Source organism: Nyctibius grandis, chromosome 2, assembly GCF_013368605.1.
Source record: "Nyctibius grandis isolate bNycGra1 chromosome 2, bNycGra1.pri, whole genome shotgun sequence".
Classification (NCBI taxonomy): Eukaryota; Metazoa; Chordata; class Aves; order Nyctibiiformes; family Nyctibiidae; genus Nyctibius; species Nyctibius grandis.
Genome location: NC_090659.1, coordinates 112,416,598 through 112,477,545, shown reverse-complemented (window position 1 = coordinate 112,477,545; position 60,948 = coordinate 112,416,598). Strand labels below are relative to the sequence as shown.

Here is a 60,948-nt window from a genome sequence, read left to right as displayed (position 1 = left end):
TTCCGAAGCTTTCCCATTTTTGAAAGAGATCTGCACTGAATGGTGCAGAAAAAAAGTATGCTGAACTCAGAGTTTCAACACAGTATGAGCACAAACAAGAATATGAATGCATATTTTGTGGCTAGCACTTTAGTTACTCATTAAGGTATTGCAGTGACATCTATTTAATTCTGGACAGCTGACTTTTAAAGGATATTTCTGTGAGGCAGATTAGGTAATAAAAGGTGAAATATCCGTGAGAAAATGTGGGTAATATTTATTTTAATTCCTCCAAAATCTTGTATTATGTACATGCCCACATGTATCCATGTGCACAATGTACTGAAGTAAAAAGTTTACATCATATCAGAAATTTGAGAGCGTGTAATATGCAAGAAAAATGTATACGATAACTGTTCTTAGAAATCTGAAAACTCTATTCATTGTCATGGTTATGGATATCTAAAAAGCAACCTAGACAAGTTTACAAAACATTTCTTATGACTGTTGTGATTTTTGCAGTTAAGGAATCAGGAACTCACAATATGTACATCAAGCTTGTGTATGTATGTTACACAAATGGCTTGTGTATGTTACAAGTATAAAGCAGTAGGCAGGGTACGTATGACAAATATACTGAAGTCCTGGCATTGCAAAATCTTAACCAAAATAAGCAAACAAAAAATGACCCAGAAATTATCTCTATGATAAGAGAAAAGACATTTCACTTTTTGTGAAAGAGAAGAGGTTTCACCATCCCTGCCAGAATCTTGGGTAGCTGGGCAGCAATCACCTCTGACATCATCTCAGGGAATTCAACACTCAGTGCACGGGACTGGAGAAACGTGTTGAGACAGAAGAGATGGAGCTGCTTCACTAGCTGGATTTAATAAAATACAAACAAGATAAATCAGGCTAACAGTAATGCAGCCAGATAAACATGCTATCAATCACTTATTTCATACATCCATCAGCTGACATCATTATATACCTTCCTCTGTCATTCCTTGAATCGATAATGTAGGTACTTGTCATTCCCTACTAAAATAACCTCCCATGCCAAAAAGTCACAAATAAAGCTAAATGGTATGTCCTATAAAAACAGTGCCTCACTAATGTTATAAAGTGTTATCATCCCCACTTATGACATGCACCATGAACAACGGCAATTACTAAACACCTCTTCAACCTTTCATTTTATCCTCATATTCAACACATGTCTCCATGCCTTGTTTACTATATGCTATTCAAATGTCACTCTGAGGACAGCATTTACTATTTCCTTGTGAGCTTTTCCATGGTTCTGATGATGATCATGTCTGGGTATGCCGCAAACATTAAACTCCATAGGCCCTCGTCCCTTGAAAGCAGCTGCTCAATATTTGTGACTATTTCACCTCTTCCGTCTTCTCTGAGAAGTTCCAATGTTATAGAAGTTTTTCTTTAAGACCTGTGACCTTTATGTGGTCAAACATCATACTATTTCTGCTACCCTAGGCTTTAACAACACACAGTCTCTCCAGTGTGATTATGTTTTCCTTGTATCTCCCATCACTTTCTCAGCCTGAGATGAAATAAGGACTTGAACTGAGATACTCTACGGACCAAATACCACCCTAACCATCACTTTGTAGGATATTTTGCAGCAAGTCTCACTCACTTGCTTCCACGGAGGCTATTTTACTTTGTTTAAGTATTTGAAATGAAGAGATTGACGGTATAGCCCAGTACTCAAAGATTTTTCCTCTGGATGACATGACACTCAGATTGCAAATTATTACTACAGGTAAGGCAGGAAGACCTTTTATCCCAAGCAAGACAGATCCAAACAGGTTCCTTGAGCACAGGGCTACCATGAGTAGTATGCTCGTCAGGACTTGCTTTTGCAAGTAAAAGGTGACTGACTGAACTCCAGGGAACGGTTTAGCACTGACAGTTCCAAGTGACGACTGCAGTCTGACTATCAGTAAATACTTAAAGTTAGGCTCCATATGCTGCCTTCCAAATTTTCTGTTGTCTACCTTCACCTGTAAGGATGCTTTCTGTACTTCTCTCATTCTCCTTTTGCTGGCATATCTGAGATGATGTAATAGCTAAACAGTGACTGTGAGTTCTGTGGATAGCAGAAGCTGATGGAGAGGTTTGTGCACTGGATCAAAAGCCTCCAGATCACCTGGTGAACCACACAATTATCAATACTGTTACCTCTCTTAACTCTCATAAATGGGATCCTCAAAGGTTTTTTTTTTCCTCATCAGAAGGGGGGATTAATGACAATGAAAGGTTTTAGATGAATAAATGAATTTATTCATGAACAATTAAAATAAAATGCAGATTTGCTGAGCGCAGGAGAATAGAAACATGCAAAGACTCCATCCTTCCCTGAACTCCCTGTGAGCTTCTCACAACCAGCACTGAACTCAAAAGCACTCTTCCTAAACTACCTTAGTGCCACTTCCCCAGCACTTGCTAAAACCATCAGGTATGGTCCTGTACCTCTGCTTTTTGCCTCTCTTGCAGAGATACACAAGCCATCACAAAACAATATTCACGTGGGCAAAGGTTTATATGAAATGTCATTCCTCAGTTTTAATGGACGTTAAGCCAATAGGATACATGCCAGATTCTCAGAGATGCGGAAAGAATTCGTCTGCATCTTTTAAGACACTTATGAATCTCTATGATATCACCACTAGAGTTCTCAAAGATTACTCAGTTCCCAAATATAGACAGATACTGAAAAAATGGCATAGAATATACACATAAAAGTAGTTGAATTAAGGTCGCAAAACCAATCTTGGTTGTCTTTCTCTAATTCTTAGTGGTCTGACTTTGCATCTTGAATTGCCTGTTCTTTGCATTATTTAAAAATTTTCATGAACGTGTATATACACACGCACACACACATACCCGCCGCCCCCTACCAAAAACCATAACTGTACTAGAAATAATGAAACAAAATGGTAGCACTCAAATGCATGTTTCCCAACTATTTAAATATTGTATACCATATAATATATATACAATATCTATTGATGCTGAATATATAGCTATCTAGTCAAACAAATTTACACACTAAAGGAAAAATGTAGGAGTTTTTCTTTTGTTATTTAGAAATGTTAACTAGCCACTTTCCATAGAGTTACTTTTAAGTAATACTAGTTCCTTCTTACACAAAAAGCAAAGCACATTAACAAGTAAACTTACATCATGCATGGAATCCATCAGTTTTGTAAGTTGATAGAAACGTTGTGAGTTGGCCACAACGCCTTTCTGGCGCAAACCAATTGCCTTCACCAGTTCTCTAATGTAACTCGTTCTCATCTCATCAAATTGGCTTTGACTTCTTAGCCCTTCCAAAGGAACTAAAAAGAAAGTAATACTTGTGTTGCAATTTATTCTGAAGGCAATGAGAGAAATTCAAAGTACAGGAACGATTTATAGTATTTCACGCTGTGCAGTGCAATTCATTATTATACGCCAGGTACTTCTTCCTGTTCAACAGTTACTCCAGAAACAGTGATACAATTAATTAAAAGGGTATACCAGCAACAATCAGGCAATTCTGCTAACTGCTGATGTCTAGAAATAGCCTTAAGCTTCAGCTACACCTGTCTGCTGAAAAGAAGATGTCCAAAAGAACCACTCCTGTCCTTGAGGAAAGATGTTAAGGACTGGCTCATGTTTACACCGCTGAGGGTCAGCCCTCTTCACAGCAGATTTATGTTAGGGAGAACGAGCTGGAGTGCTTCAAAATAGAGTCAAGGAATGAACTAACAACTCTTAAGCAGTGTAGACAGCAAAGCATCCAAGGCTCAGGCCTCCTGTTTGGACCTCCTTCACTTAACAGAATGGATGCACTACGAGAGTCTTAAATGTGAACCGCTTTTAGAGAAATTAACAAGACGGAGCAAATGCTGGAACTCAGTGTTCTCTTAATGGTCATCCATGACGACCAAAATGAGGACACAGAGAGAACATTGAGAAATGAACCTGTTAGTGACTGCTAGTGATAAGATCATATTTGATCACTGATGATAAGTGTTGGTAGCATTGTAAGGAAACAGGCATAAGCTCTAGACTTTGCTTTCCTTGATATGGCAGAGTGTAATACACAAGTCTTACAATTTATGTTGTCAAAGGCAACTAAGAAATAAAAAACTTGAAGAAATTAAACTTGAAAAAATATTCGCATCTGGCAATCAAATCTAAATCCTTGCTTTGCTATAATAATGATACGTTAAAACATGGTGCTGTTTCAAACATACTGTTTTTGAAAGAGCTGTTACATTTCTTCCCCTTTCCTTTCTCTCTTGCCCATGACATTTCACACTGCAACATCACATTTAACATTTCATATTCTGACAGCAAGCATGAGGGGAAGGATCCACCTCACCACACTTTAGACATTTTACAGTATATGCATCTCCATCTGGGCTAGTTACTACAGCTTGCTATAGTTTTAGTGGGAAAAATCAGTCTTGGGCACAAGGCATGTTCACTTTTTTAGAAGTAGCTTTAGAAAGAGATGAATTATGCTTTAGAGTTGCTTATTTTTATTTCATGGACTCTAAAAGAATGTCCTGGGGACTAGCTCATATAGTTAAATACACTACATGCTAGTTATCTAGATAACTAGTACATCTTCAAGCTGGTATCAGACCATGTATCAGGCCAGAACAGATTTCATTTGCATCTCTTTAAAAAAAAAAAATTAAGCTTGGTTCATAATGATATTGACTTATTCAACATTGTAACACCTAACTTCCAGGTGATTTGTCACTTTCTGGAATTAAAACATAAATATATGTGTGTGCTGACCCTCTGTACAATGTACTGTATTGTTAGACACCTAAGAATGGAATTCTTAAAACAGAAGCCACCTAAAAAGCAGATGGCTGCACAGGGGTTGGACCTAAACCCATACCCTGAAAGAGAATTAGGTAGCAAACCCTGCACTGAGAGAAGCACTGCTCTCCATCCAGAAATCATAAACTCTCTTCTGAAGTCAGCTGCCTAAGTCATGTCCGGCTCCTCAGAAGAAGGTAAGGGGGAAAGAGACACTTCACGCAAACATATTAAAATTGTGTCGCTCACCTCCAGCCCAGAGAGAGATAACAAAGCAGAAGTTCAAACCTCTACTCGAGTTAAGCAGAAGTCTCCTCTTTCGTAGGAGGCTGCCCGAGAGAGGAAATGATCCAGTTTGCCAAGGATGTCTCTTGCTCTGTGTCTCCTCAGACAAGTGAATGTCTGGGGGAAGGAGGGAGACATACATGCAGAAAATATAGCAAGTTTACTTTAAAGACGAGTGTCTAAGCACTGAGATGGCTATGGAAGTCAGGGTCTGACTCCTAACTAAAACAGAATTCAAACAAAAATAAAAATAGAGAATAGAAATTGTGACTGCTTCCACAGAAAGTACGTTTATAACACCATATCTAATAAAGGTCCAGCTTTTAGGGATGCCATGTTAGATTTCTTTTGGTAGCTGACGGAGATGAAATGCTGGATGAGGCGGACTTTGGTTTGACTCAGGACGGCCTCTCAAGTCCAGACAAAGGAGGTATCTGAAAGTGTGTCTGTCACATCTGCATCGAGGGTCTGAATGGAAGGGGAGAGTTCTGTTTTGTGGAGAATGCAATGTGCTTAGGAGTAATACAGGCAGGAATACTCACAGTGGAGAAAAGTTACGTCATGGAAAAGGAATAGCTTAATTTTCAAAGCCTGGATGGTTCTGGGTATATCTAACAGCAGGATTACAGAGACCTATGAAATCTTTTTCATATAAAGTGACATTCTGATGGAATTTAGGGTTAGGTGGACACTTTCTTTGACTTACGTCTATAAAACAGCAGTTAAGTCCTTACATTTCCCTTGTGAATTAAGTTAAAAGATCTATTCCAGCAATGCATGGCCTGTTTCCCAGAATTCTGCACAAGCACAGGCACATTCCCATCTAATCACAAAAAGTTCCACTAAGCTATTTATTTGCGTGAAGAATTACAATGTCTCACATGCACAAATGCCATTTAAACACAGGTAGCTCAAATGCTCCTTCCCCTGAACATATGTAAAGAATGTGGATGCTTTTATTCAGTGTCAAGAACCCAGACAATATCTTATGCAACAAGATTTTGCAATTCCTCTAAATCAAAAGCCTGGGAAGGGTTAGAGCTAGAACTGAACTTGCTATATGCTTATTTCTCTCTTTTTTTGGCATAGCTCTACTTTTTTAAATTACAGTCTTTCTGAACTATTAATAGCATTATTTCCTAGGTGCATGTGGCCTCTGCAAGACGGAGCCCTACTTAGAACTTTTGGGGCACCATTACACAGCATATTACATACAGCAAATAAGGACCTGTAAAACGGAAACAATTGCAGAACATAAAAATGTTGGTCTGCTTTTTGCAAAGACTAATTCTGCTTTCAAGACAGCTTTAAAACTGTCACAATTACAATACAAAGAAAACATCTAAGCCACAGCAAACTCAATGGTAAAACTGTAAAATCAAAAATAACGTTAAAACTTAGGCTGGGTTTCCATTCAGAATTAGAAGTATATCAAGACTGACATTTAGTTATGTTTAATACAAATTCCTGTTTCTTCAAAATTACATAAAAAGTAAAAAACATTTCATCTAAATAATAAATCAAACACAAGAGAGAATGAGAGACTAAAAGTTCAGACTTGATTTACTGTTAGTATATGAAAGCTTGAAATGGCCATACTTTCACATTTAAAGGGGATTAAGATGAATACCATGACTAAAAAAAAAGTAGTCTTAAAAAACACTTTATAGCAACAATGAGGTTATATGGTTTTTTGAAAATAGTTTTGTGGAATTATATTTATACAGTACCAAATGTTTACTAAATGTCTCAGCACCAACGGTTAGGTGTGTTCCTTTTCCCAAAGATCTGACAAATTGTTTTTTCCTATAAGACAATAAGTGCAGGAGACAACAAAAAGCAAAACTCATCAGCACAGGCAGAAATACTTTCTTTTTTTAAACTAATTTCTTGCATATATATATAAACATAACAACTTATAAATTAGTTTCTGAGGGCAATGCAGTTGATAAAGAATGGTAGCTTGATGAATACTGTTAAATTGATGCACTTGTAAACGAGAGCAATTGGACCATTGCAATGGTTTCTTTGAATTTTATGTGAACTTTGTGGGACAGAAATGGAGAGCTGGAATATCACAAATGTATCTAAACTTCACTGAAATTTAAAACTTCCCTCTAAGCTTCAGATAGACAAGGGTGTTCATTTCATGATGAAAACAAGGTGGAAAACATTTAAAATAGGAATACATTCAAATTCCAACAAAACAACTGGAGTTATATCAGAGAAGGATTTTTGTCCACATTATTTTTATTGTTTTAGCAGAGTGCATGGTATTTTGCTATTGTTTTAGTAATTTTTAGGTTCATATGAGCTAAATTTAATCTTTACTGCTTATGCTCTGCTGAGACCAAGTTTTTTTTAAGCATGAGCTTATGCAAATACCAGCCAAGTACAGCTTAAGAGGGAATAAATTTTAGTTCCTTATCTTTTACTGAAACTTTGTACAACCAACAAGCAGGTTATGTAGGATTTCTGCATCTCTCCTCCGACTCTGTAAGGGTGTAGAGAACCAAACTTCAACATTCTTCCAATTATATTTCTCGGAGGTGCTTATTCTCATTTCTAATAGCACCTGTACCATTTTAAAACTTTCTATTTGGGGATTCATAACTAACAATTATGGCCTCAGCAGATGTACATTTCAGTATTTTAGAAAAGGTTTTGGAAGATAACTTCATCAACTATCACATTTCCCATATAAAGTGGAATGCAGCTGTATGCTGGATTCTTTAAAAGATGAGTATGATTAAAAGTGACCACGGATTTTGTTGTAGAGAAACAAACCAAAGAAAAACATTTCCCTTTGTTTACATCTGTGCTAAACGTGACCTATTTATAACTACAAAAAGTTGAATAAATGTTAGTATTGTTTGCCATGTGCACCTCCCTAATTCTTTTTAGTAAGCATGCTTCAAGTTCTTTGCCAAGATAAAGCCCTCAGTCCTGACAATTTATTAAATATTTTTTTAATATATTTCTAATGCTTGTAAGGGTTTTTTTTTTAATCTGTATAGAGTCATTTAGTCTGAAGAGCTTCCAGGCAGAGATACTGCACACTTGATTTGAAAATGTATAATAAAATACAGCCACATGTCAAAAGGGATCCAACATTTCACCAGTGTCTTTACAGAGAATAAAACCAACAATGAATCACAAATTATTCGTTCCTTATAAACACTAGAAAAAATATTTTTAGGTCTTGGAATACTAACATTCCTCCTAAAGAAGCTTCCATTTGTTAAGCCAGATAGCTTAGCAATTGTCAAATTAAACAACATAGTTCAAATGTCTTTTACTAGTGACATGTTACAAAGAAATAAAAGAACCTACTTGTGTTGAGAAGTAACAGTGCTTTCATACACAGGAACTCTTCTTGGCTAACTTGAAGTCTGACAAATTCCTGTGGGAGTTGCCACATAGATAGACACAGGGAATAGAACGATGATTCTTTCATCCTCTGTCTTACACCCAGAAAAGGAAAAAAAAAAAGAAAAACATGAAAATAAAGAAAAGGAGAAGCTCCGCTACTAATTGCTTGAAGGAAGTGCCTTATTAGCAGTTTAATTACCACATCACAGAAATTAAAGAGGTTATACACATAAACCATTTTCTGACTTTCTTGTACCTCCACTAGTTTTTTAACCGTAATGAATGTGCTATTATTTTGGATGTTTAATCTGTTACTCTTGCTCAGAAAAACAACCTTGGAGACTATCAAAGCTGAATGCTAACCACCAAAAAAGTTTTATTAATTACAAACACTCTAATAATTATGGCAAGTATTTTTTCTTTTTCTTTTAAAGGTTGATAGATTTTTACATTCTCTTGAAAGATTTTAAAGCATTAAATTGAAAACAAACCTGAAAGTTTATAGAAAACTTGTTAAGTTTTGCAAAAATGCCTGCATCAAAATACTTTGTTGCAAGCCTAAGGTTGTCTTGCTAACAGCAATAATACTATTTTGTAGCATTTTATGCCATTAAAGAAACAGTGAAAAATGTTAAATGTAAAAATAAAGAAAAAGTATTTAAGCAAATGCAGTTATTAATACAGCCTTATCTAAACTCCTGCAGAAGTGAACAGGACAAATCACACAAGGAAATACATAAAACTGTTTACGTTTTTGCAGCACTTCAATCTTAGTTTTGTCTTTGAAATTTTGGTATACTGAGTATATTTTATTGCATATATTTACTGGGAAGGCAGTTTTCAACTGAAATTACTGCAACAATAGCCTTTCAAAGTTTGTAAACTAAACTGAATTCATTGTATGAGAGAGTCCAGAGGAGGGCAACAAAGCTGGTGAAGGGTCTGGAGGGTATGTCCTATGAGGAGAGGCTGAGGGAACTGGGATTGTTTAGCCTGGAGAAAAGAAGGCTCAGGGGAGACCTTGTCGCTCTCTACAACTACCTGAAAGGAGGTTGTAGCGGGGTGGGGGTCGGCCTCTTCTCCCAGGCAACTAGCGACAGGACTGAAGGACATAGCCTCAAGCTGCACCAGGGGAGGTTCAGGTTAGACATTAGGAAAAATTTCTTCACAGAAAGGGTTATTAGGCATTGGAATGGGCTGCCTAGAGAGGTGGTGGAGTTACCATCCCTGGATGTGTTTAAGAAAAGACTAGATGTGGCACTTTTAATGCCGTGGTCTAGTTGACACAGTGGTGGTGTTAGGTTAAAGGTTGGACTCGATGATCTCAGAGGTCTCTTCCAACCTAGTTGATTCTGTGATTCTGTACATCAACCTGAAGATCCAGTAACATGGGCTAATTTTACAAAACTGCATCCTGATCCAGATGAATTAGGTACAGCAATGACAAGATTAAATCTTTCCCATCCCCCCTTACAAAGTTCAGATCAGTGTTCCAACCTGACTGCAGATAGTACCATCAACCATAAAAACAGAAGATATTTTCTGTGAATAAAAGACTTCTCTCAATGCACTGTTTTTTCTTCTGTAATTGAAAATGCTACTGTCTCTTTAATGAAAATTATTTCAGCTTTGTTCAACATCTGATATCTCGCACCAGCTCTTAAATGACTTAAATATGCAAATTTAATCTGTTAGATCTGAAAGGAGTGGTTACTTCTATAGCCACTTTAAATCTCCCTTCCTATTCCTTTCTGATAGTCTCTATTCCTAAGTGGTATCTAAGAAGGGTGACAGTAGTTTTCAGGATATGCTTAAATGCTGTTCTTAGTCATGTTTTCAGACACTGCAGAGTGTAAGTAACAGTATATCCTTGTAGGGTTTTAATACTTATTCATTAAATCATTGTCAAAATAACACTTCTGTCTTTCTTAGTCTGAAATTGACGCTACCAAACAAGTCATTCCCAGGAAGCACTACAACTCAGTTCACTAAATGACAGATTGGCTGTGAAACAGTCTTTGGATTGTGGTTTCATGGTCATTTTGAAACAATTCAAGTGTGTGCTGCCCTGCAGAAGGAATTTCCATTATCTCTTTCCAGCTCTAGGTGTGCACTCCTGCTATTCTGGCACCAGTACCTGCACGTCCACCTGGTGAGTCAGATCAGGGATCATCTCCATCTGCTAATTAATGGCTTTTTCTGGGGTATTTCTCAAGCAAATCATTTCCTTGTCTGTTTGACAGTGCAGCCATACAGTGTTTGATCCAGTTTAAGTGAAATCATGGAGATGCATGATCAGGGCAGGGAGGCAGGTGGAGTTGACTTTTTTGGTTGTGTTCAGCACTTACCTTTGCTTAAGTGATCATGAAAGTACAATCTTTTAGACATGATTGTAGACAAAGAAGTTGCTTACATTTTACTGATCTAAAAGCTAACTTATTTCCCAATAAATAGCTGCAGCTATGATTTAGTGTGCCAGTTACTTTTTGTGTCTAACTCATTGTTTATAATGTTTCTAATATGACCCCAATGAGATGTTCTACAACCAAGTGAAGGATATGTTGTCAGTCCACCTCTTTCTCAATGTAGATGGTCCTGAGCTGCGAACAAGAAGCTGTCTCTGAGGGATTATAATCAGGGTTCATAAATCTCAACCCTATTCTTGAAGAAAGTCCTCTTCACAAGGTGGCAGCAGTGGTCCACATAAGGGGTAATACCCCAGGACATGAAATTATTGCCTAAAGCCATCTCACTTTGTGTTTCTTCTGAATGTAAGCACGAGATATATCACAGACTATGCTGAGACTGAATACAGTCAGAAGTTCTCTCAATCCCATCACTTCAGAGTATTTCAATATGTACAGCATAATTAATACACATGGGAGAGGAAAGAATTCTTTACTCTATAACCTCACAGTGATTTACAGTCATCTGGAAGGGAAAAGGTCAGGAGCTACAGGGCCAACTCCACTGAATATTTTCAATAAAGAACTTCACTGGCAAGAAGCTGCATGTCTATAGATTTTAAATTCAGGTGCCTAGATCTTCTGCAAATCCACCTCTTAATCCTTAAACAGATATGTCTTACATGAAAACCTGTTTAACTTTCATTTCCCTTCATAGTAGTTCTTTTAGGATTTTGAGAAAAAATAACTAAGAAAAATGTATTAAGGAAGAACAAATAGGAAGATTAAATTATGTTTTACTGATCCTGGAAACCTCCCATGCATTATAACCAAAGTATCTAAAATTACAGCTTTGATACTATTAATTTGCAGAGCTGAAAAACTGACAAAGACTGAAATGAAGATGATTATCTAAATTCATCAGCATAGTGAAGGAAAATCTAAGCCAACAACCCCCCTCAACCAGAAAAGAGCAGTCTCACATATTTTATCCTTGATATTAAAATTTCTTCTTGCTAAATTATTACAATCTTCTAACAATAAATGTCCTTTAGAAAAGCAGTTTTACCAGAAAGTGTCAAACCTGAGTATTTTAGATTATATACAAACTATTTGCAAAAACCACCCAAACAACAATGACCAAAGAAAATCCTGCTTAGTTCCATTTCTTAAACATTAACTCATGTCTTATTCAGATGAACTCAGGTAAATCTTCTGACAGTACCATACTTTTTTTTTTATTTTTCTCTTAGATAATTAAAATATTACTTGAACTCCTTTTGTTTGGCCATGTCAACATAGTATTTGGGATTTCCACAAAACCCTTCCCAAAGTTACTGGACTTTAATATGATCAGAGAACTTTCCTCTGCTGTTAATTTTGAATCAGAACAAGTAATGAATGAAATCTTGGCCTTAATGAAGTCACATTCTCATTGACACAAATAAGTTCAAAATGTCATTCATATTATGCAACAGTAGAGTCTACTTACTCATTTAAAATCAAATCTGGTGCAAAATATAACATCTGGCCACTGACATGTTTGTATGATCTCCATCCCATTGCAAAAACCATTAGACTCATCCAGGAATACTGGATGAGGGTTATCTGGTCATCAATATGTAAATTCCGAAATCCTGGAAATGAAATTAAAAGTTAAAATAATTCACAGTTCTCACTTAGACAACAGTTGAGGAGGTGTTCTGAGATTACAACTTTGAGCTATAAAACCCAGAACACCAAAAGACAGGTGCTTTTGGGGATGTAGCTCTCAGAAGTTTGTGAAGTTTGTATAATAACTTGCTATCTCACTTTGATAGTTAAACTCTTGTCTTCTTGTTCTGATCTAATATTTTGAAATGATCAAACCAAAATTAACTTTAGCCGTCAGAAGTGACTATTTTAGGAAACAGGAATGCATCTCATTTTCCTTTGGTAAAAATGTCACAGTTTGTAACACGATCACTGTAACCAACTCTTATTTAATATAGATAGCTTGGACCTTAGCGTTCTTAACAAAAGATACAGTTGTCATACAACAAACATCCACATATGAATATTTTTCTTACATTTAACTAAAGAGAAGAGTATTCAATTGTGTGTTTGACTTTGATAACTTTTGCACTTTGATAACTTTAGAGATTACTATGAAGTATCTGAGTGAATCTAACAGCTTCCTGCCACTAAAAGCAGTGATCCTGTTCTTCATTACCTGGTCCTGTTACCTCCTTCAAGCAAGCTCTGGCATTCATGCCACCCCTCAGTGAACTGGTTCAGCTCATGAAGCCATCAGAAAACTACAAAGGGTAAAAAAAAAAAAGGTTTGTTTTCTTCTCACTCAATGAGATGAATCAGTTCAATCAAGAGGTCTGACAAGCACAAGCTGCAGTGGGGAAGAGCAGTGACAGAGACTACCCTTCTCTGCAGCGGTGAAGTGTCAAACTGAGCTCACATGAAACCGTATTTCTAGGCTTTCTAGTCAATGTATTGATGCTTATATATCCCAGGATCGGGCCCCTATGACCATACAGTGCATGTACATACATAACATAGAGTATTTTTGAAACCCAGTCTTGGATCTTCATAAATTCAGTTACTTCTCATTACCAGTCTATTTGTGAGCTGCTTAGTCCTAACTGGTACTATTTATTGCAATTTTTCTCTGTTGCTTTCAAAAATTCATTTTAATAAGAATAAAGAATATGCAGAAATAGAAACATTTTTTCATACCAAAAGAATGAATAATAGAGTAGGAGGGGTTAGGGTGGAAAGGCTGCTATAACGATCACATACTGGAGCCCTCTGGGATTCTGTTGTTTTTGCAGTGAGTCTAAATATTTAGATGCATTCCTTTAAGAGTGCCCTCCTATTAAAATGTATTCGATTGGTGCATATATTATCTGATGAAGTGGAAGTTTAGTAATTTCAGAATTTTTTAAGAATTATTTAACAGGCAGTCAATAATATTATCTTTTGACTGCTCAAAATTACATACTTGCTTAACTAGAATTCACTACATATAAGAAGTGCTATTACCTGGTAGCAATTTAGACCACTTGACTACACAAAGAAGTTGCCTCTCACAAAGATGATTTAGACTGGTCAGTAAGGAACTTGGTGTTTCGGGTTTTGTATTGTCATAACCAGCATAGACAACTTCTGGCTCAATGCCTCGTAGAACACTTATCATTGGGGGAACAAACTGTATTTCTTGATTTGGAGAAAAGGACAGCCTTTGGGTTAGAGACTGGCTTTCATCTTGAAGGGCTGCTGGCTGCTGGAGTGCGACATCTAATGTTCTCACAACCTTAATTTTGTTAAACTTTTTAAATTTTCGACCTGAAAAAGAAAATTGTTGATCTGTTAAAAAGAATTAACCAGAAACATTACTGTTTTCCAGTAGTGCTGGATTACCCTTTTAATCTATACAAGGAAACTAGAACTGTCTTCTGAATAAGTTTTCTATTTTTGACTGTTTATATAATTAAGAAATAATCATGGAAAATTCTTAAGAGTTTCTCCCTCCATATCCTCCTCCCTTCACTATGAGATGAATGACACCCACCCATTAAAATTATTGCCATGAATTCTAGGTTACAGTAACCTCACAAAGTGTTTTCTGGTTCAGTTCCCACTGTTCTATCATATGCTGACAACTGAGCCAGCTGGCTCTACAATCCAGTTTCTAGTCAATGTCAATTAAGGATACTGGTTTTTTTTCTCCCTAATATTCAGAAACAAAAATGCTAGTAATTAATTACTACACACACAAATTCATTTCCTCCAGTTCCATAAAGGCATTTCAGTCTCATGACTAAATTCTATGATATGTAATGTAGTATTTTCCTCCTGTTTACCAGAAAGGAAACAGAATTCAGGGGCTGAGTGAAAAGCCAACAAATACTGTAAAACCACATGTCAACACTTACAAAACTCTTCACTTTATAGACAATAACTTCTCTGTCTCAGTATTTGCAATTCTTATTTCCATACTGCAGTGGTTTGAAGAACACTAACTAAAAAAAAATACAATAATTGAACTGCCTTCTCAAAATAAGCACAGATACTGCATCTGTTATGGCTATGCAAACATACGGAGCTCTAGGTAACAACTCTTCAATTTTATTTCATGGAAACAGTCTGGAGGTGCACCACAGAGACACAGAAAAACAAACCTTCAGAGGCTGAAAGACAATAACTCTCAGTAACATCTGACCATATTACACATTTCAATAAAAAGGCAAATCCACGTAGAGGTGGCTGCATGGAACACATGCACTATAAATAGACCCTCAAAGGTGATGAAAACCCTGTTGGATCATTAAATTCCTCAGTTCTGTCAAACAAGTTTTGCTTAGTGAAAAAAAGGGTGTCATAACAAATAAAAAATACAATAAAGATACTGGTATTTATCATCTGATTTAGACGACAGTGGGACAGTAAGAGAGAAGCAGTGTGACTGCAAACGAAGGACAAATCATTCTGCCATCAAAGAAAAACAAAAGTTTACATGTTTCAACCTTAAAGAAAACAATAAGGAGAGGTTCTGCTCCAAGAAAATGCAGAAATCACATAAATATTTCTACTTGTTGAGGTGTTGCATGCTTTAACAATAATAGAAAAAGAGATGCACCAAATTTCACTGGATGAAAAGAAAGACGATGCCTATCAAATTGCTGAACCACTGAGGAACTGCATTATAAAATGGCAATACACAAAACCCACTCTATAAGTGCAGGAGGTGAAAGGTAATAGAAGCATAACGTTATGCATCTTATTTGGTTGAATTAAAATCCAGTTTATAACATACATATCAAACTGTTTTGAAAAATGGTCTTTTTATTTACCATTAGACAAGGAACATTAGACAAGAAAGATTAGACAAGGGAACTTAACACATCCTACAGGAAGGAGACAAAGACTTCTCTGGCTCTTACTGCCTGCCTTTTATTTCAGTTAAAAGTAGTGCTGCACTGTCAGAATGCAACCAGTGCACTGAAGAGGCTCCAGGACACTGGAGTAGGGAAGCACATCTAAACTTCAGCACATGCTCTGAATCCTTTCTCATCTGTTTGTGGAAGGAATCGAGAGATCCGAGCATAGTCAGACTCATCCATTACTTTCCTCCTTGGAAAGTCCCTGTCTTCCAAAGTACAAACCAAAACAGAAAGGTTCGGCAAAAATGGCTTTACAGGAACATGCATATTCCATTGTCTTCAGGTGCTGCTTTATCATAGAAGATAGCAAATTTTATGAAAATCCAGCGTCTCCATTTTGGAAGACCTAGGAGGTACACTTTAGAGAATTAAATTGACCTTTTCAAAACATTCGTTAGTACATGGGCAGTATAACTTCAAGCAAGATTAATACATCAAACACAGAAAGATTTCTTATGTTATTTCTAAATATTTTATACAGAACAAATTCTACTACTTAATTAATTATTCTTGATGTACACTGGCATAACTAGAGGCAGAATCAATCCTCTTGTTTGTGAACCAGACAGGATTGAGCAGATGAAAACAATCTAAAAAGCCAAAATATGCTTTTTAAAAAAAATAATTTTGTGTTGTCTCATCATAAATACGCATTTTTATGCATTTCACGTACAAAAAAGTAAGTTGTACACAAAAGTGCAAAACTTTGATTTAAATTAAAAAAGGATTTAAAATCCAAAGGGAGTACACTCAACAAAATTTCAGGAAACACACTTTATTGATATTATAAATAAGAGTGATGGGCTCTTTAGTAACACTCATCACCCAGTGAAGTCAGGGATCATACCCCCACTAACTTAACTGTGAGTTTAATTAGTATCAAGTGCCCCAACAATCTTATGCTCATTTTATCACTTGTGGTAAGAATACAAATATTTCTGGTTAGTGACTCCTTACTAAAGAACAAAACACACCTTACACCTTACGTTACAGCTGAACCAAAAAAATGCCAAAAGAATAGGAAATATATTATGACAAGAGACCTAGGGCCAATTTCTATCATAACAAAGCTATACATAGTCCTAAACATGCTGGGAATTTCCCACTAACTATTGTTTAGGCATGAAGGGAAACAGAAGGATCAATGCATTTGATAGTTCATAAATAATGACTTCAGGTATTTTCTGAAATAATGGCTTCAGATACTTTTACAGTTCAGAGAACAAGTAAAGAAAGAAACCAAACAGAGCGCTTATCACATGGAAATGTTTGTAGTTAATATGTACCCAAGTTTCCAAGTGATTAAATGTCTCAGAATTAATGTCACACTGGCTTGCAGAATTGCTTAAGTGTTTATTTCTAATTACGTTGCTTAACAGCCACTGCTAAAGCAACTCCACTTGTTATCTACTGGAGAGGTGACTACTAATAACTCACAGTAAACTCTCCCATCTACCAAGGAGACATGTCAAAGTAATGCAGACTCTAAGGATATATGGAAAACGACAGAGATGTGACAATAGCTTAGTTTTTCAATTGCTTCTTACAAAAATATCCAGATAATTTCCTGCTGTAAGATAAACAAATGTCTCCACTCAGTCCTATAATGTGTAAAGAACACTAATGTGCTCTGGCAACTATTAATTTTAATATTAATTTTAATATTAAAACCTGTCTAAGCACATTTAGACAGCACACCTTTTCTTTGTAACATTTTCATTATTTTGTTTTAAGACAGCCAACCACTCAAGCAGTTTCTCAGTACTCACAGTTCCCTTACTCTTGATTACTATAAATAGCGTGTGTATAGTGTTTGTGTACTACATGGGCCTAGAAAACATAAAGAAATTTATAACATAAAATCTACTTAATCTAATCATCAAATACATTACGATTTTCCCCTTAATACATAATTCTGTATCTTAATATTCTTTTAACTAGGTATATAGAAGCATACTGCCCATCAGACATTACTGATAGTAGACATTTCATATTAAAATGGTTGGGTTTCCAGTAAAAGTCTAACATCTCACTATCCTTCTCCATACCCTGTAATCAGGTGAAAAATGTCAATGATTTATTATTCTTGTCAGAACACTATGGTTCTGACTTTAAGGTCACTATGCTCTTATGTTTTGTGTAGAACAAGCTGTGTACACCTTAGGAGGGCATATACAAAATAAAGGAACAAAGCAGCAAAGCAGAAGTAATACATCTTGATTTTTAACAAACCCTCTGATGCTACTTCAGAAAATATTACCTGAAAAATTAATTCAAATTTGTCTCCATGTAATCATTGCAATGTGGACTGAAAGCTGACTGAAACAATGAAGAAAGTGATAATTTAGCAACACAGCAGAACAAGGAATCCATGATAGTCAGCCTGGGAAAATTAGAGTCACTGATAGAAAATAAAAAAGCTAGGTATTTGTTTATTCCAGGACATGACGCAGCTACCTGCTATCCTATTAGGTAAAGATTAGAAAGGGGATAGATTAACGTGTCCAGTTATGAGACAATAAAACTCAAAGAAAATTAACACTCCCACAGAGAATGAATTATGAAGAATTAAGGAATTATGAAATATATGTTTTCATTGATACTTTCTTTGTATATATTAAGAAAGAAGAAACAGTCCATATAGTTAAATCAGCTACAAAAGCTATCTGTCGCTTTCCTATAATTTACTTACAACTGACTACAATTTATTTTAAAACAATTCAGGTTCATTTAATTGCTTTGAAATTAGGGGTGGAAAATGGAACTGTCGTCCATGGAATATAATATTATTCTCTATCATCTATATGGTTGCCACTCAGTAACGGTCAGTGGAAGATAAGTGTAGTTCTCCCAGCAGCAAGTTTAATTTAATTACTATAATAAGAATCTTTAGAATGTTATAGCTCATATCGTGTAAAATCTTAGTCTTTCGCACCTTGATTAAGCAATATTGGAGGTCTATGTTTAGTAACTGAAGGCTAGCATTAAGAAACTAAGCAGCAGGAGTAAAAGAACAAAAGTATATCTATGTAAGGGCAGAAACCAGAAAATGCACAAAAAATCTTAAAATCTAACAGGCTGTAAACACAGGAAAAGGATTAAAAGTTTTGACAATTCTGATTCATTAAAAATATTCAAGTATGTATCTAAGTATGTAATTTGTTCCACCACGAATTGGAAATTTGCTTATGGACACTTACTCCCTGTGGAAAATTATCTACTGTACATATACTGTATATAATCATACTGTGTTATCAGCACGGCCAGTCATGGGTAGGAAATACTGCTCGTGTGATACAATAAAGGAAGTGTAAGAAATGGCAGAAGAGCAAAAGTAAGAAAGATGACAGTAACAGTAGAAAGAGCATTATGGTTAAACAGTCTATCTTGAGTCTTTTTGTTGTTTTGAATTTTAAATCCTCATTTACAAATAATCTAATCTCACTCTAGTTTTCCTCTTTTTTTGCCTACATTTGTCTTTTCTTCCCCTTTCAGTATTAAGTGCTCCATTTCAATCTCCATAGAATAATTAGCTTCCTAATTAACCAAGAACTGCTGACATTACTAACAGCACCTGAAATACTACACTCAACCTGAAGCAGCTAACAAAAAACTAGAGATGCCACAGTCCTGGCTCCATTTGATATTTCCTTTTTTCCATTGCCTCAATGTTTTCTTCTTCTTCATATTTACTGCCAGATCATCTCTTTCCAGAAGATGGGGTAGGTGGGGATATCAGCGCAGAGATCTGATGAGATCCCACACCCCTCTGAGAACTAGAGGAACTAGACTGGAACAGTCTCCTCAAAAAATGGAAGACAGCTTTGATTAGGCATGTTTAGAAAAGGGGTAACCAACACAACAAACTGCCTAGATAGAACAACCTAGCTCTAAATAGAAAGAAACTATTCACAATTGCTTAGTACTAGCTGAGAAAAAAAGGTGAACCAAAGAGAAACAGGAAGTTTTTACTCTCTTCACACATGATGGTAAAGAACTAAGAGTCAGAGCCCCTTTACCCTCTGGTTTTGGTTTCAAGTATGAGGACATAACATCCTCATACGAGGACACACTAATGAGGACATACCATGTCATAAATATTGCTAGCAAAAGCGTCCAACTTTTTCTGTTTCAGGTACCTACACACAGAGCAAAATGTGTACATTAAAGAACACTAGGAGAACCAGCATCCATAAACGTATGCAAAATGCAGAACAAAGTCAAACCTTCTGGCTACTTTTCCTATGTAGAATTACTATGCAGAACAATGCTGAAGCAAAAGGACTAGATGATGCTAGTGAGTCATCACATGTTCTTCTGCTTGTTGAAACAGCACCGCTTCAGATGTTAAAATATTTGGGGTTTAGTTATTGGTGTTATCCAGGCTATCACACATGAAAATTCAGGTTAGATCATCATAAAACTCTTGGCTATGCAAAAGTCACAGCCAGGAATGAATTTGTGCCAGTATTAATTTACACCAGTTAGAATCATAGAATGGTTTGCGTTGGAAGGGACCTTTAAAGATGTAGTCCTCCCCCTGTGCCATGGGCAGGGACACCTTTAATAGATCAAGTTGCTCAAAGCTTACAAGACAACCTTATAAGTTGCCCCAAACTTTGCAAGACAGACATTGTATCTGCCACCTCCTCCCTTCCCAAGTCTCCATTCCTACCACACATTTTCCACAGCCCACTCTGCACCCCTGCCTCCTTGGCTTTCTCCCCTTCCAAACCTGGGGGACTCTTCTGTCACCTGGACAAACAATCCTTCAGGTTCAGGGTGAAAAGTCTGCCTTTGTAGTAATACTGTTTCTCTAAGGCACTCCTACCCCAGCTCAAAAACACCGCTTCTCTCTGAGAAGGACCCAAAGGACATGTTCTCTTCCTTTCGTCCCTCTTCCCCTAGTCCAGTGCCACCAACATGCTTGTCAGCTCCATTTTTTTTACTGAGAGGTGGCACTGACTGATCAAGGCGCAGGAAGAAGGGAGAGACAGTAAAACCAATTAGACTGATGGCTCTTGTTACTCTGTCTCCAGTGCTGTGGGATGAGAGGGATGCAGTTTGGAGAAGATGACGCAAAGGAGAGTCAGTGTTGAAGATCTAGGGAGGTTCAGGAGTACAACACAGAACACAGTCCATACTGTGGCATCGTCTCTCCCTCCTCTCATCATGCTGGCTGCTCCTTGGAGCCACAGCACTGTTGTTTACGGAAGATGAAGTACTGAGAGCCAGCAACAGCTCCTCACTGGTTGGGAACTACTGATTTATATCACTGATAAAAGTACAAAATGTAAGAATGACACAATGGCCATGTGTGCAGAATACTCTAGTGTACAATATTACAGGAGCTGGAAGCATACAACTGTGCAATCAAAACGTCAGTCTGAAAACTACACACACCTTGTAACTTATGAATGAACACAGATTAGCAAGATAATGAAATTATGCACAGTATATAATGCCAGTTCTTCCTTCAGGGATAAAAAACAATACATAAAATTCAGAGAGAGAGAGATATGTTTGATGCACTAAAATAAATTATATTAGAAAGAAAACACGTTTTTGTCCTTTCTTTTTTTTTAACTTCCTTTGAGAACATATTCTTTCTATCGTCTTTATGTAGCTATTTTCTTATAGTCTTAGACATGCATTTTCAAGCTTTGTGCTGATCCAAAACTATCTAGTTAAAGTTCTCATGAAAAATATGAAAAAAAATACAGGAAAAATATGCATCATTCCTGCATGTTAGCACAGCAAAACTTGCCATGTGACTCCCTGATCCTACACCATTTTCTCCCTGTAGGTTTTCACAAGCATAGTGCTCAATTTTTATTAATGTTACACAAAAAAGCAAATCTGTAACATCAAGAACTAATACAAAGATGGGAATTCCCAGCAGCTACTATGCAAAGTCTGTAGTGTTGGTGCAACCACTACCTGGTCCTCTTCGCTGGAACAGAAGGATATGATTTTGTTGATGTGTACTCAAAGCAATGATAGAGAGCACAACAGAAAAGAGAAGGGGATAGTACCGAATCCTGATTTTAGTGTCAGTCTCAATTTGCTTCTTTATTTTTTACCTAAATCAAAATTTCTGATCCAAAAATATTAATAAATACACACCAAATTCACAAATCCTACCCTTGCAAGAAAATTAGTATAAAGGTACACACTAGGAGAGATTCCTACAGAAAGGTATTTTTGTTTCAGGATTTCCAGACTCATTAAAGAAAAATTACAAGGAATTTTAAAACATCAGGTAATTCTTCCAAAAATAACATTTTTATGTGGTTCTTTCCTTTACAGTATCAACGTAATGTTGTTTAAACTCAACCGATTGCAGGTAGCGTTCCTGACTGTCTAGTTTTCTGAATCAGATTTGAAAAGCAGCTCACCTCCCAGGACCATACCAGCTTGACAGCACTTCCTCAAGCGACATGCTGGACAGTTCTTCCTACGAATTTTATCGACTATGCAGTCATTTCTTCCAGCACATAAATAGTTGTGCTGCCCTGTAGGCAAGAGAAAAAGAGGATTAATACAATGTTTTCTAACAGGACAAAATAATTTCTGTGTATAAATGTTCCAAAAATAACAAAGGATTTAAAAAGTATACTTGAACCATTAAAGGACTTCTTCATTTTATGCTTTCAAATGATCATGTGTTACTATTCAAATATATTAATTTATTTGGCCTGTTTGAGAGTGTAACTCCCCATCTACAAAATTCCAAAATAATCAGCAGACAGTACGAACTGCTTAAATTATTGCAGTATCCATATTTCTTAAGTAAATCAAGCATGAGTACAGACTGATTTGTTTCTTTCAAACTTATTTTAAGTTATTGTTCCTGATTTTAAAGAACGTAAGTAAATTTTGCTTGGATTGATGTGGAGCTTTTGACAGAAAACTGAATTAAGTTGAAGCAGTGCAAAAAAGAGCCCATTAAGCGGAGTAAATTACCTCTAGTGAGAAGCAGTTTTGTACTAGACTTGCTGAAATACCTGCTGAACAGGTGCAGCCAGCATAGGCAAAAAGGATAAAACGAAGACTCTAATTTTTTGGTTTAGGTTAGCTCTTAGCTTGTTGTTTAATTCTGAAGGACTCAGTTAGGAAAAGCCTGTCATTACTCGATTAAAATGGAATCTTTTTAATGAAATTAGCTTCCAGCAGAGCAAAAAATCAAATTCAGCTGATATCTTGACATTCTTTTGAACACAAACTTCAATGATACTTCCAAATTTCACTTGAAGAGAATGAAAAAAGTATACTTTTATGCTTTAGTATAATATTAGTGATTTCTGTGATTGATTTTAATTTTGAATAAGTAAACAAAGCTAAGTAAGTACATAAGAAGAAATCAAAGCTAATTTTCACATATCCTTTCAAATCAAGCCCCAGTTTACCCTATAAAGTTTAACTTTAAAATCCTGCCTGTTTGTGCACATTATCCTCTATTCATTTCTGTATTTTCAGTTGCTTACCAGTACCTAGCATGAAAGCATGAAAACAAAACAAAACAAAAAGTATTTATTTTGAGAGCAACAAAATGGATCAAAAACCTATGGACAAACTACAGAAGTACCAACATCATGGATACTTCCTTCATGGGATATTGTGAATGCGGACCTCCAAATATAACAGACATCAATACCAAACCTTTTAAATTTTCACTAATTTCTAGATCAGTATTACTCTGAGTTAGCCATCTGAAGTCACCTGTAGCAAACAAATCTGAGATGATTATTCTACTCAGATGCTGTTATTCAGCTTTCTTCAGAACTCTATTCTGTCTTTTCTCTGCACATGGTAAAATGAGCAGCTGTTGACCAATACCTTTTCTCCACAGAAGAAAGACAAACCGAAAACGAACCCTCAGACGAAAATGCAGGAGAAAGAACATTCCACGCTACTGCAAAAAAAGAGCTAGTGCTAAACCATGTGAAACAATGTATTTGTTTCCATGCTAACATTTTTTAAGATAATTAACTTGTTACCCATACTTTTAAGAACTTGTTTGGTTTTAGTGAAAGAAACCTGATTGACTGAAATTAATTTTTATAACAGTGTGGTTTTTTTAGAAAACAACGGGTAAATAAAAACAGTTGCTTCACACATTGCCTGGCATTTAAAAAGTATTTAGTCATGCAGTAAATCAGAAGAAATTCTCATTTACTTTCTCCCATTAATTCTAATGCTGGATTCCTTTTTACATGAATCATTACCAAAAGTAACCAAATGAATAAAAATCTGTCTTGCTTTTGGCAGCAGACAAGCAAAACACTTATTTTGAACATGTCTTCCTTAGGATTACTTGCAGTTTTTCCTCATCTTGCTTTGCCTTTATTAGCTACAAAAAGTCAGTGTTTTGATAAGCAACAACAGCCTTAAAAGTCTGTTAGTGTAACTAAAATCTATGAAGCGTGAGATTGTCTCTGCACTGTGGCATTCTGATGCTTTAACATACAGTTAATTTACAAAGGAATGCTTACGTGAAGGTTGTTTTATTTGTGCGTGTCTTGGTTTGGGGGGTTTTCTTTGGTCCCTTGAAAAGTATCTCTTGTGGACCTCTTTTCTAGGGAATCCTTTGAGTCTACACAACATGGTCTGAGTCCATATAACCCATGTCCATTGCAAGACCAAAAATGGACTATGTATTTCCAGTACGGCAGTAAATGCTCACAAGCAGCTCACAATGCGGTAGGCATTCAAGTTGTACTTTTCCCACCATAATGACACAGAAAAATGCTGATCTACCAAAGCCAATGCCATATCATGAAATATTACTCTTCAAGCACTCAGAGAACACTGTTTATATGTTCTAGAATGATGTCAGTATTTAGAATTCACTCTTTATATCAGTATGTGATTTGCACGCTCAACACCCAAGTGCATGCTCTAACTGCTAGAGGCTAAGGAGTTTGGGTAGAAGCAGTAATGGTAACACTGTTGCTGTTGGAACAGGAAATTATCTGGAAAAACAGAAGTTAATAGCTTGATTTATACTGATACACATTTAAATAGCCAGTGTTATTTATATAATAGTGTTTAAATATTATGCATCTTACATTAAGCATTACAAATCAAGGGCGCAATACATTGTAAAATTTTAAATTTACAGTTACACATTTAAGTTTAGCTACAGCTCTTAAAAACCTCTTCATAACTTCGGGGTTATCAGGAGATCCAACTTCCACTTCAACTGAAAATGCATGAATTATCATAGAACCACAGAATGGTTTCAGTTGGAAGGGACCTTAAAGATCATCTAGTTCCAATCCCCCTGCCACAGGCAATTACTTCGTCATTACATAACTACTTACAAACTGCTTATTATAAATCCAAGATTGAACAAAACTTTTCACATTTGCAAAATAAACTGTAAATTAATCACAATTATGAAAACTACTCTTCAATGTTCATATGTTCTAGAGCTTAAGATTAGACAGGATTAAGTAATCTCTCTGTCCAGTGCATACTATGGAAGAAATGAAGTCTGTTATTGGAATTTAGGCACAGTAAGAATTTGCTTTAATCTTCAAAAAGTGAATACTATTTCTTTTCTATTTATTTCATAAATTGTATTAAAAAATCTAATAATGACCTAATCTTTCTTATGTCTTCATCTAGTTTATTTCTTCCATAAAGCCTCCATGATACTAGCATAAAAAAAAAGAAGAAAAGCCAAAACTCTGCCAACCCAACCCTCCCATGAGATTATGGTGATAAAATCTCAGGCACTTCTTGATTCTTACTATCAACCACTTCCTTGTTTTCAAGACTATAAAAAAGCGAGTCATATCCTGAGTCTGAATTACACCTTCATGTGAGTTTTCCACTCCGCTCGCCTCTATCCAGTCTCTCCCCAACACCTCCCATCCCAAAGTGTCTTCCATTCATTCTGATTCAGCTACTACTTATTTGGATAAGGATTTGGATAAGGATTTGGATAACTGAACATAAGGTTCAACTATATAGTATTTTTCATAGTCTCATCTGTCAAGGATTTTTTTATTATCTCAGTCATCTGACTGGATCTCATATCTATAGATAAATCTGAGTCAATGTTCTCACCTGAAACCGTTTCTACCATTGTACAGAGCTGGGTTCTGAGAAACTGCTACTTCCTTGCCATTAATATTTAAGTGGCAGCAATCATCTGAAGCACAGATTGTGCAAGAAATGGAAAATGTGCCACATATTTGGTTAATTTCAAAATTATGGGAAAATATTTAGTTAGATGAAGCTTTTTGGAATGTTTTCATGGGATGATAAAACATTTATTTGGAAATATATTTACTGTATATCAGTCTTTAGGATCATCTATATTTCAACTGATCGGCTTAAATATGTGAGCATTGCAGTTACACGAAATGCATGTACTAACAAAGTATCCAAAGTCCCCTGTCAAGATAAAATTCCTGTTCGATTGGTAGCTTGTCATTCAGTATCTTTTATATGACTACTGTCATTATAACCAGGAAAAAGCCCAGAAAAAAACAGGGCAGTAGTCTAATCACTAGAGCACAGGTCAGACAGTAAAGACTGATACTTGTGTTTCTTACAAAAATATGAACCTGGCAACTTTCTGGCAACTGCCACTTTCTTGGAAATCTTCACCCAATGTTAAGTTTCCTATACATGTTTACTTTTCACCTCTTTTTGAAAGTGCACATTGTAGCTCTCTCTTCAACATAAGAACATATCAGCTTGTGACCTAGATTTGATTGAGAATATGGAGAAAATACAGAGACAATTTCATCTGTTACTCATATGTTCCAGATTCTTGTAGGACAGCATTTTTCTTCATCTCCATCAAAGTCCATTCGTGTTAGTAAAGGTGGAGCTCCTATGCAAACTGGCAAACACAATTTTAAGTACTGTAATGACTACTGCTATAGTGGCAGGTTTATATCAGAAAGTGGTCAAAATGTCAATAGTCCACCCGCACAAATACGATCACAGGTTTTGCTGTCAGTAAAGCTGCACAGATCATACTCTAGCACTGAGAAATTTTAATCCAAATACTGCTGAAAGTAGCACACACAGTGTCTTTAAAAACTGCACTATTAACTTAGCTCTCTGACATGCTGTTAAGTCACTTAAAATCACTCAAGTAAACTAAGTTGCAGAGATTTTGCAGATGTGAAAAATATGGAAAACATAAGGCTTTATCTGACCCAGGGGTATCAGATGCAAGCCATCACTTACTTGTGTAAGTGCATCTGTGCAGAACTGCTGCCACCCTGCACAAAAGCAAAGCACTTGTTTGCAAACTCTCAGTTCCTCCTGGCTGAAAAAAAAAGTACTTTTTCAAATCTTTTTTGCCTCTCCTGTATATGATTCTGCCTCCCTGTATCATTCTTGACTGGCAATACTTTCTTCTAAAATCATCCTATCCCCACCGCTGGAGGACTGTTCTTTGTAAAACATATCACAGTGTTTTATTTAGTCTAGTTTCAGATTTCTGTCTAAGAACTGCAGATATCTATTGCATCTCTTTATAAGTTATTTTATTGCTAAATGTCTCCCAATGTCAGCTTTTTGTTTCCTGAGAGCTAGCCTCCATGTTTTGCTCAATAATTTACTACCAATATGCTTTACCTCTTAGAATATTTTTCAAAAGTACCAATTAAATCAAGAGGTTTAAATAACCAAAGGAACTACTCTTTTAACATAGCTAAATTTGGAACTCCTTGTCAGGAGTTCTTGTGGAAGCCAATAATAAACATCGTTTCAAAATAAACAAAATGGAAAATAGGTTCACCTGTATATCTACACTAAACATAATGGTGCAGACGTAGCTTTTGAGTAAAACTTTGGCTTCTGGAAGCTAAGACAATATACTAGGGTAAGGATTACTCTGTACTTGCTCTGATAGTCAGGTTCTCCGTAACTAGGCAAACAGTCTAGCCTAGTTCATCACCAGAAATGGGAAATACAGCTAATTTGACCTTTGCTCTGATCTAAATCAACCACTCTTCTATTTACAGTTTCAATGTGCAAAACAGCAAATGTGGGTTGAATTTGCCTCTCCCTGTGGGTTTATGAGCTTCGGTCTTGGAGAACTAGGAATCAATACTACACAGTTTGTAATACTGAAAATATGCCCTTTGTGTATATGTTTTTTAACTATTTAATACGAATTCCATCTCTGTTCTAACATTTTCTCTAAAAAATAAAAAAGGCCCTGAAGTGAGTCTTAAGACTCTAATCACTCAACAAAAAAACACATCCCCCACTGACCTTACCATGCATAATCTTTTCATACAAAGCCCAGTAGTTAATGGGGGACTTGCTTTCAATTTCCCTCTGTGCCCATTGAAATAAAATTCTCATTTCCCAACTCTTAAGCAGGTGTCCTGACCACTACTCTGTAGTATATACCCGCATAAAAACCTATTGATGGAAATCTGCTTCCCAGCAAAGAATTTAGGATTCAATGGACCAAAGAGGACAAAAAGCAGACAGCACAGTAATTTAGGAATATGTTCCATCCTGGAATCTTCTTCTAGCTGAAATAATGTGGAATTCCTTTCTTCATAATAATATAGTTCAAAGTGAAAACAATAAAGAATGATGGCATCCCAAGTCATCCAACAGCCTGGTGATCAGGGTTACAAGGAGAGAAAGGTGTGCCTGACTCCCTTCAGGCACTGAAGATGATGAACACAGCTCTCCTATCCTGGGTGATTGCCTTGTCTACGTGCTCAGCGATGGGGTTTGTGATTATAACAGGTACTAGTAACTCCTTCATCTTTGTGAAGCTAGTCTTTCATTCCTTTACCTTAATTACCTGTGATGAAAAAAGGGTTGAGTAAAACTGGTTTGTTCAAAAAGAATGTAAAACCATAAAATAATTAATTCCTAAGTCAAATCTAGTATTTTTTATAGTGTATTTTGCTTTGGTGAACAGATTTGCAAGCAATTTTTCACGTAACTCTACTTACAACAAACTTTTGGTATTCTTCCACTCCGTTGTCTGCTGGTTTTAAGCATGTAATCTTACAGTCCTCTGTCAGGGTTTTTTGTTAATTGGACCAAACAAAATTGGTTCCTCTAGAAGGGAAGCAGCATTTTCAAACCACCATATATCTTGCACTGCTTTCCTTCTCTTCAACAAACCACTTCCAATGTTTGCAACATCCTTGACTGACTCTTTCCTTCTCTTGTATCCTGATCTCAAAATCTTCCTGCCTTTTGCTGTGAATCCTGTAACACCATTGTCTTTTTCCTTCCAAATCACTTCTCCAGACAGCAACCTGAGCACATTGTTTTTATGATATCTACAAAACAGAACAATTAAATGTAGCTATCCTGTTTTCATTCTTTTCTGGACAGACCTAAAAGTTACAATCCTGGTTCTTAATCTTTTTAATTCCCCTGTCCAAGAAAAAAAAAAAAAACCAAAAAACACAGAAAAACAAAATGAAGCAAAATTAAGCCCTATTTCACACAAACTGTCATGAACTGCAAGATCACGATTACTATTTCATACTGATTTTAAGTTGGTTTACTTAGATTGTTTACCACTGCAACATCTTGAAAGGCATAAAGTCTTTGAGTCTAAATACAGTAACTGATTACAGTAAAAATTTTCCACAGCTAATACCTTTCAGAAGAAGATACTGGCTTCTACAAGTCCATATTTCCAGTTGATTTTATGGCTCTGTGTCACAGATGCTCCTTGGTCACCATTTTTAAAATAATTAACTATATCAGTGCTATAAATATGTAAATTGATGGTACTGTCAGCTTTTTTGTCAGTAAGTGGTCTATTTCTTATAAATATAGAACATGGGATTTGAACACAAAACCTACTTTAAAAGCACTCCAACTATTTTAGAGGAATACATCATTAAAGTACCATTTGTTCTTCTTGTTGTATTCTACCAATATAAGAAGGATTATTTGTATTTCAGTCATCCCATCATTATGATTTTAGTGAAAGTATTACAGCACATTGCCAATATGTTTTTTCATACATATTTTCCTCTTATTCTTTGACTTGTCCTACAACTGAACTGATGGGACAGGGTCACTCACTCACTCTAAGAGTAATAAAGGTAGAAAAAACAGAAACATTAGCAGCAGAAAAAGGCAGCGCGCAAAAACCAGATATTGCTGTCTGTTGATCAAAACACCCACTAGACAACAAACTGATAAAAAAACCATAAGCAACCTGGTCTAGTGGAAGGTGTCCCTGCCCATGGCAGGGGGGTGGGAACTAGATGATCTTTAAGGTCCCTTCCAACCCAAACCATTCTATGATTCTATGACAAAGAGGGGATTTATTTCACTAACTAGGTTCTGAAGTGTGGACATCCAGCAAAACAAGTAGCATACACTCCCTTCTTGGGCAAGAGAGAAAAACAGGCACTTTAGGATGCAATTTATCTTGAGTAGATGTCTAGATTTTGGTTCTTTAATACCTACTGCGAGTTTAAAGTAATTGGCAGAAATAGGGATGTCCACATTGTAAATGCCTACAGCTTGGTGCAACAAATCTCACATAAAATATTGTCTTTGAGGGTAAGGGAATCACGGAATCACAGAATTTTTTTGGTTGGAAAGGACCTTTAAGATCATCGAATCCAACCATTAACCCAACACTACCAAGTCAACCACTAAACCATGTCCCTAAGCACCACATCTACACGTCTTTTAAATACCTCCAGGGACGGTGACTCCACCACTTCCCTAGGAAGCCTGTTCCCATGCTTGATAACCCTTTCCATGAAGAAATTTTTCCTGATATCCAATCTAAACCTCCCCTGGTGCAACTTTACACCGTTTCCTCTCGTTCTATCGCTTGTTACTTGAGAGAAGAGACTAACACCTGCCCTGCTACAACCTCCTTTCAGGTACTTGTAAACAGCAATAAGGTCTCTCCCCTCAGCCTCCTTTTCTCCAGGCTAAACAACCCCAGTTCCCTCAGCTGCTCTTCTTTGGACTCTCTCCAACACCTCGATGTCTCTCTTGTAGTGAGAGACCCAAAACTGAACACAGTATTCAGTACTGTGCAAACTGAATACTGTGTCCAGCATACAGTTTGCATACTTATTCAGTTCTTCAAATTCAGTTATGACAGGAAGATAGTATCATAACAATTGGACAAGAACAGGGTAATATTCTCCTAGATCTCAATACCTGCACGTAAGTCTTTCTTCGTTTTAACTACAAAAGATTCCAGGTTGTTGAAATAACCCGGTGGATAGATGATGGTAAAGCTGTGGATGTGGTCTATCTTGATTTCAGTAAAGCGTTTGACACGGTCTCCCACCGCATCCTCGCAGCTAAACTGAGGAAGTGTGGTCTGGATGATCGGGTAGTGAGGTGGATTGTGAACTGGCTGAAGGAAAGAAGCCAGAGAGTGGTGGTCAATGGGACAGAGTCCAGTTGGAGGCCTGTGTCTAGCGGAGTCCCTCAAGGGTCGGTACTGGGACCAGTTCTATTCAATATATTCATTAATGACTTGGATGAGGGAATAGAGTGCACTGTCAGCAAGTCCGCTGATGACACAAAACTGGGAGGAGTGGCTGACGCACCGGAAGGCTGCGCAGCCATTCAGAGGGACCTGGACAGGCTGGAGAGTTGGGCGGGGAGAAACTTAATGAAATATAACAAGGGCAAGTGTAGAATCCTGCATCTGGGCAAGAACAACCCCATGTACCAGTACAAGTTGGGGACAGAGCTGTTGGAGAGCAGCGAAGGGGAAAGGGACCTAGGGGTCCTATTGGACAGCAGGATGACCATGAGCCAGCAGTGTGCCCTTGTGGCCAAGAAGGCCAATGGCATCCTGGGCTGTATTAGAAGGGGTGTGGTTAGCAGGTCAAGAGAGGTTCTCCTCCCCCTCTACTCTGCCCTGGTGAGGCCGCATCTGGAATATTGTGTCCAGTTCTGGGCCCCTCAGTTCAAGAAGGACAGGGAACTGCTAGAGAGAGTCCAGCGCAGAGCCACGAAGATGATTAAGGGAGTAGAACATCTCCCTTATGAGGAGAGGCTGAGGGAGCTGGGTCTCTTTAGCTTAGAGAAGAGGAGACTGAGGGGTGACCTCATTAATGTTTATAAATATGGAAAGGGCAAGAGTCATGAGGATGGAGCCAGGCTCTTCTCAGTGACATCCTTTGACAGGACAAGGGGCAATGGGTGCAAGCTGGAACACAGGAGGTTCCGCATAAATATGAGGAAAAACTTCTTTACGGTGAGGGTGACCGAACACTGGAACAGGCTGCCCAGAGAGGTTGTGGAGTCTCCTTCTCTGGAGACATTCAAAACCCGCCTGGACGCGTTCCCGTGTGATATGGTCTAGGTAATCCTGCTCCGGCAGGGGGACTGGACTAGATGATCTTTCGAGGTCCCTTCCAATCCCCAACATTCTGTGATTCTGTGATTCTGTGTGAAATGTGCTCAGATGTTAACTGATATTAAGCAACAGCCACTTGTGAAAATGCAGGACCTGTGACTAGGTACAACCAGGAAACCTCTGAAGTGCAGCCATATATCACGACACATAACGGCAGATTGTAACATACAAAGGACCATTTGTTGCGTCTTTCCATTCAGCAGTTTCTAAAGAACCACCTCTTACTAGCACACCATCAGTTCTGTAGAACAGATACACAGCTTAAGGAGATGGACACCATCAAACTTAAATCCATTTTTAGCAGATAACAGTTTGACTATAAATACTTACATTTTACATACTTATGTTATATAATCTGTAAGTATTTCAATACTTTAAAAAGTATTATTTATTTCTTATTTTTAATAATTATGTTTATATATAATACTTAAAAATAAATAATATGAAATTAGTATTTTATATACTTATTATGTTTCTTTTATACACTACAGAAATGTATTAGCTACCTTGCTGATATGGGTGGGATTCATATCATCAAATGCAGTGTATATCCTCACCTGACACTCCCTTATAATCAGTGATAAGAAATAGTTAGTGTTAGAGTACTGTTATTTTTATCCCAAGTAAATATGTAAAATAAGTCAGTGAATTACTTCCTAGAAGTTCCTATTTCTCTCCCTTCACTGTAAAGTGAACTTAAGCAGCTCAAGTTACTCACACTGTGCATATCTAAACTTAGAACAGGGGAGTATCCAGCAACACTGAGCAGTCGGTTGCTGGTGCTCTGTAAAGCACGCAGCTTTACACCACCTGAAATAGTTTCTATTCCACCTGAGAATATGTTTAACATAATATTCGATACTGTTTCTAAAATACTACATAAAGCTAAGCCAAGAATTTTAGTAATGCAGTTTCTGCAGCTGATTATGTTCTAAGCCACATCTATCAGGAAACCAGTCATAAGTCACAGCGAGAGCAGTAGGATGCCCAGCATCAGCACAACAGCCAAAGTACCAGAACGAATACAATCTTAGCTCACTCAGTTGTTGTGCCTCATACAGATCAACTCGTCAAATTAATCTTTGTTGAATGGCTGAACAACAAATACTTCTGAAGTCAGAAGTATGATGAAGGTATACAATTATGTATCAGCACAGATTTTCTTCTTTCCCTTTTCATGATACAAATTCTTTGTTCTCACAAAAGTGATATTTTCCCTTTGAATTTTAGGACCCTTAATGAAGTAACTTTGTACATTTGAATTTGGAAATATATTTAGCTTACTGTACATAATAAATAAAAGAGCTTTAATAAAGTTAAATGTTATATTAAGTGAAAAGCATTTTCATCTCTCAACTTGCCCTATGTATGCTTTATATGTTTGTATGTTTTCTACTTCATTAAACTTTCATCACTATCAGGTTTACAGCACACGCTGCACCAAATTCTCATCCCAAGATCCAGCCTGGAAAGATGGATTAAAAATTTGAAATCCCTGCAGAGTGAGGAGAAACAGGAACTTTTTACATCTGATTCATCAATTTCACAGCCGAAAGGGTCTCTATAGTATTGCATTTCAAAGAGGGTTTTCTATTAGTGGTGAGCATTTTTTTAAATATTTGGCATGCTGTGCCACTTTACATTCTTAAGCTATGGAAAAGCACAACTGTTTAGTCCAGCAATTTTCCGTATGCATAGGTGTTTCACTACTTACATAGCAAATCACACTGTCATCACAAAACTGCCTATACGTAACACGAGTCAGACAAACTTTATCAGAAAGTTTGTTTGAAGTCATGGTCAGCTTTCTTACTGTGTAGACGTAGCCCATCTTTAATTCTTCCACTTTCCTTCATGAGTACCTCTCCATATACAGAGAGTGAAAACTCTTGTGGAAACCCTACTTTCTGTCACGTCGAGTTTGCCAAATTCAGGTCTCAGAGAGCAGAAAAGTTCCCACTTTATGTCACTTAAGTGTTAGCTACTACATACAGCTGAGCTTGTTCCCTGATGCTATTGTAAGTACAGCACTGTTACTCTGAGCTTAAAGTGCATATTAAAACTAGACCAATCTGCTATATAATCATTAGATCAATTTTGTAATAGGGTCTCAAGTATCTAAAAAAAACCAAGAGTTAGTTTCTGACCCATCTGCTGTAATATCATGTATTTATGTTGTCCCCAAACTCTTCAGGTTCAGGCAAGTACTTTTCATTAGATGTCAATAATATAAACAAAGTGCAAAGGAAGGCAAATGCTTTATATAAATAGAAAACAAAAATTAGAAGTGGGGTTTAGATAGGAAACACAGCACTTGAAATTTTTTTCAGGATTTAGGTAATTTTCATAGAATCATAGAATGATTTGGGTTGGAAAGGACCTTAAAGACCATCTAGTTCCAACCCCCCTGCCATGGGCAGGGACACCTTTCCACTAGACCAGGTTACTCAAATTAATTTTAATTTTTATTAATAAAACTACTGCAAAGGAGATGCTTTGAACAAAAAGGCAAGAATGCAGGCCACCAAGAAACCACGTGTTAGCAACACTAACTCCAGAATCCCAAAACTCTACACACCGAGCTCCTGTTCAGGACGGAAATTTTACCATGGTGTCACACAAGCATTTTGATTGTGGGTGCCCTGCATGGTTTTACATTAGGGTATCTTTACAAGACACCATTAATGACAGTTTGACAATGTAGTGCTAAACAGTAAGACTCCATTTCTTAATCTTCATTCTCCTAAAGCCCCATTAGAAATATTATACCTAATTTTTGTGACATGAACTAGATATATCGGTAGCACTTAAAAAATGCTTGATCATCAAGAGCAAAATACTTTGCAAATATAGTAATTCTACATATTTGAAAACATTTTAAATATTATTTCTGAATTTTTTTTTATTGGTAACTCCAAACTGCCTGTCACTCTCAGCTCACTGATAGGAATGGCACTATCCCATCAGCATACTGAATCCAATTTTGTCTTTTCAAGTTTCTTAACCAAATATAAATAACAGTAACTTTTGTTACTTTCATTATACCCAAAGGAGATCTTTAACGCATTTTTAAAAAGCCTTGTAATTTGTACAATAAGTGAATCAACAGACTAGCAAATCAGTTCTCTGTAAGGGACAAATGGAAAATGTACAACCTCTAAATGAAAATAAATGTTTCTAAGAAAAATAAGTATTTTTGTTCCTTAGCTACATTTTCTCCTCCCCACTTCCAGCACTAACTTTTCTCGTTATCTGCTATACTAGACTTCCCCCAAAAAAGGACTTGCATTTTTGGTTAACCCACTTCAGGACTCTGCTTGTAGTAAAATATGCTTATTGTATTAACACCATCCTTTTCTTTACGCATATAGGCACATATGGGCGGCCAAGAATCCAAATGACAGAAAATATCTACCAAATCATACGTATTTAAGAATTCATTGCCAACAAACATTCTAAAATAATTTAATTCTAAATCTACACTTTCATCTTAGTGATCTTCACACAGTTCTGACCCCATGTTAAGCTGTATGTGTATCTGCTAGTTGTATTCAAATGTATGATTAAATCATACTTAGCATAGAAACATTTCTAGGTTTGCCTATACAGTTTCAGATTATTTTTCAGTCTGATTACTTTAAATAAGCTCTGGTTTTATTTCAAAAAGATTAGAGATGAAAAATGGAGTTCTCTGGATAAAGTAACGATCCATTTCATCCCAAAGGATGCATTTAACCAATACAGTGTTTTCCACACAATAGAGAAGAGTAAAATAAATGGTATATGAATAGGATAATTTCTGTGAAAAAAAATTACATAGGCTATTAGATTTGAAACAGCCAATGTATCTGAGATTACAGAAATAATGAAAATTGAAAATAGACATTTTCTAAAAAATTTAATACCACTATATTATGTACCTTGTTATCTAAACACTTGAAAACCTTGTAACATGAAAAAGATCTTGAAATATACAAAATCCAAGAAGCAGCAAAAGCCTTCTATTTCCAATCATGTTTTAACTTCTCATAGTGATCAGTATTTTATAGGAAGTATGTGAAAAGTAGAATTTTGATCATGAATTCATACTCACAAAGTTTAACACCTTATTTGCATGAATGAGTATTTTAAACAAACCCACGTCTGTAGTAGTACTAGAAATTTAAAAAGGTAACAATGCATTCCCACTCAAAGAAATGATGGGCAGGGGGACATTTTACGTAAGAAAAATGTCTCAAATTTATACAATTGCCACTGTGAATTTTTAAACACTATTTTCTATTGCATTTACAATAAAAATATTCGCTTTCCTCTTACAGAAGAGTAATTTGTCACCTTTATTTCTGATAAGAAATAAACAAAAAAGTACTTTAAGTCTAAATTAAATCAAGTATCTATCCATAAATGGGATTATTTCAATGCCAGTAATTATACGCTATGCTCCCATTAAAATAAGTAGTTCATCTCTTTAAGGAACTCTCTGTAGACTTGCACTTTCTAAACAAAAACAGGTAACTGTATTTGTTCACCTTACTCATGCCCACACTGCTCATGCCTGTCATTCTTCTCCATAAAACTCCATAACCTGTATTTTTTCTTATAGCCAGCTAGTCTGAGGTAGTAGCCCATTCTTTGAATATTTTTACTAAAAAACCCAAACACACTTCTCATCATACTCTCAGTCTTTGGAAATATTTAAAAATGGAAACTATGAAGTTGCTATGTAAAACATAAACATTTTGTTTGTGTAACTAACTGTGTTGCCCTCATTTCTTTGAATGTCTATACTTTTAATCTGGTAAGATTCTGCAAATGCAGACTTTGATCAAATAATCAGTGAAAACAACCTTAAGATATTCCTACTACCAATTTATATGCCTTCGTAACATTTACCATTACAATATTTAGGCTGAACAGCAATAAGATACATTTTTGAGCAGGTTCACCTACTGCACAAACAACCGGATACTAGTTTAGGAGAGAGATTAAATTAAAAAGTGATGGAATCAAATTCAAATAAAAAATTACAATATTACTGTATAGGTGAAAAGTGAATAATAAAACTTACTTTAAAATATGGCACTCATAAATTACACTACACTCGCTCTTAAAACTATGTGGCTGATTTACCAAAACAACCAAAGCAAAAAATGTGAAGCCAAACCAAGAGACCAGTTAACACAGTCGGTGAAACTTAAATGTATTCCTCTAAGTGAAGTGTTTTGCTTGCAATGTAACACGTATGTTTCCAATGGCTTTCTCAAGAATCCCATTCAATGTATTAGAGAAAATGAGGCACTAGCTCAAAAGTTCATCTAGCCTGCCTAGTCTACTGTTATCACTTTGCAAGTACCTAGTATGTTAAAGAACAAGAGCATACGCTTAAAGTAGAAATTAACAGCACACAGAAACAAAAAATCTAACTATATTAGTTTGCTAAGCTTTTAATTTTCCACTATTTCCCTTTTCATCTGAAGAGCAACAAACTCTATAGAGGTGAATAACCTGTGTATCACAAGAAAAATCACGATGCAGTTTTTTCTGTTAAGGAATCCTACACATTGTAACAATCAGTTTTTAAGTATATGGAACAGAAATTTGAAGATCCTAGTTCTGACAGGATCAGATAAAAATCAGAAAAGGAGACAAAACGTAAAAAGTAGAAGGATTTGTTTCACCTCTTCGTCAGTTCAACTATATAAAGCAATCTGCTCTTGTATTCGTATTTAAAATCTCAGTGGGTATTTATGGACAAGGCATATAATATAATCCAAAAAGAAAAAATAAACATAGGCATTGCTACTGATTTATTAAACCTGCAGCTTGATTTTGTAATTTAATGGCTATTTGGAACAAAAGTCAAATCCAGTTATTATTATTATTATGACTTGAAATAGTTCAGTGAAACTTGAAATACTTCCATAAATCTCAGGAAGCCAAATTCTGCATCTTGCAAGCAAGAAAAATTCCATGACTTCGAAAACAAAATGAAGCAAAAATAAATTCTTATCTGCCTATCATTAGTCCATACCCACAAAATCTTCCTTTGAATAGCATTTACACTTCTTAAAACAAATCGTGTAACACACAAGATTTTTATGAAACTCTACCTACTTGGAAAGATTAACTGATAAACAGTAAATAATAAATAGCAAATAATGAAAGTAAAAGAAATCATACTAGCAAAACCAATTAAGAAAGAATTTAGTTAGTGTTCACTGTAATATTTAGAGTTGACAAAACAAAAAACATTACTCAAGTGATAACATTTTTAAACATCAGCAATAAATAGAAGTTATGTCCTTAGCAGTGCCTAAGAAGATATATTTGAGATAATTGGGAATAATGGCATCATATAGTACCTTCCATTGCCCTTTTAAAGAAGACTTTACAACTTCCACAGGTAAGTACCCCATAGTGGCAACCAGAAGCCTCATCACCACAGATGAGACAAATCTTCTGGGGTAGTGATTCAAAACCATACTGAGAACTTTGGCTGGTTTCTGTATCTGGCCTTCAAAAGAAAAAAAGAATTAAGAGAAAGATCCAGTTTTGCAACAATTAACTACTTACCTGTATTAATCGGATTTATACTAGAAACTTTCTTTTTAAATTTTTAATCAAGCTACAGAAGGGTAAGAAAAAAATAGTGTGACTGCCTTTCTGCTTAAGGGTTTGTCTCTAGTAGGGTAAAAGGCACATTTGTAACATCTGCCTAGCCATTAAACAGAAAAGTAGTGGGCAAAAAGCACAGTAGTATTTTAATCTGTTTTAACTAAAAAAGGTACCGTCTAGGAACTCTTTGTTAAAATGTTCGTCTTCCTCAGATCAACAACGCTTGTGAACAAAGCTGTACTGACTGAAACTTTTTTTTCCTGTACATAGAATGGTACAGAGACAGAATCAAATAGAAGTAAATTGAATTTCAAAAGCCCCTTTCAAATGGGAAATAACTGTCATCTCAGCTAGAAAAATCTTTAATATTTGTCACTTCCCATTCAGCTGCAGCATTCTCATCAATAACTATGATGGGCACATTGAGGAAAGTGGAAAGTCATTTCGAATTTCTCTCCAAGAAAAGAAAAAGACCAACCCACTTTATCATTAAGAATCAAGGATTTCTGTTGAAACTGTAGCACTGTATATATGTATTTTTCCATACATTTCTAAGTAATGCACAGCATCTTGGAATCATAGAAAGCCACTTCATTCTAACAACAAATGAATATACAAGTGCCTCAGTTTTCTTTTTTGTGTGTGTGTGAAATTAACTGGCTTTTTTTGCAAATCAGGGATAATATTTTGGAGAATATACAGGTATTTATGACTATTGTCTCGCTGTCAGCGAGGTCAGTCCGGAGAACCCTCTGCTCCCCCTCTCTGGAGCCGGTCACTTGCTCAGACATCAGACGGCACTGAGCCACCATAGCGATAAAACCCTAACCTCTCCCGGAGCGTTATCGTGACAAAAAGATCTGAGAGGTGCCCGCTGCGAAGTTAACACCGTGCTGGTCTCACGCAGACCTGAGACACCCAGGAATGCACAAACCGTACAGAAAAGGGGAACGCGGCTGCAGGTACCGCCTAAAAACTCAGACGGGGCTTCGCCGCGTAAAACTTGGCCCGTCTTTCTCTCCGTACCCTCCAAGAGCCAGCCCCTCTCCCCCCGGCACAGCCGCCCTCTAGCAGCAGAAAGCGCGGCGCTCCCCGCGGAGCTGCGCGACCCCCCGGCCCGCCCCCTCAGCGAGGGCAGCGCGCGGAAGGGCCCACCGCCTCCCGCCGCCCGCCCTTACCGAACGTAGCCGAGGTAGGACGGGCACAGCTGGGGCAAGCCCTCCTTCAGCACCGCCGTCGGGAAGCCCAGGGGCTGGTGCCCGTTGAGACCCAGGGGCGGGTAGAGGCCCGGCGGCGCGGCCGAGGTGGAGGGCAGGCTGTCGGGCGGCGCCGGCGCCGCCGGACCGTAAACGCCGGCCAGGAGGGCGGTCTCCGTCTTGTAGAGGACGCACTCCAGCGAGGGCTCCTGCCCGGCCCGCGGGGGCTGCGGGTAGTCGGCGGATCCCGCCGCGGGGGTGGCCCTGCCGCCTGGGTAAGCGGTGGGAAGGCCGAGACCCTCCTCCTTGATCTTCAGAGTGGGCGAGAAGTTGCCGTAGGCGAAGTGCCCCTCCTTGGCCTCCGCCGGCGGGTAGACGTAGCCCGCCAGGTCCGGGGCGGGGGGCGAGGAGCGCGGCCCCGCGCCGCCGCCACCCTCGTACTCGGCCACGTCCAGCAGCTGCCGCGTGCGCGAGGCCAGGTAGGCCGAGTTGAGCGGCAGCAGCGGCACGTGCAGGTACTCCTGCCCCGGCTCCCCCGCTCCCGCCTCCGGCCGGGCCCCGCCGCCCGCGAAGCCGCGCTCCCCGCCGGGCAGCGCCGCCAGCACGGGGGCCTCGCCCTTGGGAGCCGCGGCGGGACCCTCCGCGGCGGGACCCTCCGCGGCGGGACCCTCCGCGCCGCTCCCCGTCACCGCCGGCCGCGCTTTAGCGGAGGTCAGGGCGTCGCCGGCCGGCCAGAGCGGGGCGGGCCGCGGCGGGGGCTGCGAGGGGCCGGGCGCCCCCGGGGCGGCTTCGCCCGCCTTCTGCGAGGGGCCGCGACTCATCGGAGAGTCGGGCGCTTCGGCGGCCTCCGCCCCGAAAAAGGACCAGGGCGCCGCGGCCACGGCGGAGCTGGCATGAGCCGCGGGCGCCAGGAAGGTGTCCAGGACGGTGTCGAGGGAGACCTTGTCCGAGAGGGAGCCGCTCCCCGGCCGGTAGGAGAGGCAGTCCCGGTCCTCCTCCTCCCCCGGCTGCTGCTGCTGCCGCGGCTCTTCCTCCTCCTCGTCCTCCTCCTCGTCCTCCTCCTCGTCGCTGCTCTTAGGGTAGAGCAGCCGGTCCAGGGCGATGTCGATGGCCTCCTCTTCCCTGCGGAAGGGGTCTCGGCCGGGCTGGCCCTGCAGCAGGACCGCCCCGTCTCTGGCAGGCGGAGGCGCTCGGGGCTCCTTGGCCTTCACCTCGGTCATGCTGGCCCAGGGCAGGGCTGGACGCCGGTGAGCCTCCGGGCCGAGGGGTGGCTGGGCGGCGACTGGGTGCAGGCGGCCGGGCGGCTCCTCACATCCTGGACGTGCCCGCTGAGGCGGCGGCGCGGGAGCCGTTCACATGGCGCTGCCTTCGGGGGGGCGCCTCAGCCCCGGCCCCCGCCGCCGGGAGGGGGGTGGAACGGAGCCGGGGGCGGTGCCGTCTAGAAAACGGTGGGAGCGTGTGCAGGAGGCGGGAGGAGCGGCGGGCGGGAGAGCGGGGGCCCCGCAAGGCTCCGGCTGCCGCTCGCTGACCCCGACTCCGCTTTTCCCTCAACTGCTTCCCGCTGCCCCGGGCGGCCGGCCGCCGGCCCCACGCCCCCTCGCCCGCCCCTCCCGCCGCCAGCCCGTGCCCTTAGCGGGGGCTGCGCTGACGCTGCGAGGCACGGGCTCGCCCCTGCCGGCCCCCCCGCTCTCCGCTTGCCGCTGCCCGCCGCTCCGCTCTGTCTCCTGGGGCAGCCGGTCCCGGGCACCGCGGCTCTCCCAGCAGCTTTTCCACCGGCTCCTCCTCCGCTCCGCCTGCCCCGGCCCGTCCCTCCCGTAGCTCGCCGTGCCCGCATCCCTCTCCCCTCGCGTCCGTCTCCCCGTGCCTCAGGTCTGCCCTTTCTGGCCTCTCCACGCCGCCTGGCTTTCTCCCTGCCTTCTCATCCCTTTCTCCCCATGTCTTGTGCAGGTGCCCCGTCCTCACGCTTCACCATCCCGAGGAATGCAACTCTGGACTGGGCACAGGCTACAAGCAGGTTGGACAGGTTGCTGTTTTGGAGAGCAGAGGACAAGACAAGCTTTACTTATCTGCAGTGACAACAGTATAGATTTCCTTTTGTCTGTTTTTCACCATCCCCTTCAGATGTTCACTGTAATTTTTCAGGAATAAGCACTGGCCCAATTCCTTTCCTGGTACAGCATCATCCATTTTCCAGTAGCAAAGAAACCAAGGCATTGTAAAGTGCTTTAAATTACATTCAGGGACCTCAAAGTATCCTCTATACCAAGAAAGCAAAACGTTTTTTCTACAAAATGTTTGGGAAATGGGGCATTCTTTGCTTCTAATATTTTCCTTTAATTACTTTGTCAGGGTGAATGAGAGGACATTTAAAATGGACCTGGTTTACCGGGGCTGGCTGGCCAACCTGCATATAGAAAGTTACAATCCAGCCCAAGTTAGTTCTGACCAAGAAGCTGTCACCAGCTAATTGCTGCCTGGTATTTTATGTAAAATGCTGGCTCTGTGGCAGAACCCATTCAGCTCAATAAGGCAATTATTAATTGGAAAAAAACCCCAACCTTTAATATAATTTGCATTATATAGCAGTCTCAGAAAAGAAACTTGTGTTGAAAGATACAAAGAATAAATTAGTGTAGGAGTGGTCCTCGTGACTTTGAGTAGAAACAGTGTATTTTTGATTCATAGAGAAATGTGTGCTGTTACATGCTTGTTTATGCTCTGTAAGTATAACATGCTTTCAGAAAAGACATTGTTTTTCAAAAACTGATCACCATGAAATAGTTTTTTTTGTTATTTTACTTTCAAAATATTTTCAGATTGAAAAGGACAGCTTCTTGGGGAGAAAAACAGAACTTTTTGAAATTATTCAGTGTTCTGAAAGCTAACATCAGAAATCATACAAGGCAAGTTTATAGAAGCAGCAGCTTCACATAAAGCTTATTTGATGTCGTGTGTACTTTTTTATCTTAACAAAATGCTACTGGCTTATAGACTGCTTTGGGAGTCTACCTTTTATTCCTTTACAAAGTAGGAGAAAATCTTTATTTTTTTCATTTTTTTTAAAAAGGATTATGGCATTGTGATAATAGCTAACATAGGCACCTCTATATACATTCAGGAGATTCAACAGCATGATACACACCAAAGTATCCTTGTTGTGTATAGGAATATTTCTTGAACAGCAGTGTCTCACACTGTTGATATTGCAGGAGAAAGAACTGTTTGACCAGCAAGTAGCAAGAACTGAAGATGTTTTGGTAAAACCTATCAGTGGAACCGATGTTAAAAGAATGCTTTCAAAAAGCGCTATCCAGTTCTGTTATGACATGACATTAACACAAAAAATTTGAAGTGGTTCTCTGGCTACTGAGTTTCTGTTTTTCATGCTACAATATTTCTCCCTTCTCCCAAGGCTTCCTTTTCTCAGAAGAGACAGAAGTTTATCTCCAGCACTGTTCATCTCCATGCTCGTTTTGGTTTTCCCCTGATGTTTTCATGCTTAGTCAGCTAGTTGTCATGCCTGTTTATTGCCGCTGTCTTGTTTTCTCATTTCCACTTCCCCAAATGCATGCAGCATTCATGGCCTGCATCTTTACAGAAGTGTGCTCCGAAGACTTGTTCCCTTACAGTGAATTGCCTCCTTACTACTGCTTCAGGACTAGGACAGGTAAAGAACCGCAGATGGCAGGAATAAGGGGGTCCTGAAAGGAAAGCAGCATCGAGTAGTTTCCACAAGACCAACTCTCTGCTGCTAATGACTTGTCTGCTAAAATTCTACACTAACAAGGCCATGTGACTGTAAAATACCTGTAAATTCACCAGAAATATAAATGTTTAGTACTTGCATTATTTGTCTAAATGTTACCAGTTAAATATTGTCCAGGTTTTCTGTTGTCCTTCATAATTTCATTTTTATGATCTACCAAATATACTCAGTTCTTTAGTGGTAATAGGAATTATGCTGAATTGTCATTGTTTAATTTTGGGTTCTTTATCATTAGGACATTTATTGGACTTTGATTTACATTGGCTTCACACGATTTCTATGAACTTTCACTGGAAACTTTTGCTATTTTCTTCACATTATTCTGTCCATAACCTTCATGCCCCATCCCTAGAAGTGTTCAAGGTCAGGTTGGATGGGGTTTGAGCAGCCTGGTCTAGTGAAAGATGTCCCTGCCCATGGCAGGGGGTTGGACTAAATGACCTTTGATGGTCCCTTCCAAACCAAAACCATCCTAGGATTCTATAATTCATTCGTTTCCTTTTGCTGTCAGATGTTTCTCACATCATTTGGATGCTTTCCCTGATATTGCTGTGGTATCCCAAGTTTTTCAATAAGAACATTTCAAAGTATGCCTTATCAAATTTATTGACATTCTAGTGTTGTTGTCATTTATTCATTTTGATTTATTAATTTCGTTGTTGTGGCAATCACCATGACAGAAAACCAGTTTTTCTTATGGTATTTCCCCAACTAATTTTCATTTACAAGCCATTAAAATTGAAAACGACATTTTCAATTCAGATCTAAAAATGACTTTTTTTATATTTGGTAAGTTTTTACTGAATATAAAAATTTCAAAAACCTAAAAGTATGAATAGATTTGTACTTAAGAATAGACCTATTTTGAACTAAACAGTAAAACATTGGAGGGTTTGACTGACACTATTGCATTTTTTAAAATTCAACCAGAACTTCCAAATATAATATTTGAGAGCTCAAATTATTTTTCTGTCTGTTTCCTTGCTCTATTCAGAAACTGTGGATGAGTAAAAGCTGCACTTAACACAACGTCTCATCTGTCTTGCTTTGCAGGACAATTCCTGTATAAAATGTCAACAGGAATAGCAATAGAATTGTACTGAGAACTTTCATTGTAGTGCTGTAGATTTGCATTTAATTTTTTAAGTAGTTCCTGAGCATTTGTTTGACCATTCAAACTTTCAACTGTACACTTTTAAGCAGCAAAAAGTTTTGATAGATCCTTCAAAATATTTCTCATGTTGTTGGTTTAAATAAAAAGAAAGAATGCTGTATGAGAAACAAGACAAGTACACAACCTCCTCAAACACTACAAATACCAAAATCACTAACCTTTTCTATGACCACCTTTTCTTAAAATAATCTTGAAGCATGGCCTGAAGGTCGACAAAATCTAAGTTCCGTTTTTCAGACTAAAGTGTCCCATTTGTGTGTCAAGAGTGCTCTATATAAACAGTGCCATGAAGTTGGTGACTTAATGTTTAAATCTGGGAAAGGACAGATTGATTACTCTAGAAACCCTGAATTATTGTCTTAGTCCATACAGACCTTTCTTATAGTGACCTCAACATTGTTCTGCACAGGCTCTTTGCGATCAGATCTTAGAAGTTAAAAATAATGTTTTATTTTTTCACAGTTAATGCCTGACAATTTTGTACTATCATTGTTTAGGATATGATACAACCAAAACTGTGATTCACTTTTTATATACAAAGAGGAAGAGAGACTATCTGCTTCGAAGATTTTATGAGTTCATGGTCAAAAAAAAATACAGCTTGCATAAGGAGAGGCTGTAGGAGAGGCTTATAGGCTTTTGCTTGTCACAGAAATAACATGTTTGTAAAAAAAAATTAGACCTCTATAACTGCATTTTGCAATTCCTACACTACAAAAAAAAAGACAACATGTTTTCAGCATGTAGTGTAGAGCATAAAAAAACAGTAGTGTCATGCAAATAACAGCACATTCTTGGTATGTTACAGTTCTTGGAGATACGTACTTCTGTGGTTGCATCCCTATTCTGTAAATATTTAGACCCCTAGTTAGTGTGCTAAATTTCACTTAAATTAGGATGCCAGCAGACATTAAATATGACCTTCTGAGAGATCATAATTTTGAAGTACCAGCTAAGTCATGAAAGCACTTAACACTAGGGATGTGGTCTGATTGTAAACGTTCACATCTGAGCCAGGTGATTCGGCTTCTGTAGTCAGGTAAGAGTCATAGATATCTGTGGGGACAGTTCACTTCATCTTCTGGAGCTCTTCAGAGACACTTAATGTCTTCTTATTAAAGATATAAAGGACTTCTGTGATCTGAAGCACTCTGATTAAGAGCCATGATTTGTTGGCAGTGCAATGTCTAAGGTTGATGCCTAAAGTAGGAAGACTGAATAGAGTCCTAAATCGTAAAAATACACTATCAATGTACTCTACTAAAATTATAGGAAATTAAAACATTATAGGAATCATAGTTTTGGAAACTGCACTGTGAGCATACTTTATTTTCCCCTAAGCAAGGGCATGCCACAGTGTAATTAATCTCTGTGGTCTGTTATCAGGTGTTTTGTTATCTTAAGCTAAACCATCAGATTAAAAAAAAAAAGCTATCAAAATTGTTGGCTTACCACGTACAAGGGTGTCTTGAAACATATGTAAATGCAAAAGGAATCTACAAACAGCAAGGTATGCAGCAAAGAAAGTGAGCAATAGAGTATAGAAGGAGATGAGGGAAAGGAAGCAAATCACAGTGCACATTACATTATTTCTTGCTCTCAGGTGCTAAAGTTGCCACAGGGATAATATCGATATGAGAGGTGAAGTGTGCTCTGAGACACTTTTATCTTTATAAGTTGTCCAAAGTGGGGAAAGTAGATGGGTATTGAGTTATATTCACGAAAGTGATAGCTGCTCCTGGGACAGAAGTGATATATTTTATTTATTGCTCTTTGTCTGTTTATACTTTGGCTAATGCTCACTAAACTGCAGAACATAACATGCTTGTAGCTGAGAAAATAAGCAGGAGCATGAGAAGTGAGAAAAAAAGGAGGAGAAGAGAGATGCTTTCTGGTTTTATGCTCTACAGAGAATGTCATTGCTTGCTGGACAACATCCTCAAAATCTTTCTCGAATACTTTGTCCTGTGGCTTTCAACGAATGCATCACCTTGAGGTGTCAAAGGGTACCTGCTGTGCATCCCTCAAGGCCTAGCTAGGAGACCTTTACCCAAACCCACCATCTTCCTCAAGGTGGCTTTTTTGCTATATTGTCTAGCCTCAGGACAAAGAAATAAAGATTGCTTTATGTAAAATATGGTATTCAATTATCTGTACATATGAAAGACATACTTCATATAAATATGTAAAGTGGCTGCATACAGACAACCAAACCCAGTGCTGCTGGGTGGAATGAGATGACTCCCAGAAGCTTAACATTCATGATAGTCAATGTACAAGTCTTGTTTGCTGGCTGAAGAATAAGAAGTTTCAACCAGAGATACTAAAAAGATGTTAGCATCTCTGCAATTCAGAAAGAAGTAGTCAATAATTCTTCAGAAGTATTAAAACTAATATCCTGATTAAATCCTGAGTCCTAAATAATCATAGAAAAGAAGATGAAAACTGTATAGAACCTCAGGAAATTTACAAGTAAATTTGGAGATCCAAACTGACGTGAAAGTGCTATTCAACGCAAAGATAAAACCAGGGTTGACCCTAGCTTTCTTAAGAGTTCAAGAGCTGGATGAAGTAGAGCTGACCTTGGAGTTGAGCTGCACCGTAACTGGAAGTAGGCATGATTTTCTTTTACTTTTGTGTAGCCTTTGCTGCCAACTTTAATTTCATAAAAGACATCCTTCCTATGCAAATTCAAATTGTCTTAGCAAGGGTTAATCTCGCATCTACTTATTATATTCCCAAGTTTTTCTTCCTGTTTCTACTCACAGTCTAATTTCCCACCAGGGACTTGGTTGTCCCATGAAGTCTCAAAGTTGACTCGTCAGCCTTAGAATACTCACAAACTCCTCTGAATTATCAGTTTCTTTTCATAATCTCAGGTTAAAGGCGTATACTCATTTTTGTATGAAATGCAGTATTAATCAGTTGTGTTATCCCAAAATTAACGGGAAATGGCAAATGGCATCATATCAAGCATGTAAAAGATAATCTGAATTTCTTATCTTACTGTGTCCCATCACTGCTAGATAAAGACTAAAACATTGCTTAACACTCCATCCTCTGTATAACAAATTTTCAGGAGTTTTAGTTCTCATGGAGTTCCAGGTAATTTTATTTACTCTTTATCTCTTGCCCTACATGTTGTTCTGGGTTCAGTTCTCTCTACCCCTGCCTGACAAATGGCACAGCTTTCCACAGGTGTAACTCTAGGAAAGCAGAGAAGCCCAACATACCTGTACCTAGCTTCGTGCTTCTTGCACAAGCCTTTGTGCAACAGGAGGCAGGGAATAGTAAACTTTCTCTCTCACAACAGCAGCACAGGCAGGGTTAGGTTATACTCCAGAGCAGGCTGGTCAAAGCGCTTGTGGAGACTTGAGTGCCAACATTTGCCTGATTCAGCCTTATCTGGAATTTATAAAAACCTGAGCATGTGCAAGTAAGGAACCTCTTGTGGGTGGATAGTAATTTTCTAGTTTCAACCAGATATATAACTTTACATTGTTACCAAGCTTTCAGCTAAACACTTTTTCGGTCTTTTTGAGTCATCATAACGTATGTTGCTGTAGCAAAATAGTTCTTCAATTTTTTGTTAGTGTTGAAGCAACTCTTCTCTTTCCTTCGGCTGTATGTTGACATTCTTGGCCAGGCTTTGCAGATAATGTCTTACAGTGTTCTCTGTCTTTATATTTAATGTATCCAATTTTCTCACTGGATAAGATCATTTTAAATAATAACTTTTGATTTATACAGTGCCATTTGAGGAAAACAGTTATCAAGAGGAAGATTTACTTTGCCTGTTTTCTAATTTTAAGAATTTTAGGCTAAACAGTGTTTGTCTTCAATTAATATTTCCAGAAATTATATTTGTTTATTAACAGCTAAACCCTCCTCAATCTTCATTACTGGGCATGTGGTATAAGGGGAATCTAAGGAGGAAGGCAGGAGGCCTGCATTATTGCTGCATAGCAGAGTGAAAGTACTGTTGAAAATGGCTGAGTTACTTGGTTAAATTAAAAGCAAATTATTATCTCATGGTGTGGCAAGGTAGCATTTTTCCATAATTTGTAGAGAGCAAGACATATACGTGTGTGACAAATTTAGCTGTGTGGTGAAGAATGGGGTGCAATGTATGAGGATTAGCTCTGAAGGTGTCCATGAGTTAGGCAATTCTGCAATAGAAATGCTAGGATGCCAAGGAAGGTGCCCTGCGATGTTAAAATTAAGCAAAGACCAAGGCAGAAGTCCTTCAGCTTTTGAAAGGTGCAGTTCTATCCAGATGGTGTATAACAATAAATTCTACTCAAAGTATTGCCAATTGTTTCTGAATTGGCCAAGCATTAAAGAGCTGAAATACTGGACTCTACATTTTACATCAGATGCTCAAATTCCATAAGTCAGCATGGCTGTATTAGATCCAGTGAAGGAATTCAACTTAAAAACTGTCAAGGGACCAATATTCTTTCATTCTCCCAGTTCTTAAGTTCCCTTAAAGCATGTTGTTTAAGGATAATAAATGCCAGGTCATTGTTTCCCAAGTAGCCTAGAAGATTCTCACATTTGTACCTTTGTGTCTGGATACTTATCTAAATAGTAAACTGCTCTCAAGGTGTCAGACGTAACCAGAGTTTCACATTTGGCTGATCAAAAAGGGCTAAGTTATTCCAAATTCTCAGGAAAGGGAGCATGACTCCAAATTGAGAGCAGCAAAAAAAAGATGGTCAAGGAACCCAGAAGAGGAGATCTGCCATGCAAACACTCAATTTAATCCGCAGCAGATTTTAATTTAGTACTCACTATTCAATAAAATAAGAGCCAAAAAAAAAGCCACAAGCCTGCTAGGCACTGATTTGGATGTGCAATATTAAACAACAGAAAGTGAAGGGAAGATACACCCCTGAGACATGATGTTGTTCAGCTTCTTAAGTGAATCAGAGCAAATTAAATTTCATCACTGGAATTTAACATTACTACATGCCCTTCATAAATAAAATCAATAGTGAAATTTGTATGGAATATGAAAAGTAAGGGATCAACGCTTTAATTAAATGGGATCTTCTAAAAGATGAGAAGACTGTCTAAACTAAACTGGTGTAAATTCTGGGCTGTTTAACAGATTGAGAAAACATTATTTACTACAGAGTAAAACGTTCAAGTTACACAAACTATTTTTATGTTCACATGAAATGACAGTTTGAAGTTGGGTCCCTTAACTAGACAGGAAAGATGTAAAAGACCTGGTTCCTTGTGTTTTATACTAACTCCAGAGAAGCAAATTTATTCATGTCAGTAAAGAGCACAGACTTTCTAGTCCTTGGTTTTGAGAAACTCTGGCTGAATATTCCTTTGTCAAATAGCCTCGCTAATTCTGTTATTAGTTGCAGTTGCTGGTGGTGTGTTCATCCCTAGAGGTGTCTGTCATCGATCAGAGCCCCCAGTTCTATGTTAAATAGAAAACCTCTCACAGAAAAAGAGATTCAATAAGTGGCATATTTTCCTTTAGTCTTTAACCCTAGGCTGTATTGCATGGCCATTCTGCCATGAGTTATATTTGCTCAATCTTTTTAGCATGTTTGCTTTCTGAGCTCATTCCTCTTTCTCTGGTCTTTCAAAACACAATGTTCAGTCCTGATTTTTAAGTAATGGAAAGGGATCAACAGCGTATTTGTGTGAAGGTGCTTTATCACAACAGAGGGATAATAAAAAGCATGATGAGCAGCTGACGCGTTTGATATGACAGTTATCAAGTCATCTAGATTCTGGAAAATGAAATCCTGTGATTTCCAGGATGATATATGATGTTGTTTACAAAACACTTTAATTGTCACGTGTCTAGTTATATTCAACCTTTTACAAGCAAATGGGGAAAATGAACACGACCAGAGCCACGATGTCTGATCCAAAAGGAAATCTGAATTGGAGCCACAGCTCTGTGCTTTGGGCATCGCTGTGAAATCAAACCAAAGCAGTTTTTTGAGTAAACAAAGCATAAATACGAAATCAGTCTTAAAACAGAAAATTATACTGACTTATATTTAGATGCCTCTCGTAGACTGATACATTTAGTGTGCTTTCTGTTACTAATGCAGGACTGAGCTCATCAGAAAAGGTTTCCATCTCTCATATAAACCTCAGTCAGTAAATGTTCCAAAGCATTAGCAGTCGTTCAGAAAGGATATGAAGAATGTTCCATTTCTCCAGAACATTAAAAAGCTTTCAAATATTACAGAATGCAATTACCCAAATAGGAACCACATCACGGCACTAGAACTGCTGTCCTGACCCATGCAAAAGCAGCAGTGGTTTTTTTTTTTTGAACGTGACTGTATTAAAGATGTGTTGTAGTGACTCAGTAGGTATGTACACTGTGCAGGAAGGAGCTGGACAGGAGAATTAAAAGTAACTTTTAAAGAAAAAATTAAAAATGTGAATTAAGGCTTGCAGTTGTTTTTTTATATATTTATCACTCTCAGGCCCTGTACAATCAAGAATAGAAGAATTATGAGGACAAGGAGCAAGTAATCAAGAGGTAATTTAGTCTATTATAACAGTAAGAATATGCAACAAAGAGAACAGATTTAAACTTTTTCCTTGTTTTCCTTTCAGTCTAGTGATGGCTCAGTGTAGACCATGGTCTGAGTTTTCAGTTTGTGACAGTTTGTGGCAATTGTGAAGTGACAATAGTTTTTTCTTAGACTGACCTTGTTATTTTAAAAAGACAAGAAGTTAATCTCACTAGAAACTGCACTTGATTGTCTTAGAGTTGATCTGACCAAAACCACTCAAACCTTTGTTGGAGGCTCTAGTTTCCTTTTCATTTTAAATGTTTCATGGTGTAAAGCCTTTGTTACAGCTCACATATTCTGAGATGCAGGAAAGCAGCCTGCTAGTTATGGAAACGTAACTCGTAGACCAGTGATGATGTGTCAGGGGCCACAATACATGTTGAAAAAATACACGTACTGTAATGGAAATTATTTTTCTTCCTTTTTGAGTGATTGTCTGAGTGGATTATTCTAATCTTAAAAATTCCCATATGTTTTATTCATCAGGAGAAAAAAAAAAAAAGAGAAGAAAAAAAAGAAAAAGAAAAAGAAGATCTGCCCAAACTGGTAGCAGGTCTGAAGTCTTTTAACAAAATGAACTGGGAGTTGAGAATGTAGACTAAGCTCCAGGAAACTCCTGCACAAATCACAGAACCAGGAATGTTCATTAAGTAAGATCTATTTGTTGAAATAATGAGTAGAAATGTATTCTCGTCGTCTGCCAATGTCCTGAACAAAGTGGAAAATTTTCTAAATGTAGAAAGGATGATGCTCCATAAGAACTCATGTACAATTACATTTCACCTGGGCTGGCATAAATATTTGATGAAAAAACAGGAAGATGCATTGATTAATTAAAGCCAAAACCAAGGCTACCTCATTAAAAAAAATGTGAACTGAGGACATTGTCCTCATGGATGATATTGCCCTTGAAGCAAAGAAGACCATCATCCTGGGCTGTATGAAAGTATAGCCAGCAGGCATAGGGAAGAGATCCTTCCTCTTGCCCTGGTGAGACACATTTCAAGTGCTGTGTCGAGTTCTGGCCTCCCCAGTACAAGTAAGACATGGATGTGCTGGAATGAGTCTAGTGGAGGCCACCAAAATGGTGAGGGGACTGGAGCACAGAACATACAAGAAGAGGCTGAGCAAGCCGGGTGTGTTCAGCCTGGAAAAGAGAAAGCAAAGGGGAAACCTGATTGCTGTCTACAGTTACCTGATCAGAGGATATCAAGAAGACAGAGTTAGACTCTTCTTGGAGGTGCATAGCGATAGGAAGAGAGGCTATGGACACAAACTAGAACACGAAAAATACCAGTTAGTCTTTTTATTTTTTAAATAAGAGAACAGTTTGCTCTGAGAGACTGTAGGTTCTCCATCCTTGGAGGTGTTGAACGCTCAACTGGACAAGTTGAGGAGCTTGGATTAGGTGGCCTCCAGATGTGCTTTACAACCTTCCAAACTAAATTATTCCATGATTCTGTTGTTCTGTGACTGCCCTAGCACGTAACACGTGGGGATAACTACTAGATACACTTGAATGGAGAAAATGAAAGCTTTTATTTCTTTAAAGAGGTTATATTATGTGTATATACAGCATATTTAGACAGCTTATATATATGAACATATAATACATATTTTTAGGCTACATATACAGATATATATATTCTAGGATAGGTAGAATTGCAATACATTACAAAAGCAATTGCCACAGTATCACTCTGATGGAGAAATTCTTGCCCTTTCCTATGTAAAAATGAGTGTAATACCATCAGATTTCTGTTATTTCAGCTGAAATGTTTCTGTGTCAAGTCCACAGCGTGGAGTATAGCATCCAAGTTATCAGATAGAGGGAAATGTATCAGGCTGTGGTGGAGGGTTGATCAGCTTATCAGCCAAGATACACCTAAACTGTGTATCACAACAGAAAGGGCTTCTTCACAGAATCACAGAATCACAGAATCACAGAATGTTAGGGATTGGAAGGGACCTCGAAAGATCATCTAGTCCAATCCCCCTGCCGCAGCAGGATTGCCTAGACCATATCACACAGGAACGCTTCCAGGCGGGTTTTGAACGTCTCCAGAGAAGGAGACTCCACAACCTCTCTGGGCAGCCTGTTCCAGTGTTCAGTCACCCTTACAGTAAAGAAGTTTTTCCTCATATTTATGCGGAACCTCCTGTGTTCCATCTTGCACCCATTGCCCGTTGTCCTGTCAAGGGATGTCACTGAGAAGAGCCTGGCTCCATCCTCATGACACTTGCCCTTTCCATATTTATAAACATTAATGAGGTCACCCCTCAGTCTCCTCTTCTCTAAGCTAAAGAGACCCAGCTCCCTCAGCCTCTCCTCATAAGGGAGATGTTCCACTCCCTTAATCATCTTTGTGGCTCTGCGCTGGACTCTCTCTAGCAGTTCCCTGTCCTTCTTGAACTGAGGGGCCCAGAACTGGACACAATACTCCAGGTGTGGCCTCACCAGGGCAGAGTAGAGGGGGAGGAGAACCTCTCTCGACCTGCTAACCACACCCCTTCTAATCCACCCCAGGATGCCATTGGCCTTCTTGGCCACAAGGGCACACTGCTGGCTCATGGTCATCCTGTTGTCCACTAGGACCCCCAGGTCCCTTTCCCCTACGCTGCTCTCCAACAGCTCTGCCCCCAACTTGTACTGGTACATGGGGTTGTTCTTGCCCAGATGCAGGACTCTACACTTGCCCTTGTTATATTTCATTAAATTACTCCCCGCCCAACTCTCCAGCCTGTCCAGGTCTCTCTGAATGGCTGCGCAGCCTTCCGTTGTGTCAGCCAGTCCTCCCAGTTTTGTGTCATCAGCGAACTTGCTGACAGTGCACTCTATTCCCTCATCCAAGTCATTACTGAATATATTGAATAGTACTGGTCCCAGTACCGACCCTTGAGGGACTCCGCTAGACACAGACCTCCAACTGGACTCAGTCCCATTGACCACCACTCTCTGGCTTCTTTCCTTCAGCCAGTTCACAATCCATGACCATGAGACAGCAGTGTGCCCTTGTGGCCAAGAAGGCCAATGGCATCCTGGGGTGGATTAGAAGGGGTGTGGTTAGCAGGTCAAGAGAGGTTCTCCTCCCCCTCTACTCTGCCCTGGTGAGGCCGCATCTGGAATATTGTGTCCAGTTCTGGGCCCCTCAGTTCAAGAAGGACAGGGAACTGCTAGAGAGAGTCCAGCGCAGAGCCACGAAGATGATTAAGGGAGTAGAACATCTCCCTTATGAGGAGAGGCTGAGGGAGCTGGGTCTCTTTAGCTTAGAGAAGAGGAGACTGAGGGGTGACCTCATTAATGTTTATAAATATGGAAAGGGCAAGTGTCATGAGGATGGAGCCAGGCTCTTCTCAGTGACATCCCTTGACAGGACAACGGGCAATGGGTGCAAGCTGGAACACAGGAGGTTCCGCATAAATATGAGGAAAAACTTCTTTACGGTGAGGGTGACTGAACACTGGAACAGGCTGCCCAGAGAGGTTGTGGAGTCTCCTTCTCTGGAGACATTCAAACCCGCCTGGACACGTTCCTGTGTGATATGGTCTAGGCAATCCTGCTCCGGCAGGGGGATTGGACTAGATGATCTTTCGAGGTCCCTTCCAATCCCTAACATTTTGTGATTCTGTGTGATTCTGTGAACCTGTGGGGTCCAGAATAATCTTCCAGGTTCTTTTGTGCACTCTAAATACATCCTGAGTTCACGTCAGGATGAGACTGTGTACCATGACTCACCTGTACCCTTTTTTCAACTGGAAACAGGAATGTGGGCAGAGAGGGAGCCACAGCATGATTCAGAAACTGGTATTGGGAGGCATACAATGGCATGTTTCGATACAGTGCAGGGAACATGAGTACAAGTGCCAGAAATGTCAGGTCTAAATTGGCACTGATTGACTTTTCTGGCTAAAGTCATACCTGGGCTTCCTGGTGATATTGGGACTTAAGGAAATTGCGAGGATATGTAAAATAACCCCCAAAACTTTATTTTACTTCAAAGTTTTGTTAGGGTTCTTATAGAATCATAGAATTGTTTTGGTTGGAAAAGACCTTTAAGATCATCAAGTCCAACCGTTAACCTGTCACTGCCAAGTCCACCACTAAGCCATGTCCCTAAGCACCACATCTACTCATCTTTTAAATACCTCCAGGGATGGTGATTCCACCACTTCCCTGGGCAGCCTGTTCTAATGCTTTATAACCCTTTCTGTGAAGAAATTTTTCCTGATATCAAATCTAAACCTCCCCTGGCACAACTTGAGGATGTTTCCTCTCGTTCTATCACTTGTTACCTGGGAGAAGAGACCAATACCTGCCTCGCTACAACCTCCTTTCAGGCAGTTGTAGAGAGTGATAAGGTCTCCCCTCAGCCTCCTTTTCTCCAGACTAAACAACCCCAGTTCCCTCAGCCGCTCCTCATAAGACTTGTGCTCTAGACCCTTCACCGACTTCGTTGCCCTTCTCTGGACTCTCTCCAGCACCTCAATGTCTTTCTTGTAGTAAGGGGCCCAAAACTGAACACAGTATTCAAGGTGTGGCCTCACCAGTGCTGAGTACAGGGGGATGATCACTTCCCTAGTCCTGCTGGCCACACTATTCCTGATACAAGCCAGGATGCTGTTGGCCTCCTTGACCACCTGGGCACACTGCTGGCTCATATTCAGCCGGCCATGAATCAATACCCCCAGGTCCTTTTCCGCCAGGCAGCTTTCCAGCCACTCTTCCCCCGCAAGCCTGTAGCAGTGCATGGGGTTGTTGTGACTCAAGATGTCAAAGGGAAAAGGATCTACCAGTGCAAACCAGAAAAATCCCATTCTTTCTGACATCAAAATGAACAGTGTTCAGTTAAATTTTGTTGGCTGTGTCTGGTTGTTCTGGTGAAACCCAATGGTCTGGTTTCGCTCTGTATTGTTCAGAATCTGTGAGACATCCAGACACTGAAGATCCTTGTTCTGGGAGAATTAGGCCTAATGATAATATTAGCAGAGCTGGTTTTTCCTGCCTTGTTGAATGAGAAAACATTCACCAACCTTTGACATGAACTGGGAGGAAAGTTCACACCTCTTCCCTTTTCCAGGATGGAAAAGTGCTGGGGAAGTAAAGTAAAATTCTGTAATTAAGCTCCTGGGAAGAACTGAGCCATGAAATTAATTAATGACAATTGTGATTGATGAACCTGGGAGTTTGCAGAATTATTTACGACTATAAATCATACAGGGTGTTCTTCCTCATATTAATATTTCATTATTGTTTTTCTTTTTAAAAAGTTATGTAGACAATTCCAAGAGAGATCCACTAAAAAGATCTCTTAAATATTAGATTGAGATATTAGATTGAGAAAAAGATTTTTGGGCAAAGAATTGGATACTATTGCTAAATAATAAGACTTTTTCAGAAATAGGTTCTCTAAAGTTTTGTTTATTATTGCCCTTTTCATTTGATTTGTATAAGTTACTTCCCAAAGTGAAAAAATATTATATGCATCTTTTCCTTTTTAATGCTTATATTAAAGAGCCTTTTGTGGCTTAACAGGCAGTTTAGTTCTCCTTTCCTTCTTTTGCCAAAGGAAATAGTTGGAATTTTTTTCTTCTTTTGCTGCTTCTTCATACAGATGACCTGTTTTTGCTGTTGCACACTTCTCTAAGTCAAATTGTGCATTAGAGAACTGATATTCTTTTAGTTTGCAAGAACACATGACAGAAGCCACCAGAAAAAAACTATTTTTTTCACAGACTGAGAGTGCATGTAGAGAAAATCAGTAGACATATTACCAAACTGGATGTGTTTTCCCCTTTATAAAATCTTGAGTTGTCTGTAAGGGCTTAAATGCTGTCACTAAAGAAAAGATAAGGAGAGTATTAAGTTTTATGCAAACTGCTTCACTTCAGCCATGTCTATAAGACAGCTTAGTTCTGAGAACTCCTGTCTGTGCCTGAGCTCCTGTGTAGCCAAAAAGATCTTTTATTGCTAGAGATTTGCACAAAATATACTCTGAAGTAATGTACCAAATTCTGTCTGCTTTTCAAGATTCCAGAACTTGCAATATCAGCCAATGCACATCGTCTTCCAAAATTCCTCGGTTACAAATTCATCTTGTGAATGGTAAGACCTTCCAAAGCTTAGAGATGAAATGCTTTTGTAATCTGCTATTTCCTTCATTCTGTTAGCCACTTGAAAAATAACCTGGTTAGAACTGTAGGCAAAAATAATAAAACAAACAAACAAAATTATGCTCACAGTAGAAGCTGTGGAAGTCATCAGTTCAACAGATGCTAACCATAGCTGGTTTTGCAGTCTGTCTGCATGTGTGTAATTTTGAGAATATGTAGGTGTTTTGAACACTGAGAAGATAAAATGAGCCTGTCAAGTTTTCCAGTTTTGAATCTGAGAAAGGTAGGTTGGAAGTCATTAAAGTTATTTTTTTCCATTTGTACATCTGACCAAATTAAGGATCTGCTGCTTTCAGCATCTTTCCATAAGTCTCATCTGACTCATATCCTCTCATCTGATAAGTGACACGATCCTGGTTAGTAGGTCTCTTGTTACATGGGCTCAAATCTTAAAAAGACTGTTGTGTGGCAAAATGATTATATGTGTTCTTGCCCTCATCTCTCATTAGTCATAAAAGTGAGATTCAAGTATGCCAAAGACACACTCTTTACGATCGAAATAATATGTTTCTGCTGTGTTATTTCTTTTTCTTTATATTGATTTAGGTTTGTTATTTAAGGTTGATCTTATGCTTTTACTCTCTTAATTTTTAAATATGTCATTAGTCTTTGTGGATTGTGCAGTGTGCTGTGAGCTACAGCTAAAAGCCTATACAGCCGTCCGTCAGATCTTCTAAGGATGGGATGTTCAGCTCACTTGTCATCCATGGGCAAGGGCAGAGGTGCAATACCAAGTGGATGCAATTCTCTGCGTCCTGGAGCATCCTGGTTCTGCAGGAGTACCACCAGTTCCATCAGCGTGAAGCCCAAGGTCATAAGCCCTCCCAGGACTAACCTGGCCCCACACAGGAATTACACTTTTGACAACTGAGGAGAAACGATGGGATACTATCAGAGCCAAAGGAGTGGGACTTAGGGTTTCAGGACAATAGACATCCCTCTCTCCTGGGTGTCAGTAGCATTAACTGGAAAAGCTCTGGCCTGTCTGCTCCTACATTTTAATCCCTCAGACCACTGCCAGGCTGTGTGTGAGTCCACACAGCAATTGGTACTACACTGCAAAAAAAAACACGCTTCATCTAGTTCTCTTGAGTGTAAACAACATACAAACATTGTAGTAAAGATATAGCATGCTCAACAGCACCTGGTAACTAACCTTGGTTGTCTTGGCAGCCGTCACTGTCTTGTCCTCACTATTATTGGCATGAGCTGGATAGGTTGTGCTATTTTGATTACCCCTGCATAAGCTGTAGTGATAACTCCATAACATATATAAAACATGAACATACACACAAAGCAAGAGTAGGTGCTCTTGTTCATTTTCACCAACCAGAAAAACAATAGGCCCTTGTCTTATTCATATATGAGGGAAAATAAATGTTTAAGTATGCTTAAGTTTATGATTTGGAGAGCTTGGCAGGCTGTATTTTGTGATTTTGGAGACTGGACTTTTCTGGGGAGCCCTTATTCACCGAAATGTGTCAGGTACTTTTTAGGTCAAAAGTCATGGTGTGTTTTCAGCTGTATTAGAGCTGCTGTTTTCAATGTTTCTTGATGGCAACTTAGTCTGCCAGACTCTTTGGATCTGATAACACTGACTGAGAGATTGAATAAGACAGCTAGGCAGGAAATGAAGTTATAAATATTTGCAAGGTACATATTTGCGAGTAAGAGCAATGCTGACTACTTTGGAAGCCGGGTTGGCAATACACACACAATGAAGCATTCTGTTTTCTTAATGGAGCATTGCACAGATGATAGAAATCAAATCACCCGTCCCCACTTTACTATTTTTGCACCAGTCAGTCCAGGTCACTTATATTTTCACTCCATTTTGAGAAGCATAATGAGACAAAACAGTATGATTGTTGTTAACCAGGTCATGCCTTCATCTCTGTGTCTGCCAGAACATCAGTATCATTCTGATGTTCTGTTCAGACCTATATGATCAAAATATTTAGTAGCATCAGAATATATTTCTCAAATGTAAGTAGTTCTTACATTTGAGTGAGTCTCAAAAAGCATACTAAAAGCCCAAACAGCTACAAATGTATTAAGTCCATGTACAGACTCCATCGTCACATGCTGCTGTGCAACATCCCTCTTTTGTGAACATCCCCATATCAGACTGCCCCCATAATTCCCACCATATTTGCTTATTTGTTTATTTAAGTGTTGCCCTAATGTCCAGATTTGAGCTGTTGAGGGGTCTTGTCCTTGTTTTCTTTTCTTTCTAGTGTTGGCCTGAGCAGGGAATCTGATCCTGAGAGGGATCAAATTGTCTGTGCTTATAACTGATTAGGCCTCATTTTAGACAAATTTGCCTTTGGGTATCTCTTTGAAATTGAAAAGGGCTTCCTCATATTACTTATTTTCTTACTTTGCACAGTGCATTTGTTGTTTTGTGTATTGTTTTCCAGTTACAAATAAGTCCTATGCCATCTGCCATCTCTCGTGGACAAATGATTGCATTTCATTTGTTGTTGCTCATTCTTTGTTTCACTGTTCAGTCTTCCTGTGACCTTAGAAAAACTTTTTCCCAACTTATTAACTGCTCCAATAAAAATACTGCTCCCATAAAGAACAGTAGCAATTAGCACTTTTGCATATTAGTTTTCATACACTGATATTTCATATTTGGAAAATGTGAAAATGTGCCTGAATTTTGCAGAAAGGAAAATAGGGACAGGAGAGATTTGCAAGTGGCTTTTTGCCACTAATGGTAGTACCTGCCAAAGGCAGAAAACTTCTGCTATAGGCAAGTTTGTTGTGGTTTCTGTAATGCGACCTGCATTAAAGCCTCCTGCTACCTTCTTCTGAGTGGGTGAAAAAGCCTTTTTTGCCTTGCCTTGCCTTGCCTTTGCTTTTGCCTTTGCCTTTGCCTTTGCCTTGGTTTTGCCTTTGCCTTTGCCTTGGTTTTCCTTCTTTCTCTTTTCCTGATCTTCTGGCTGGTGCTTTTCCCACCCAGTCAGCCCGTCCTTTGCAGCAGCAATTAGCAGCTATCCCTGACTGCCTTTAGATTTAGTGGAATTTTTCAGACACTAATAGTGATATCCAAAACCTCAGATATTCTGAGTAGGAAATGATAAGGAAAGTATGTGGGAAGAGAAAAATATTTGAGAAGGTGGATCATAAATCTGACTGGGCTCTGAATTCTCTTAAAGACAGGGAACATTCTTTTTTTTCTTCTTTTTCCGACAGAGAAATGAAAGAGAAATGGTAGGGACCAAGGTAAAAACTGCAAGGTTTATGTTGCCTAAGATTGGTA

General features: G+C 38.7%; 1 protein-coding gene across 4 annotated transcripts; it reads right to left on the bottom strand.

Annotated features, from left to right (window-relative positions):
• Positions 1–703: 703 nt before the first annotated feature.
• Positions 704–41,226, bottom strand: PGR (progesterone receptor). 4 transcript variants are annotated; one of them, XM_068420595.1, is made up of 9 exons: positions 40,581–41,226; positions 39,989–40,544; positions 38,558–38,709; positions 22,225–22,341; positions 13,926–14,228; positions 12,382–12,526; positions 8,446–8,576; positions 3,187–3,344; positions 704–859 (listed from the first exon to the last, which is right to left on the bottom strand). In XM_068420595.1, the coding sequence occupies exons 1-9, from the start codon at positions 41,224–41,226 to the stop codon at positions 704–706; spliced, it is 2,364 nt and encodes a 787-aa protein (XP_068276696.1). The 4 variants fall into 4 exon arrangements, with proteins under 4 accessions (XP_068276696.1, XP_068276705.1, XP_068276714.1 ...); XM_068420604.1 differs by having other exon boundaries at positions 39,989–40,644; positions 40,699–41,226; XM_068420613.1 differs by having other exon boundaries at positions 39,989–40,551; positions 40,612–40,842.
• Between the last annotated feature and the right edge of the window lie 19,722 nt (positions 41,227–60,948).

Bases quoted from the DNA above. Each gene is read 5' to 3' on its own strand.
- PGR (XM_068420587.1), bottom strand. From the start codon at position 41,226: ATGACCGAGGTGAAGGCCAAGGAGCCCCGAGCGCCTCCGCCTGCCAGA. The intron at 22,342-38,557 runs GTACTATATGAT...TCTTGCCTACAG, and splicing joins CTTTAAAAGGGCAATGGAAG to GGCAGCACAACTATTTATGT. The intron at 14,229-22,224 runs GTGAGCTGCTTT...TTTCTTTTTCAG, and splicing joins AGCTGGTATGGTCCTGGGAG to GTCGAAAATTTAAAAAGTTT.